This window comes from Leptosomus discolor, chromosome 9 (assembly GCF_034619465.1).
Source record: "Leptosomus discolor isolate bLepDis1 chromosome 9, bLepDis1.hap2, whole genome shotgun sequence".
Lineage (NCBI taxonomy): Eukaryota > Metazoa > Chordata > Aves > Leptosomiformes > Leptosomidae > Leptosomus > Leptosomus discolor.
Window position 1 is genome coordinate 5,017,500 of NC_141399.1, and position 70,510 is coordinate 5,088,009.

Genomic DNA, 70,510 nt, shown 5'->3' on the forward strand with positions numbered 1-70,510 from the left:
GTGGAGGATAGCTGTTTCTTTCCTTTATAAAGAAGGCAGTTTACACAGGGAGGGCAACAGTGTTCTTGGAGCCATGGAAAATGAGCGGTGGGGCCTGTGGGTCTGTGGACAGTGACTCTGATCTTGCTTCATGGGGCACCAACACTCAGAGTTCGCCACAGAAATAACAGGAGATCTTAGCATGGATTAGGAAATTAATGCCAACTATGGCTATTTCGATGTGAATAACATTAATAGAATCATAGAATGGTTTGGGTTGGAAGGGACCTTATAGATCACATAGTTCCAACCCCCCTGACATGGGTAGGGACACCTTCCACCAGACGAGGTTGCTCCAAGCCCCATCCAGCCTGGCCTTGAACATTTCCAGGGAGGGGGCAGCCATAGCTTCTTTGGGCAGCCTGTTCCAGTGTCTCACGACCCTCACAGTGAAGAATTTCTTCCTTATACCTAATCTAAATCTACCCTTTTTCATTTTGAAACTGTTATCTCTCTTCCTATCACTAAGCTCCCTGACAGAGAGTCCCTCCCCATCTTTCCCATAGGACTCCTTTAAGCAGTGGATGGCCACTATAAGGTCTCCCTGGAATTCAGTACAGAAAACCACAGAGCAAGGGCTGGGAGCGTGGCCTCCAAACCCACTTCGGTTTGATAGACTCATACCCGAGTTTGCAGAAACATGGTTGCAACTAGGAAACATCGTTCCCCCAAATTCCCCAGAAAGCCAGTGTACTCAGCTGGGCAGCTCCTGGTCGGCGAGGCCATGACCCACAGACAGCACATATCCTGTGGAGGGGGCACCACGCCACGTACAGTCCCATCCACATGGCGACAGAGGATTCTACAGCGTTATAGCTCTGACTCGGCAAAAGCTAAAGCCCATGCTCTGAATTAGGTGACACTTAAACACGTACTTAAGTGCCTTGCTGCATCAGGGTCTAAATTGCTTGGAATAAGGAAAGATGACTTGCAACAGACAGGCCACAATATGGCAGATCAAGCTTGCCTTTAAAAGTTAGAGGTATCTAGTTAAAACATCAGCACTGAAGTAAGCCTGTAGTAGGATGAAGCGTCTCAAATGACCGGTGGAAGCACTGCTTTTTGGAGTTTTCGCCAATGCCACGATGTGGTCCCACCAGTAAGATGCTACTGCTTCAGAAAAGAACGACAGCGTTGCTGGTATCTTACAAAACATCTTGAGAGAAATGAGGAAAAGGTCCCCAAACCCACATGCATGCATATATGCCAGCTCAGCTCCTGCAGGTGATGTAGTTTTGTTGAAGTTGCTATTAAGCTCTACAGTATGTCAGGCAGGGAGCAACGGGGGCTGAGCACCACTGCAAGCTGCAGGGAAATCCTTTGCCCCGCATGGGCTTCATGCAGAACCATGTGTGAGCTGGTGGAGCCAGCTGAACTTTGAAATCTGGGCTTGTTTGAAGCTGAAACTTGAAAGCTAACCTCCAGGGAGGAAGCGATGCAAGCTTTTTTTTTTTTTAGAAAACCCTGCGAACTAAGAGCGCTGTCTGCTCACGGCTTCAGATAAAGTCTAGTAGATGGGCAAGTCTGCTCCTGCACCCAAATACAGGGGTATGATTGGAGCTGCATCATCCCTTTATGGCTCCAACCTCAAACAAAAGAAAAGGCTGGGTGAGAGGATCCTGGGACTGCAGGTACAATGAGGCCAGGTCTCCAGCTCAGTGACCTCCAGGTACCAAACAGCCTCACCCCAGCTCCCCTTCCAGCATCGCTAACGTTTGTAGAAACATTAATGTTTTCTGGTGCAGAATTTGGGCTGGAATACTCCAGAATATCCCATCCTGCACTGTTTGGGCTTCTTCCAGCTCTCCTGCAGCCAGTGCAGACAGCTTTAGGGAGGTGGTGCTGTCAGCATGCAGACGCAGCGTGAGTATGCTGTAGCTCTACGACATCTCCCGCTGTGACAGCTCATGGCTGGAACGGGCCACAGAGGGCACTGACACTCCATCTTCTGAGCGTCCAAGACCAGCCGTGGGTGGAGGCTCTCCAAAACAAGCTTTGCACAGCCAGGGGAGCATGGGGGGCTTTAGTCTGTGCTTGCTGGGCTCATTCACGCAAAGCCCATCACCAGGGCTCTGTGTACTGACTGGAAAGAGTACCCAGCTTGTGCCATGGTGGCCACCCTACCAGCACAGACCACCACGGACCCCAGCCCCATCACTGGCCCGAGCGGCTCCTGTCCTGCGGCCCTGCACTGAGGATCGGTGGTGGGCAACAGAGACAGGGCGGGATGCGAGTTTCAAAGCAGGTGCTATTTTGGGTTGTGAACAGCACAAGTCAACAGGGCCCCGCAGCCTGGAAACCTCTACACTATGATCCAAATTCCTAATTAACTTGCCTGGTGAAATTCAGATACATTCTAAGAAATACACTCATTTTCAAAACCCAGTACTGAAGCCAAGGTCACAATTCTGACGCACCCAGACAGTACGGTGTGTTGTCTTTTTGTGACAGTCCTTTAAAGAATGATTAAACAAACGTAATAGGCAGGCATGGGTACCAAGGTCCCATCTGTCTGAGGAAGAGTCAGAAGTTAATTTAAGTGACTTCTACAACATGTTGCCTGATTCCAGTGGCAGCAAAGCTAATTAAGATGGAGTTGGTCCAAGAGCGCTGTAGTGGTACAGAGAAAACACTGCCACAAAGGCACAATCAAATTGCAGTTACACTAACGAGCCAGTCGGCACTGGGTATTCAGCGCCTGCGAGGAAGTACTAAGCAACATAATTAACTAGATATCTTGGTGCCATTGATAACTTCATGAATATTTCATACACTTTTCCCACCAATCTGTACTGACAACTTGTGACACAGAACTAGCTGGAGTAAAATGCGCTTAATATGCAGTTGCTGTAGCTGTAAATTCATCATCAGATGTTATTTTCTTAAGAATGCTCCTCCAGGAGCCTGACCAGCTACTCAGCGACTCAGCTGAGCTCCACAGGCCAAAGAGCAAAGAGAGTCCTTCTCTAATGAGTGTTTTAACGGTCCTGATATCAGAGCAAGTCAGCAGCGTGGGTCTGTAGCCCTCGTTAGGGAATGCTAAATTAGCAGGTCCCTGAGGACAGCAGCTCCAGCTTGGAGGGGTTGTGCCTGGAGAGCTGATGCACCAATGGCTTCTTTTTCTCTGGTGGGAATGAGTAACTTTGTGCAAATTTTGCTTGCTCTTGTAGGGGGATGATGTGAGGGAGGTTGTGTGTGTGTGCGTGCAGGGTTTGGTGTTGTTTTCTTTTGTTTTCTTAATATCTAGTTCACTAAAACTCCCCTTTTAAAACCACCCTCTCCCATGGGGAGGGCAAGGTGTGGCAGGCAGGGTAGCAGGAGGATCCGCTGCAATGATCTCTCGCTCAGCAATAAAGCTACCTCAGAGGTTGCTGTAGCCTTTTCCAGGAAAATCAGCCGTGGAAGATGGAAGTATTTGAGATACTTGGTCCAGCAGCAGCTGTGGGGACCTCCTTCTTGCACTAGCCTGAGTTGAACAAATGAAATCCATCTGGGTGTTTTACCGCAACTCCCAGCAAAGGCTATTTTACTTGGATAAAGTGTGTAAGAAGACACTGAAACAGTGAGGAGTGAGGAGATGGGGCGCTGTTTTTGTTGCTGGAGGTACAGCAGGAGCCTATGCACCCCGCTGTGGCACAGCTAAAGCAGGGTCAGTTCAGGGCAAGCAAGCTGAAAACTTGCCGCTGCTCTGTAGAGGAGAGCGCCAGGCGAGCCAAAACCTCGCTCCATTTTCAATCTGCTCCCCCAGCGGCGGGCTGGCTGGGAGCTGCTGCGGTTACGGTACCTGCTGGTGACGCAGATGGCCCGGCTGGCCAAGGGATGGTGGCCGTAGGTGGCGGGGAGCCCGGTGACACAGCGGCTCCCACCTGCAAGCGTGAGTCAGAGCCCACGGCCCCCAGCTGCGCCTGTCTCGGGATGCTCCGGCTGTGCCGCCTGCGGTCGTGCGAACCAACACACCCGCAGCGGCACAGCCCTGCTGCCCCGGGAGTGAGTAATAGGAGAGCTTTTCCCTTTCCTTTCCGTTGTTTTCCTGAACCTGAGACTGCGCTTTGCCTTGGAGAGGCTGTGCCACATCCCCGGGCTCCCCACCGGCCGCGGCTCCCAGGGGGCTGCTGCTGCTGCGGGCATCATGGGGCATCTCCTCGGAGCGCGCAGGACCGTGCTTGCCCAGAGAAACACTAAAGCCGCAGGATCTGAGATCCACACGAGCACAGGCACTGACAGGACCGGGGATTTCAGCACCAGTCTCCCAGCGATGGTTTTTACTTGGTTCTCCTCAAGCCCAGCTCCAAGAACCGGCCGTGCCTGTGCCAGGCAGGCTCCAGGGCTGGGAGTTGCACGGAAAAAACCCCACAACCTTTTAGTAGAGAAGGAATTGTAGCTTTAAATTGAAAGCAAGCTACATGTTTACATAAACCTCTTCTTTTTAAGCCAAGCTTGTGATTCAAGGGGAGGGTCTGAGTTAGCAGGAGTGAAAGCAGATACTTTCCTGTCTCGTCTGAGCTCCTGGGTTCATCCGTCCGGTAAACACACCATGGGAGGTTGACACGTCCCACGCTCACACCTCTTGCTGCCTGCAATGGAATAAGTGGTAGTGATGTCAGCCCCTTCAGAGAGAGCTCTGGAAGGGCGCTGTCGCCTCTTTTTCCCTCCTCGGATTTATACCTGGTGCAAAGGGGCCGGGAGCAGAAGGGATGTGCGTGAAGCGAGGAGTTCTGTGAGCCCTCAGGGCTTTCTGGGCGTGAACCTGGTGGCTCCATCTAATGCCCCTCATTCATAGTCTTTGCTCTGCTCTCTTCAATGATTTAGGGGGTTCAGATGTCAGTTAGTTGTTGTTTCCAGCACACAAAACGGGTTACTAAGGAACACAGAGGAAGAAAAAACAATCACAACTGAAGTGTTCTGCATCGCTGTTTGCCTATATCAAAATTGTTGCTGCAGAGGAGCTGGTGCTCCTCGGGCTTGGCCGTGGAGCTGGCAAAGGGCTGGCAGGAACGGGCGGCAGGGAGGGTGAGGATGGGGCGTCAGAAAGTCCTTTGGCTGGCGGAGCCAGGGAGTGTTGAATGAGTGACGTGGAGAGGTGGCAGGAGCGCTCTCCTGGGAGGAGCAAGTTAGAAAATCAGCTGTCAGGGAGGGTCTGCCAGGGCCTGATCCTGCCTCGGGGCAAGGCACCGGGTGCCTTGTCTCCCCAGGTCCCTTCCAGCCCTGCAGTTCTGCGTTTCTGCGCTGTAAATGCTGTTGACACTCCCATATGGCAGCGGGCAGCAGCCATTACCCTGCGCTAAATCAGCGCAGCCCTTTGGGCAGCCGCCGCTCGCCGGCAGCAGCGCTCGCCGGCCCCGCAGAGCGGCTCCCCGCAGCAGCGTCCAGCTCTCCCCGCACGACCAGCTTCCCTCGGACAGGCTGTCTCCATCAGCAGAGCTAGGAAACCGTAAATTCCCACAGACCGTATGTTCCCAGGCATCTACGATGTGCTCGGGGGATGAGCACGGTGTTTTGGGGGAAGGCACGTGTTGGTTTTGTGTGAAGGGGAGGGATGCTGCCTGCACGGGGGGCTCTCAGCCCCCACGTTTGCGGCGTAGCCAAGGACAAGTGGCTTCACACGAGCCTTTTGCTTCCACTGGCAGGTTTGGAGGCTTGGGTGAACCACAAATTTGCATTTTACAGCAAAACTGCCCAGGGGGTTGTGCCCTCACGCGGCGAGGGCCCACGGGGCTCCCCGAGGGCTGCCTCGGCTTGGAGAGGCTGAGCCAGCTTCTGGATGGGCACAGGGCCGAGGGGATGGTGTCCAGCCAAGTGTGACCCACAGAGACGTCGAGGTGGGAGCTGGGGACGTGGCTGGCAGGGATGCTTGCGTTTTTAAGACAAATTTGAACCATCTCGACCGGCGTGTACTTTGCCTCTCTGTACAAGGCAATCAATTTAAAATTTGATGCATGTTTAAGCAGCGCTTAATCAGAAGGGCCAAATGTTAATACCACATAATTTATTCCATCTTAGTTAACTTTCAAGCAACACACCGAGAAAGATTAATTTTGCATCTCTCTCTATCGCCTGAGCAACAGGAGCTGCAGCAGCAGCAGCATTGCCACAGATACTGCAAGTATCTTCTTACATTTTATTCAATTGAGTTCATTTTTATCTCTTTAATCATAAAACTATAAAAACAAGATGGTATCGCCACTGGTAATTACGTAACAAGCCACTGGGCAAGAAAGAGCGCATTTAAAGTTGTGGTATAAGCAAAGGATATTTCGGGGGTATTAACGACCTTGAGTATTGAAGCTGAGAGAGTGAAACAAATGTATGGGGTTACAATGCATTTAAAATACAGGAGGGAAATAATAAATCAGCTGAATAGTTGTAAGGAAATTGAAAATTGTGGAGAGAGAGTAACAAAACTACGTGGAGATTGAAGGACTCATGCCTGTTGCTAAGAATGGTAATGAGAATATGCAATTTGAATAGGTCTAAACTGCCCTTGAAATATCATTATAACTTATTTGAAAAGACATTTACCATTTGTACGATTTTCCCAAATGTAATACATTTCCTTGCATCTTTGTTCATTCGAAGCATCTGAAATATGTCTGAAATAAACCCATGTCGGAGTTGAAAACAACGTAATGTTCCAGGAAATCAAATCAAGCGCATTTTTTAATCGGTAGGGTTTCCACAGAAAAGTATCACAGTGTAGAGACACGGTAGCAGCATCCAGGTTAATTTTCTTTTCTTTTCTTCCTCCTATAAATAAATGACCAAAAGGAACGAAAAGCATCAGTCGCTTTACAAAGCGAACCATCGCAGCAGTGCTGTGCTGAACGTCAAAATGCCGAGTATTAACTTCGTTAGTGCTGCTTATTTCTCTCTTTATCGCAGTTGGCTGTCACCTAACACTGGACACACGTATTGCTGTATCTGCTGCCATTGCCCACGGTGAGTGTCAACACAGGAACGCTGGGGATGCAAAGAGGAGAAGTGATTTAGAACTCAGTCCAAGGGTTATCAAACCAACTGGGAATCATCACATGGGGTCCCACAGCCTTCACAGAGGCAGAGCCTTTTCACTGTAACCACAGCTGGGCAAGTGCAACAGGCGTTACTTAATAAGCTTGAGCAGAGAAAGAGAAGAAGAAATTTTCTTTGAAAGTATGTGCCAATCTCCCAAAGACTATTTCCAGCAAAAAGGCCACTTAACAGCTACTGCCACTGCAGACAGAAGAGGAAAATGAAGTCTTCCTCACCTCTCAATGCTACAGTGCAATGACTGCTGGTAAATGGCTCTGAAATAGGGGCTCTGGCTTGCTCCATGGCTTGCTCCTTTTATAGGTAATGGTTACATCTTGATAAACTTTAAACCAATGTTGTAAGCACGTTCCAGGCAGGGATTGCTGTGTCTTAGAGATCGTTGCAAGTCACCCACAAGAAAGTGGTAGAGTTTATATTAAAAGGTGACTGTGAGCAATTTTTAGTAATGAAAACTTACTTAGAAGGCTTTAGTGTGTTTAATGCAGCTTCCCCAACAGGGTCCTGTATGGACTGGGACTGTATGGGAAGATGTTGCCTCTTCCAAAGAGGGCACAGGTTTCTCCTTTTTACCAACTATTCTTCTCTGTTTCTGTAAAGTCCACACTTTTAACTGGCTGTGAAGAGGCAGAGGACCAGAAAAGAAAGTGGAAATAAAGGCAAGCAGGGAGAGACACGTTTGCTACCATCCAAACGAGTGGGTTTTTTTTTCCTTCCTTAAAGATTCAGAGCAAAAAAGTCAGGAAAATCAAACTTACGGTTCCCCCAACGGCCATAACTCTGTTCCTGGCAGAGAAAGAGCAAGACATAAATATAACCTCAAACCCAGCAGTACATGCGACATACGTGCAGGGAGGTAAGTTATAGGTGCTACGGGAACCATGATTATGAATGTCCTGACTTGTGAGTTTAGATTCTCAAGTCCAATATTCTGGGGGTAGTTTCTTTCTTTCCTTTTGGCACCCTGTAGTTATAAAATGCATTACAGCTCTTGCTGTCCTTTATGCTGGCACAGCAATTTGGATCCTGCAAACGGCTGAAGATTCTGTTCTTCGTAAGGTGATCGCAGTTATTATTCACAGATTTTTTCAAGGCTGGATCCATCTTTGTATCACAAACCTTTATGCTGACCTGTGTCATTCACCTCTAAAGTGAAAGGTGAGACAGGGCAGCACGTGGTGTTGTATTCTGCATGGAAGCCTTTGGTGGCCCCAACACACGCTCCCTGGACGCGCGTGCGTGCTGCGCCTCAACCGACCGATGCGTGGGCGCGTGGGCGGAGGTGACGGGCCCCATCAGCAGGATGCCTGCGTGTCAGTGAAGTAAAAGGCACAATGGGAGATCACAGTGCCTGTTTGCTTTAAATTTGAGGGTATGTACCTTCAGCGAGGCAGAGCTGGGTTTAGTTATGTCCCGCTATTTTGCTCTGTCATCTTCATGACAATAAATTTGCACATCGCTTTTAAACTCCTACTTTATTTCCCCAGATGAGGCTTTCAGACATTTGGAAGATTTTCACTAAGTGTCATTAAAAGAGAAATTCTACTGTGCTTTGCATTTCAATTGGGCTTGGTGTCCTAAGGAGTATGTATCAAAGACTCTCCATAAATTCCTCACATAGCTACCCTGTTCTCTTACTAGTGATACTGATCTACCATTAAAACAATTTTCACAAAAATTGCAATAAAAAACTAATGACTGCCTGGCTGCCCTGTACAAGAAATTTGCTAAACTGTTAGGAAAACTGGTCAGCGCTGGGTACAAAACCTGCTGTCTCCCTTCCAGCCGTGGGCATCTCGTGCTGAGAAGGGCAATGAGAGGAGGATGAAATCCAGGGAAGAGGCTGGAATACAGGTAGGATTTTGCAGACCTGTTTTGGCAGCCCCATGGTGCATAAGCAGTAATCCTGACCACGCCGTAGGTGTATATGTACAAAGGCAGAATACAACCGTGATGCCTCAGCCATTTCCTTCTGCTGTTTTTCAGATTACCAGGACAGTCTGTCCTATGGATAACTACATATATTTTGGTTGTGGAGGTAAAACCCGAGCTCATACTGCATCTAAGGAAACATCTGCCTTATTCTACCAGGTCAAAGATTGTCTTTTTGAGTCTCCTTATGTTTCCAGGACTGCTTCAACCACCTTCCTGCTCCATACCCACTTCTAGCCAGAGCCAAGCAGAGGTTACAGATCTTCTGGGTTAACGCACGTTTTGAAAAAAATTACGTTTCAGTTGAAGCTGAAAGCTCTTTAGTTACATTAAAATTCATTCCTGAGAAGGACAGTGTCTCAGATCCACATGCGTAAGTGCTTTGCTGACTAGAGGTAGGCTCAGATACGTTCTTAAAGGCACTATTGATTCGCAAGCCAAGTTTGTATCGTTGAGCTTGTGCTACATCACCGTGTTAAACACACGTCCGAATGGCAGGCCCTCTTCTATGTATCCTGCAAATCTCCAGTGCTGAACTCTGTGAATATTAAACCGTGCCAGACTTGCTGAAGGCCTACGTGAAAAGGAACCATGCGGTGTAAACAAGCTCCATCCGACTTTTTTCGCGACGCTTCGCGCAAATTTAACATGCGAGGCAGGTGTCACGGTAGCTGTTGGAAATATGTAATGCTGACAGTATTTGGTAATAAAATAATAATCGCTGCGTGTATCTCTGATGGAAAGAGATTCACATCCTTTTGAATCCCTAATTGTGTGCCACACTACATTAGAGACAGATAGTTCATTGTCTCCACCTTTCAGAGACGGGAAATTCAGAGCAATACGCAAGACGTTCCAGAAATAAGCCGGTTTAATGAAGCAGCAAATTAGACCCTTCTATCTCTTTATTTAACATGTAGTCCCTTGAATTTATCAGAGTTCATTACAGAGGTGCAAAATAGAAAAGAGGCTGCAAAATTCGTTTGTGATTAGAGCTAATGATTTTGAAAATGGCTTTTCATATTTTTCTAGATAACGGCTATTATTTATTATTGAATTTATGTCACATTTGCTCTAATGAAATTACATTCTCTCCCTTCCCTTGTTTCTATTGTTTATGGTTTGGGTTTTATAAAAGGAAGAATCATAAAGATGCTATATGTTTCTTGCCAGCTACAGCGCCTTTGACACAGCTTCTGATTGCTTACTCCTGTGACTCATGTCAGAAGAATGGTTTTAAAATTTCCTTCCCAATTTAATCCTTCTATAACACTTGACAGATAATGAATCCAAGTAAATGCACTGACGCCTTTCCCCCCCCCGATAATTTCGATTTCAAACATGGTCTGAGTAATGGACTCAGGGCTGTAAAGTTAAGGGAGGAAAAAAAACCCTTAAACAGCAAAATAAAAACATTAAGAGCGCCTGCCCCTTTCCAAGGTCTGTTCTCCGTCCTGCTCCTTGCAGGCGAGGAGGTGCAAATTGGGGGAAGTTTATGTCCACCCTTGCTGCATTTCCCAGCACATCCCTGACAGCACTAATCCTGCTCGGGGCTGAAACGAGGGAATTGGGGGACGGCGACATCAATTTTGCTGCTCTTTGCCAAATGTTGTCGCGTGTCGGGTACAGGAGCCAGCGTCGAGCACCTGGCTGCAGCTGGAGGGGGAATGGGGACCTCTTGTGAGTCCCCTTCCAGTGCACAAAAAGCTGGAACAGTTTTCCTGATTTTGTCGGTTTTGTCTTTGGCACTGCCACAGCCTCCTGAAGGAGGGTTTGTGTCTTGGTATCAGTTTGATAAAGCGCTTTTAAAATGCTTAATAATAATCAGAGTTGCTTAAGATAAGGTATTGTCAGCCCGTTAGTTCACTTACCCATGTAATATTTTTTCTCTGCTCTCTTTAATATTTGCATATGTTATTAATAGTTAATGGTCCTTATTCTAGAATACCACACGTGGAATCACCATTTCTGACGTAGGATGTTAAGAGAGCCGCTTGTGTTATTTCTGAAAAGGATCTCCTGACATGTTATTTATAATGACTAATGTTACTTTGCTCTGCTCTTTCTTTCCAGCCTCCCTCTTGCTGCAGTGTTTCTTCTCTTTCTTCTCTATGTGATGAAACCCGAGTATGAATGGGAAAAGTTCATTTGTAATGTGGCCAGTCCTCTGGTGTCAAGCCGAGAAAGTTTGTGGTTATTGTTTCCTCTTATGGGGAGTTTGTGGATGACCACTTCACCTTTGAGAGAAACAGTTGCTTTGGCAGACCACGTGCAGTGTCTGGGCGACCCAGCCCAGAATTTCCCCAAGTTTATCCTGTTAACCAGCAGTGCCCTGGGTCAGACGGCCAGTCCATCCCCAGGAGATGAGGGATTACAGCATTTATTCCGCAGGCTCTTTCTGGCTGGGTTTCTGATGAACTCAGCGACCGGTGCCTGTGCATTTTTGCTTCTAATGCTGTTTGCACAAAGGACACACGGGGCTCCTGTACTTGATATGTGACCAAGTGACCTTGCTTGTAAGTTTGTTAAATACATGACTAGGAATCAGCTGTAGCAATCTCCCCACAGAGCTCAAGCAACACAAGGGAAAACTCATTATTCAATAGCTTATTTCATGCTTTGAAAACAAAAGCAACAAGCTTAGCACTTCCTCCTCTTACAGCCACGCGGTTTCCATCAGTCTTTTCAACTGATAATGAGGTTTAGGGTTGGAGAGAGATGGCTGTCCCAGAAAGACCAAGGTGGGACCTTTCTGACCAACAAGAAGTATTGAAGTTTGTGGAAAAGCCTCATTTCTATATGGAAGAACAAAGCTAACACCAGCTTTGTTAAGGTCTTTGGCATCGTCCCCCAACTCCTGCTATGTCAGGAATATGTTTGTGGAAAGTCTGCGAGATCTTAGTCTGAGCGAACTTGCCAGAGATTCGCTTCACGCCAAAAGAAACGTCGTCCCATGGATGCTTGCAGCAGCCTCGGTTAACTAATAGATTGGGTTGGGCTGGAGATGCTGGGAAGACACAGCTATTCTCCTTCCCTGCGTCACTGGGTGGAATTGCTGCTGCCAACGGGCCAGCAGAGAGGAAAGGCTTTTTTCAGAGTGATCGGTATCATCTCGCAAAGTGAAAAGAGCAAAAAAGCCTCTCTGGCTGTGCACCTCCTGCAGTAGATTAAAACTGAAGGCAGGAGTGCAGTAAAAGTATGTTTTCTGCTAATAAACTGAGCAAAAGTGACAGGGAAGTCAGGGCAACACGCGGAGCGTGCACCTTACTTTCTGCCATTTTCCTGATGATCTTGTCTTACCCAAGGCATTTTGCAGACAAGTGCAGTTATCTCTTATCCCTGGTAAGGACGCAATGTGAAATACAAATACTTGAAAGGTTAGGCTGCTGTAAAGCTGTAATTACTTGCGGACTTTGCAGCTATGCAGGAGTATAATACTAATAAATCTTTGAGTTTATTATACAGCAATCTTAAAAATGCCCTGAAATAATTTTTTTTTAATACTTGGAGAACTTCAAAATATAAATTAGTTTCTCCCAGCTATGACTAGATATACCATGTCAGGAAGGGCTGGTACGTGCAAAGACGGCCATGTGCTGCATCCAGCGTGCAGCATCCTGCAGCCCAGACCCGGACCTGCTCCTGCCTGTACGCAACCCGGTGCCAAAGGCAGGGTCTATTCCTGCTGCAGTCCAGCCTGCAGAAGGACCAGCGACCTCAAGACGTGATCTCTGCAGCTCACCAGGCCAGAGCATCCTATCTGCTGCCTCGGCGATCCCATCCTGGCCATTACCAACGGAGAAGCACCAGCCGTGGGGACTGGGACCAAAAATACCAGCGTGTTACAGCAGCAGTAGCGGCGGTTCAGCGCTCTCCTTTTAATTTAGCTGCTTTGGTCACTGTACAAACACCACAAGGGCTGAGGCAGGAGCACACAGATACCTCAGGGCTTGCTCACCCGGCGCTGTACCGCTGGGTGACGCCTCCCCCGGTGCGCAGCAGGGCCCAGGACCGCTGCTCTCCCTCCCCCTGCCCCAGCGAGCCGAGCTTGCCATCGGGATTGCCAGCGCCCTCGGCCGTCGCATCGGCAGCAGAGCGAGCCCCTGGTGCAGGCTGGAGCTGGCCGGGCCGTGCTGAGCACTAGCGCCTTCGTGTCACCCAAGGACTGGCCTGCGCAGCCTCACGGGAGCCACCATCAAAGCTCCGCCGTGCGCCTGAAAATGATTAATTTCCATACTCACACAGCCCTGATGAATACACCCAGGGCTCTAATCTTAATGAATCACATAAAATGTTATGCCCTTTGGAAAGGCAAATACAACCCAAGTAATTATGAGCCGCTTTCTTTTTTCTTGCCTTGACGTCCAGCTCTGCCTATTCAATTTGCTGCCTCTACATGTAAGTTTTTTTTAACACACCTTTGCCTTCGGAGCCGCAGCGGACCGCCAAGTGAGCTCTGACGCTAAGGTCACCCCCCACGCCTGGAGCACCAGTGCGTGTCTGGAAGCGCAGAAGCAGATGCTGGAGGTACAAAGTGGAGACGGCAATTACTCATTCATTTCCCAAACGAGCGTATGAGAGGAGGCATTGACCCAAACCCAGCGTGAGAGTAACCCAAAAGGGGAGAAATGCCATCGGGCAGGGCTGGGGCACAAGATCTCCTTCCCTTGGGGCTCTGGGCAGCAGCCTGAGCAGGGGAGCCAGACCAGCTTTGAGGTCCCACGGTGCGGAGCAGAGAGACGTGGACTGGCCCGGCGTGCAAAGGGCTCGAGCAGCAGCCGAGGCGCTGGGGCGGCCCCGCTCTCCCCTCCGGGACCTCCATGGCATGGCCCAGCCTTTGAAGCTGCAACGGTTGGGGCTGACGCTGGGGGAAAGAACTGAGGATTTGGTTTGTTCTTTTTCAAAGGCTTTATTCCTCTGACAGCTGAGCTGGAGTCAAACCCGACTGTCCGCTGAATCCAGCCCTTTTATTTTTTCCTCTTTAAGTTCCGAGTTTGCACTTTACATACAGTAAGGGCAGGCTTAAGCTTGACTGTCAGAATAAAAGCCTTTTCTTTTTCTATCGCTTCCTCTCCGCAGTTCAAAACACCTCCAACCCAAGTGATGTCAGCTTCAAAGGCTTCCCAGCACTGCAGCCGTGGCTTTCGCCTGCTGCAGCCTACTCCAGTGTCTCTTACGGCCTGCAGATCTGAGGACAACCTGTGGGGTTTCAGTTGTTTAAATAAGAGCTGTTAGGGTGCAGCAAAGAGCAGGGCTGTAGATAGCAGCAGGCATCCAGCGTGCTGGGAGCTGCAGCGGGGAAGCCGAGGAGAAGGGAGCTGGTGTTTCTCATCCGGAGGGATTGCTCCGTCCTGCTACTGAGAGGGTTGTGATCAATTTGTCCTTGTACACAGAAACCTCAAGAGCTTCTCTGGCTTATGTTGGATTAGAGGAAGAAGCATAAACAACTATAGCTACCCCAAGGCCAAAGGAGAGCCCCAGCTCCCAGGGGACGGGGAGTTAATTCCTGGATGCTGCTGGTTGAACTCAAGTTAGGGTTTGGCTGTGGCAAAGCTTGCTCTTCCCGTCCTCGTTCTCGGCAACTTTTCTGGTAGAGGAAGTTGTTTAAGATGCCGATAAAGATGAAAATGTATGGAGTGATTTCTTTAAGTTCCTGATTTATTGAACTTTACTTTGTTTTCCCCTAAGTTTGTGTTTAATGTTAAGTAAACAGGACTATTTAGTCCGAGAAAATTAGATGCATGATTGAATACATTGCTCCATTTAGCCTTATTTTCAACAGAATATCCTGTTTATGCAGTTAAGGAAAAATAAAATCCATGTCCATGAATATTGCTCCTGCTTTTTAAAAAATCCATGCAAATTGCTGGCCATGTCACACCAAGCTGTAATCAGGAAGGGCAGAACAAGGAGCAGCCATGGGGAAGTTTCAGCTAATAACATTCATTCACACAGGAGAAGAAAACAGCAGGAAAAGGTCAGTGTAGGCTAACAGTTACGCATTTTCTTCAATGGAATATACACTCCTCTATCTTTTCTCCTAGGCAATTATCATAATTATGTGAACAAGCCATTTAGCAGATTTCTGGCTGAACGAGCTATCAGCATTGGCTACGAGAGGTAAGTCGCTTGACATTAGCGCCAGTAAAACATAAAGCACTTTCTGCTTAAAATGTCATCTCAGACAAGACAATGAAATGAGCTGGAACTGTCCCAGCTCTGACTATTAACCTTGGCAGGATGAAGTGCGTAAGGACACCGTGGTGGCAGATGTGAAAGGGAACTGAAACAGGTAGAACAGAAAAGGTTTTGCTGTGGGATTTAAGTAGCTGAGTGGTCCGTCGAGAACCGATTCGTTCCTGCTCTTTACTGTGTTCGGCGATGCAAAACTAAGGGATTGTTGGTTACATCACTCGCTGGAATTTAGGGTAAACTGAAGGAAATATTTCATCATCTGCAGTGTAATTGCTCTGCCTTGCCGCAGGAAGTTGAGTAACCAGGTTTAGAAAGAGCTGGATTTAGAAAGAGCCAGAGCAGTACCTGCCTGTTCCGCTCTCAGTGCATCCGACAGGTCTGAAGACAGTCGGTTGTTCATGCAACCATGGGTTGAGGGACCTCGGAGCAGATGTCTCAACGCTTCTCAGAAACAGGACTCTTGAACCTCTGGCACTGCAGGACAATCCTGGCTGGGCAATGACAGTCATACAGCCCATTTCTGGTTGATTTGTGGAGCTGCTGCATGGAGTGATGAAGGGAAGAGTAGCTTTAGGAAACAGTGCTGTTCTCTGGAGAGCAAGTAATGGACTGAGCTTAGGAAACCACATTTAACTGGTTTCTCACTGCCGCATGCTCCTGTCGTGGCACTGAAATGTATTGGTCACCGAGGAATTCCTAAATTAGATGTGCCATGATTGGAATTAATAGCAATGTAAAAGAAACAGCACTCTGCAAAATATGAATTATGTAGCTCTCTGTAAGCAACAGCCTGCTGGTTATAGAGCCCCAAAGGCCATGGAAGTTTGCTGCAGGTCATCTTTGGACTCAGCAGTTTTTGCATGAGGCTCTAGTTAAAGAACATGAGCATTTTGAACAGTTGAGGTTATTTTTGTATTTTCAAGCCCTATTTTTGAAAAAATGGCATTGTACGGGGAAGGGATTTGCTATATAGTACTTGAAAATCCAGCCTTTAGAGTGAGAGACTGGAGACTCTTCCCGGGCAAACAGCCAGCCTCTCTCTGGGGGCAAGAGCCCACTTATCCTGATGATCCTACCACATATATGAAAACTTGATTTTGCGCGTCTAGTCGCTTGCCTTGTTTCCAGCGGAGTTTCATCAGCTGTTATTACCCCAGCACAGGGTTAAAATAGATCTCTTGAGCTCGAGTGTATTGTCAAGGCAACAAGAAACAACGCTATGGTCTTATTCAGCCGTTCACCACAACCGTGCTGCCCTCAGGCAAAGCTGTTTCTGTGGGACCCTGGTCACAGGACAGGGGCTCCTTGGGTGACAGGAGAGGTTAGCTTTTGGGAAAATGAAAAATGTCACTGCCCTGTGTCCCTGGGCTGGCTTTGCTGTTTCGGCATAGTCAGCAGAAGGGGAAAATGCCCTGTGTGAACCTGGGCAGCAAAATAGGTGCTGCAGGTCCACGTGCTCAGCATAGGGACGTTGGCTAACGAGGCAGGTCTGTGGTGGGGAGAGATGAGCCCAGCGGGGTGTGCATGGCCCGAACCCCCAGTGCCATGCCCCAAGGCGACCCAGGAGACAGAATTAAGAGAATATGCATCGCCCAATAAAGCAGTTTTGAGATGGCAGAGCTGCTGCCAAGGGTGCTGCCGGGCCGCGTGTCCGAGCCCAGACAACCTCCACGGCACCTTTCGCCTCTCACACCCCAACCACGCTCCTTTTTACTGCTTCCTTTCCCCCAGCCTCACGCCATCCTCATCCTCCTCTCCCTCCGTTCCCTCCCCATCTGCGGTCTAGTGACTTCTACCCAGATAACAAGCTGGTTGGAGGATGAAACGCATCTTCCCAGCACTCGGCTAGCCGCTGAGGCAGGCAGCCAACGCCAGCCCGCATTGCTGGGGGTTTGTTTTTGTTTGATCTCTACCATAAAAGCAACCAATTTGAATTCCTGCAATAATTAGCTGCCCTTTGCACTAGTGGCTCTTGAAAAGCGAGCTGGCAGAAGAACAGAGCGGGGAGTAGGAGGGTGAGGTGGGTAATTTGTCCTTTGTAGCGGCTCATATTCAGGAGGTGATGCAGTAGGTCACGCTCTTCCCTCGAAAGCCAGGGCTTGGCGGGCGCGTTGAGCTGCAGACGCAGCCAGGGCTTCCCTGCCTGCCTCCTGCCCGCAGCTGCCTCCTCCTGCCCCGACCCCGAGGTTTGCGTGAACCTCGTGGTCAGACTAACCCAGCCAAGCCAGCGGTTAAAGTGTTCGCAGGGCTGCAGCCCAAGGCAGTGCCCTCACTTGCGTGTGCAGGACTCACCCTAGTGACTGATGTTTGTCAGGGTCCCCCGTGTTCGGCTAAAAGATAAAACCAAGGTGCTGACTTCTTGGTGATGCTAAAGACTCCATGGCTTTTCCTGACAACAGCCCAAATAGATCTAAGCTCCACATTAACACTTTTTTTTCTTTATCCTAAGAAAAAAAAACCCAAACCCCACCACCATCAAGCCATGGGGTGGGGTTCTTTTTCTTTTCTAGTCCGGAGTTGTTATTTAATGTGGGCATGTGAACTTAAATGGTTGCCAGTTGTCACCCCAGATCTGGTTGTACCCCAGCCACAGCTAAAGTCATTCAGGAGAATGTGATTTACTAAGTGCTTTGGGATTCTCAGAAATCAGTGACTTATCACTAGAGAGACATTATCATTTTCTAAGTCCATCTTTAAGAGAGTAGTAACAGAAGTTTCCATGCTGGAGGTGGCTCAGATGAGGGGAAACATTTTGCAGTCATCCCCATGGGGTTTTTAATGCGTGCTTTTTGCTAACACGCCATTTCACTGGAATTTTCACCTTTCTGAGCAATCTTGCATATGGATGAAAGCGAGAAAAAGGAATTTTAGTGGTACTCCATCCAGGTCCTGGAGGCAGCTCAGCTGTGCTCTGCTGGGAATACCCACCTTTTTATGGCAGTGAAAGACGAAGCAGCATCTTCAGTGGAGGGGAGGGAGAAAAAGTCAAACATGAGAAAAGTAAGAGAAAAAAACTCAGGGGGGACCTGAAGACAGAACAGAAAGGGGATGAGATCCTTCTGTGTATGTGTGCTCCATGTTTCTGCCTTGGATGACCATGTGTCAGGAAAGGCTGCTAATCCCACATGAGCAGTGACGACTGTCTTATCCAGTGGGATGTGCAGAAATGTGGTCCCACCTGCACTATTGCCTCTGCTTCCCTCCCTGCAGAGCACACCCCCGCACCCTGCCACACACCGGAGACCTGCCGTAAACACCCCAAATTAACAGGAGAAAAGCTACAGCCATCACGCGCCTGGCGAAGGCAGCGGGACAGAATGAAGGCGCAGGGCAAGGGATTTGAGGGGTGAAATTCCCAGTTGATTTGGGGAATTTGCAACACCCGGGATGTAAAAACCAAACAACTGCCTGTTGTTTCTGGGTGTTGCCTCCGAGGGCGATTCTTTCCTGACCTAGTATGCTAATAAGGGCAGGAGCACAACCCGCCCTGTATCCTCTCGCTGGCCACCACCGCGTTCCCGCAAAGGACGGGAAAAGTGAAGCAACAAAATCAAAACAGAAACTAAACTGTGTGTTAAGGAGAAAAAAATGTGTGCCTGCTTGCTGCAGGCAATCTGAGGAAGCCATGCAGCACGAGTACAGCACGGTAAATAAAAACTGAACCAATGACCTCTTCTTGGTCCCTTTGGAGATAGGGGGAAGCCAGGTATTAGCAGCGTTCATAGTGCTACCGCTGGTTTTCGGGGCACAGAGGAGACTGGTGCGGTGCTTGGGGAGGTGTGGGAGGCAGGGACACGCACGCAGGCGGCACGATCCGGGGCGTGCAGGCACCAGGGTGGGCTGCAGGCATGGACCTGCCAAGGGGATAGGCAGAACTGGCAGGGAGCGGAGGGACCCGTGAGGACCCTGGCAGGGAGGAAAGGTGGGCTGTCCTGTTTATTAAATACGGGCTTACAAAACCTGCCTAGCATTGGTCTAGCTGGCTCCTGTCGAAGCACACGATAAACCGCCTGTCTGCGTCGTAGCAGAGCTACAACGATGCCCTCCTGAACAACCTGCCTGCAGTTCTGGCATTTGGTAGATTTCTGTGGCTGTGGAAGCCTTTCCACGCCCTTCCCCCGTGGCCCAGTAAGGCCCATCTCAATGAAAAACTACCTCGCTCACAGGCTCAAGTGTGTAGGGAGAGAGCGTGGCTTCACCAGCCATCCCCTACCCACAGCTTGCAGCTACTAACCCACTTTGGCACGCAAAGGAAAGATGTTGCCCACCAAAAGCAATCAGTAGGAAGAAAATTGGTCGAAAGAATGTTTCCCCGAAGTCCAGCTAACTTCTCAAACCAATACGGCATCTTCTTGGCAAAAATTCTACATTTTTTTAAAGACATATCTGAACATTACAACAAGGCATTGAGTCCCTGCCCATCACATAAATCCAGAGTTCCTGCTGAATCATTGAGAATTATGCAGCCCTGGACTTTGCAAATGCAGTCACATGGATGTGTAGAAGACTAAATAAAGTCTGTGTACAAGTCAAAGGAGTAATTTTTCATGAGCAGCTAGAAATTGCTCGTTTTGATTGTATGTTTGCAGATCTTTTCTCGTTCTACCGCTGCCAGTATTTCATGAGTGGACTCTGTAATATTCCACTTCAGTCCCTCTGAGCTGATGGGAGAACGCGCACTTCGCAATCAAAATGATTCATGCGGTTACAAGATCCAGTGTGGAGTAAGGGAGTAAGAATCCCTAATCTAGAACATTAGCACTTATCTGTTAAATGCTCTTTTTTAACATACTGCAGAACCATCATCTTATTCCTTACATAAGGTTCTTCACGGACTACTATGACAACGGCAGCGCTGAAAAGCAGCGTAATGAGACACAAGGAGCACTAGGAACATACCGCCAGAACAGCAGCTCGTCACAACTATTCTTATCTGACCTCAGAAATAAAAACACTCTGGGATGCTTTTTTGTCGCTGAAGGGTTTTGCAAATCTGTTTCGTTTTTATTAGTGTCTTCGCGAGGCTGTTTCTGTTTATACGCTGATAGTTGACTCCGTCTGCAAGAACGTATCGTTAAGAACAGAGCTGTGCAGCTCATCGTACGGGGTGAGAATATTCCTGAAATCATGCCAGAAGCTTCACAAAGTTTGTTGACCTGTTGGAAAGGGCCTGGAGATGAGCTACCAGAATAATTGGATGTGATAAAAATGTTGCTTCGTAGTGAGAGAGTGAGAGGGCTCCATGTTAATAAATAGGTGTCACGGAATTTGTTCCCAGCTTATAATTACAGGCAGAAGGTGAAAATTCCTGATATTAGGGGGCATAATATCATCTGCTGGTCCAGATCAGTGAAATTCAAACAGGAAAGGAGGTTTTAAGAGTTGGAGCATTTTGCTGAGGGAAATGGTGAGTCCTTCATTGTTTTAAGTCAACGCTGGATTTCTCTTGAGGTACGTGCTAGTTTAAAACACAACATAACTCTCTGTATTTAGGATTCACTAATGAAATGTATGGCTCGATTTAGCAGGAATTCAGACTACAGTGCCTATTCTAATCCAAAAACCTGCACCTCTCTCCAGACTTTTCTTTAGTCAGTGAATTTATTTCGTGTCAGAAGAGGCCAGACGTGAGCCTGAGTGCGGTGCTCACGGCAAAAGACCATTGCAGCTCACTCTGAAGGGTGGATGGCGAGGTGTCCCCTTCACAGTAAGCAGTTCCTTGTTTCTTGCACAGCTGGCTGCTGCGTGGCTGCAGGTGGGCGTGCTGCTGCTGCGGCTCTCCACGCTGCCTCCTCGCCTGCATCCCGTGCTGGGGCAGATATGTGCTGACCTCTCAGACGTGCCTACAAGTTCACGCAAGCAGCAGCCTCATGGACACCTCCAAAGGCAACTACAAGCGTGAGACGTGCGTACAGCAGGCAGAATTGCCTTTCATTGTCCGCACGTTACGCAAACTGCTGTCTGTATGACCTAGAATCATACTGGTGGGTGCCCAGACTTGCTAAGCAGTTTACCCTTCAGATCCCAGCTGGGTTTTGCCGTCTCAGTGAGAGTTGCAGGTACAAAGCCTCCATTTCTCAGCCAGCCCACTGCTGGTAACTTGTGAAGGCATTGGCCAACTTCAGCCACATCAGAGAGAGAGGCAGGAAAACTTAGAAGTCATTTACAAAAATCTTTGCAACTTAAAAAAATGTAAAGGGTAGTTGGGTAAATGCTAGGGACCCAAATTAATGCCAATACAAGAAGAAAGGGCCTCTTCCGCCTTCTGTACAATCCCCGAGACAGGGGATGAAAGATCGAGAAGGGTCTTGGGCTGGTCGCCTGCGAAGGGGATGATTTGGGCTGGTCTCTGCTTCACTGAACATTCATTATTGACATAAAGCAGAAAAGTTTAGGTGAGAGAAGGATGGCATTCCAACCCAGATTACATCTTGGAAACTAGGATATTCTTGCATGAACTGTGTGTTCGGGTTATTCCAGGCACTAAAGACGACTGATTTGAGGTCTTGCACACCTTGGGTGAATTTCCACACCTAGGCTATAAATCTGCATAAGCATCTGATATAGATAAGTATATTCTTCCTGTACAAGAGCCAGCAAACTTGCACCACTTTGCTTAATTCAGACCATTGTTGGATACATACTGTGAAAGATTAAACAAATTAGATACTGTCGTTATTAAGAGAGGTTTTAGGACAAAGAAGATAATTCTCCTGTCTCACATTAAATGCTTTTCCTCATTGCTTTTATGAGAAAATTATCTTTTTAGATAGCTGACATATACACATTCTTAGTCTTCAAAAATCTGTAAACTCTGTAGTGCATTACCACTTGAATAGGCCAAATAATTATTTGAATGCCTACTCATAGACAGTCAGCTTTCAGTAAAATCGAGGCTTTGAGAAGAACCAGAGAGAGCTACGAACCGTACTGAAAGCTAAAAATAGGTATTTTACTCCGGGTTCTTAAAGAAACTGAGGACTTTTGGGTGATCGTTAACACACTGTGTCGTATCTAAAGTATTGAGATTAATTTGGAGTGGTATTTCCTAATTCTGATATTAGAGTTTTTATGGCAGAAGAAGGTGTTTAGTGGAATTGTGAAGGCGATCTGAAAATGAGACTTCCTGGGTTCCCTCTAGGGAGAAGCCTAATCCTACCTAAGCGTAGCCAAAGCTCTTTCTCCAGTGAAGCCTTGCCTACAGAGTGACTACACTGGCTCCTGCTGCTGGGTGCTTTCGTATGGAAGGAAAAAATTCTTCTGAGGTAGACTCATTTACACTGGGATGGTATTGCAGATGTCAGTTGTACAAGTACCTGTGTGGAGGAACGGGGAAGGTATCTGTATTAATGGTGAAAATGTAAGAAAGAGGCTGGAAAACTGCTTCTGCATGAGGCTGGGTTATACACCGAGCTGTCCCTTGTGTGCACTCCCGGGTGTTTTTGGTATTGTACCAGGAAAGACAGAAAGAAAAACTAAAAGAAACGTTACATGTTCCAGAATGAATTGGTTCGGTAAAAAAACAACCATGCAAAAAAACCTTTTAAACTAAGAAAACTAATACGAAGCTATCCTTCAAAGTGGATCAAAAGAAATAAATGAACTTCTGAAACTCTCATGCATTTGTGAGATGGGCAACATAAAGATTTATATTTAAGACACTTTGTGGATTTTTACTGCTTTCGTAGTTGAACAATCATCTAGGAAGTAATGACACTGGAATTCAGAGATTCACCTCCTCAACTTCCACTTTTTATTTAAGAACAGCAACCATTTAATTTGTTCTGATTAATGCTTCATTATGCTTTTGTCATCACCTGAAGGCCATATAGATCTCTCCTAATAGCAAGTTCCAGTGCAAGCTGGCAGTAAGAACCTTGGCGTTCGGGTGGATGTCAGTAAGTCTATAGCATACCCATCTTAATGTACAACATTGACCCTCCAGGCTGATGACTGGCAACCTTTCATAAACGATACCTTTTATGTAAAATGGCTTTTACAAGAAATGACTGAGTCTACATAAAAATGCACAAAATTCTTCCCTTCCCCCTACTTATTTCCCCTCAATTCTGTAGTGTTTTTGTAGGATCAGGAGGTTTAGAGCTGAAAATGAGCATTTGTTTTTTAAAGTTCTGGGCACCCGAGGATTGTGAAAATAGTCCTTCATCTTTTATATTCTTTTTTAGTTTCTAGGATACAAAGGAAAATTAAAACAAGCTAATCCCTTCACCTGGTTTAAACTGGCGATGGTTCAGGCCAGCCACACGGCTTTACAACAGCTAAGGATCTGTCCCAGTTATTTTTAATACTTTCATGTCAAAATTGGCTTATCCCAATTTGCTTTTAAAGCATCCTCGGAGTAAGGCTCTGTTTACTCAGCCCGTATTTTTTTCTTGAGTGCGCTTTTCCGAAATAGCCGTAAGCGCCCCAAAAGGCCACGTTTGTAATGAAAACACCTCCAGACAGACGGACCCCCCCGAGGGGATGCCGCTAACGAATCGATTCGACAGCTCCTGACCGGGACTGAACCAAGCGGGAGCGCGCCGAGACATTCGGTGCGTTACACGCTCCCCTGCAGCTGCGCTGAAACCCGCCTCGGCCGAAGAATGAGACTGTTTGAGGACTCGGGGAAATGTGGGCTCTGCAAAGGCTCAGCCTTCCTGTTTGGAAAAAAGAGAATTTGAGAAATCTGAGAAAACAGGGGCCTATGTGTGAGAACGGGACACAGCGGGGAGGGGTGGGCAGCACAGAGGGGCGGGAGAGATGGAAGTGGGGCAGGAGAAGGGACTAAAAGGGAGTTAGGAGGGAGAGGAAAGGTAAAAAGTAACAAGTAATATAATAATAAGAGCTGGAAAATCACGGAAAAGAAAATAGAGAAGAAAAACTGCGAGAGAGAGGCAGGGAAAGAAACTCTGCACATGTTTTAACTGTCACTGGGCTCTGATGTCCTGCCTCCACAGGGGACGGAGGCGCCCCAAGGTAGCACCACTAGTCGTTGGCTTGTGTTATATTTAAGCGATGTACATCTAGAAAGAGCAGCACAACGAGACAATTGGACCGTGGCCTGGCATGAGGTCTGGAAGGAGCTAGTGGTGTTCTGCCTTCGAAATGGGGGTCCCTGCCTCCCGCTGCCCCTTCTTCCCCCCAGATCTTCGGGCAGGAGCCAGCCCTGACAAAGGGGAGAGCTATTTTCTTCCTTATGCCCCTGGGTGCTGCAGGAGCTGGGATGGCTCAGGAAGGGGCAGGGGGTGGGAGAGAAGCTCGGGCAGGAGAGGGAGCAGGAGAACATGAATTCAAAGGGGTTTTGGGCTGCAGCGTGCCCTGATGCTGAGAGAGGTCCACAAAGGGGTAAGGTGAAGAAGTACACATGGGCACGACTTTCTTACTGAGCATTGGCACTGCTTGGGCTAAGTGCAATAAGCAGCAACTGGGGTGATTCAGTTCTTATAGGGCCTGTGGGGTAAATTTGCTTTGATGCTCCTCCGCCCCAGACAAGATGAGGTGCAGCCCGCATGTCCCCCCACCACGGCCATGCCCACAGCACTGCCGGCGCTCAGCAGAGGGTGGGTTGGGGGCTGCAGGTGGTCCCTGTTCATAGAAGGGAGCGGGAAGAACATGGGGGCTGGGGCCAGGGCTGGCAGGAGAACTGTTGGGTCTGCTGCAGGCCAGGGCGCTTGAGGAGCACGAGCAGAGGGGACATGGGCACTGGAGCCGAGGCAAGCCTCCAGGCTGGCTCCAGTGGCTGTGGGCTGCCTCTGACCCACTGCGGGATCTGCTCTAACCTGCTGTGGGATCCCCTCCCGCCTTCTGTAAGATCCCTCTGGACCTGCTATGTGCTATCTCTGACCTGCTGTGGGATGTCCCCAATATGCTGTGGGATGCCCACCCAGACCTGCTGAGGCATGTCCTCAAGACCTACTGTGGGATGTCCCCCCAAGACCTGCCATGGGATGTCCTTGCCGGACCTGCTGAGGAATGTGCCCCCCAAACCTGCTGTAGGATGGCACCCAGACCTGTCCTGGGATGTCCCCCCCCAGACCTGCCCTGGGATGTCCCCTCAAGACCTGCCCTGGGATGTGCCCCCCAGACCTGCCATGGGATGTCCCCCCAGACCTGCCATGGGATGTCCTTGCCAGACCTGCTGAGGAATGTGCCCCCCAAACCTGCTGTAGGATGGCACCCAGACCTGTCCTGGGATGTCCCCCCCAGACCTGCCCTGGGATGTCCTTGCCAGACCTGCTGAGGAATGTGCCCCCAAACCTGCTGTAGGATGGCACCCAGACCTGTCCTGGGATGTCCCCCCCAGACCTGCCCTGGGATGTCCCCCCAAGACCTGCCCTGGGATGTGCCCCCCAGACCTGCCCTGGGATGTCCCCCCAAGACCTGCCATGGGATGTCCCCCCAGACCTGCCATGGGATGTCCTTGCCAGACCTGCTGAGGAATGTGCCCCCCAAACCTGCTGTAGGATGGCACCCAGACCTGCCCTGGGATGTCCCCTCAAGACCTGCCCTGGGATGTCCCCTCAAGACCTGCCCTGGGATGTGCCCCCCAGACCTGCCTTGGGATGTCCCCCCCAGACCTGCCCTGGGATTTGCCCCCCCGACCTGCCCTGGGATGTCCCCCCCCGACCTGCCCTGGGATGTCCCCCCCGACCTGCCCTGGGATGTGCCCCCCAGACCTGCCCTGGGATGTGCCCCCAGACCTGCCATGGGATGTCCCCCCAGACCTGCCCTGGGATGTGCCCCCCAGACCTGCCCTACGATGCCCCCTCCACTCGCGGGCCACCCCCCGCCCAGCCCTGGCACGTCCCCCGCACTGCTGCGGGCTGTGTGTCCCTGTGTCCCCCCGCCCCGGACCTACTGCGGGCCGCCCCCCACCGCCGCGGGCCGCCCCTCTCCCCCCCAGCCCACTCGCCGGCCTCTCCCCCCGACTCCCCCCCCCCCCCCCTCCGCAGCCGCGGAGTCTCGCCCCGCGGCCGCGCACCTGGGCGCGGTGTGGGGAGGGGGGGGGGGTGGGGTGGGGGTGCGCTCGGCGGTCCGCGGCCGCGGCGCTGCCAGGGCGGGGGTGACTCACGCTGCCGCCAACGGCAGCCCCCGGCTTTATAACGGCTGGGGCGGCCGCCGCGCCCGGCTCCGCTGCGCCGCGCTGCGCCCGCGGGGAGCGCAGGGGCCGCGGCCGCGGGACGGCACCATGCGGAGCTTGCGCGGCGCTCCGCCGCCGGTGCTGCTGCTGCTGCTGCTGGCGGTGCTGCTGACCGCCGGGCACGGCGCCGTCATCACCGGGGTGAGCGCCGCCGCACGGCACCGGGGAGGGGGGGGGAGGCGGGCAGAGCCGGACGGCACCGACGGGACCTGCCGCGACGGCAGCGGCAGCCGCGGGCGCGCTGGAGCCGGGCGGCGGGGGGGGGGGGGGGGGGGGGAGCGGGGAGGGGGCTTGGGGGGGCTGCCCCGGGGGGAGCGATGGCAGGAGGTAGGGGAGCTCGGTCTGCCGTGAGGGATGCCCGGGGGTGAGGGGGGTCTGTTTGGGGTGTCGCGACTCCAGGGGGTGAGGGGGGTCCGTCCGGGATAAGTGATGCCAGAGGAGAGGGGTCTCGTGTAGGGTGAGGGATGCCCGGAGGTGGGTGGGGGGGTGGGGGGGTGTCTTTTGGGGAGAAGTGATAAGCAGGACGGGGAAGGGAGGGCTGTGCCAGGGGGTGAGAGGTGCCAGGGCTTGGGGGATAAGTGGTACCGGGATGTGGGGGTCTCTCTTTGCGGTGAGGGATGCCTGGAGCTGGGGGTCTCCTTGGACTAAGTGACACCGGAGCTTGGGGGGTCTCTCTTGGGATGCCAGGATATGGGGGGTGTGGTGTGTGTGTGTCTCTGCGGTTGGTGACAGCAGTACTTGCGAGGCTCTGGGGTGAGGAATACCACGATGTGGGGTCTGTCCCTTTGGGGTGAGGGATGCCTGCACTCGCCGGGGGGTGTGTGTGGGGGTGTGGATGCCTCCAGGCTGCTCCGTGAGTGTGCAGAGGCTCCAGCTGCTCCTCCAAGGCTGGAGGGTGTCTGTTCCCTCCCCATGCAGCCCCCAGCCTGCCCCCAAACCTGCCCCAGAAGGGCCCAGCCTGGAGCACCGCACCTCCCGCTTGTGAACCCCGAGCTCCTCCAGCTCCTCCAGTCCTACCGCACACAGGGCAGGCACCGCTATCGCAATCATCCCAAAACGCTGCCTTTTTTTTTTTTTTTTTTTTTTTGAGTATGACTGTGCTGCTTTTTTTTTCAACTCAATAGCCACCCCTTGCAAATGAGTCCTCTGTTGTTGTTGTTGTTGTTTTTAGGCTTGAGATTTACTTTGGTTGTGAAAATATTTTTTTTCCAAAGACGTTATTTAACGCAAAGAGTTGCATCACTCTGAAGTAAAACGATTTTTTTAGTGTTTGCTTTGGATTAATAACCCAGCGCTTGCATTCCTTACACATCTTTTGTAACCATCAGAAGTCGTGCACGCAGCAGCCGATTACTCCGTGGCCGTCCAGGCTGCCTGTCCGGACGGCACCGAAGTCCATGAAACAGCTTATAGGCATTTCTCTGGATGTCAGATCAGTTCCCAGAGCAGGGAGTGTGAAGGAATTTTTTAATATTTGAGAATTTCAAGTTCCTTTTAAGTAGAAGTATTTCCAGCAACGGAGGACCAGTTTATGTAAGTCTGTTATCAGAGTTGTGGCTACACCTTTAGAGCATAATTAATCCATTAAATAAAGGAATTGTGAAGCACTGAATAATAGATCAAGGACAAAGCAGATTCAAAAATCAAAAATAGATTAGAACTAGAAAATGTTACTTTATTAACTTCCGCAGTGCGTTTCTGCTTAAACCACTTTGATGCATTTTTGGCTTCAGGTGAACAGGCAAATCTCGGAGAAGAGCTGACGTAGGTGCTCCCGTCCCCATCCTCTGAGCCTGAAAGGTGCTTTCCCTTTGCCACTTAAGTACTTGATTCAAACCTTCCTCACTTCAGCGCTGGTTCACGTGCTGACTTCAGTTGCCTTTGGAGCTGGCGTGTCACCTGGGACTTTTTCCACGAGCTGAATTTTCCACAAAATTGTGTTTAAATGGGGTGCTGAAGAGGGATGTCCTTCCTGTTGTGTCCTGTGAAGATCAGGAGTAGTAGTATGAATGACACATTGCAGATAAGGTGTGGGTAGGAGCGTTTGGGTTGAATATTTTCAAAACTTGTCATACCTTTTTGGAAAGGGGGCCTTAAACGTTCTGCCAGGTCTATGTATGTGTGTGTTAAATTGTTCAGCACAGCGTTGTAGGTAGCCTTGCTTGTCAGGATATACTCAGACCTTTGTGGCTGAGGGGTACTTCACTCCAGGACCAGTCCCACGGAGATGGATGGGATTTGAGGTATACAACTGAGGAAAAAAGGGAGTCAGGAGCTGACTGGTGGGGAATAGCAGAGCCCGTGACTCCAACTGTGGATGCTGGCGTCCCAGGGGCAGCCAGACTCACTGGACCTACAGATTTTTTTGTGACTAGGGCAAAATTACACCATTAGAGCACCTTTTTTCTTTTTTTAAGAGAGATATTAGAGAGTAAACATTATCTACCTGGCAGGCTGCAGTGGTAGTTTTATGGCCATATTAGTCTTGTAAGTAAATACTCGGGGTGTTTGGGCTCACCTGTAGCATAGAGCTGTCTGCTCCGTTAAATGCGTGTGTAGGAGGAGTGCTAGCCATTTGGGTTACACACACTAATTAATGGCTTGACCCTAATGCAACAGCTTTTTCCTAAATTACTGGCTGATCTCTTCGTATTCTGATCTGACTTCTGCTGGTTGAACTAGTGTAATATTTACCCAGTAGAGTACAGGCCAATGGCATTTATCACATAAATCCCAAGGTAAGATCTGTAAGCTTCTTTCCCCTCAAGCGAATGTTTGTTCTGACACGCAGTCTTCCCCAGAGCCGTTATCATCTTTTATGTACATTTTTACAAGTTGCCTCTTTATGTGCTGCTGACCAGTGCCTTTGGTTTATCACTTCTGCTGTCAGACATTAAAACAATAGTGAGATAATGAAGCTTACCTTTGGGGTGTAATCAGAACCTTTAAGTAATGGCATTTCTCATCGGAGAAAGGAGACTATCCTGTGCATGAAATCCGTGTCATAAAAAGTCCGATAAGGTTTTGGCAAAAGATGAGCAGTAACCTTTTTTCCAAACCCAAACATGTCAATTGCTCTTCATGGTTTTTAAAACATGCCCAATAGTTTGCATTTTGGTTTGTGCTTATCTAAGCTGTATTGGGTAAGTGGCTGAAATAATCCCCACCGCCCCTTCCCTTGCAGGGGGGAATCCTACCACGGTAGCATTTTCTTGGATGTGGACACTTGGGCAAAGCTTTTTCTCTTACACACTTAAGACCTCTTTTTAGTTACATGTAATTCTAGTTAACAACCGCAGAATCCATATTTAAACTTCTATTTTAGCTACTTCCACTTGGACTTCTTTAATAAAACTATCATGCAGTCTTGTATTTGCAAAGGCAACATATCATAAAAAAAACTAGAAGGAATAGTTACTTAAAAGTCTTTAAATTAATGGATAATTCCCTATCTTAGCTTCTCCATAAGACAGCATTCCTGACTGTTTGGTGCCCTTGGTCCTTGCACCTGCCTGAGCTCACTTGGGCTCCGATCTGTGAAAGCAGAGTGGCACGTGCCACGGTCCGTCAGTGCTCACAAGTTGGCTCAGTAAATCGCTGACAGTCCTGGATTTGGCCCTGAGCAGCTCTGTACATGGTCGTGGCTTTAAACATCCTGGGTTTAACTCTGAAACGTGCCAGCAGCCTGTACGTGCAGAACCACGGGAGATAAAAAATGTTGCGAATCAGCCTTAAATCTTGTTATTCAGCCTTAATGAGCCATGATAACTCATGGGGTGTCAGAGGCAACCCTTGAGCTGCTCTGATCTGTCCTGTTTCTGGAATATGGTTATTATTCATTTTATTTGCCTAATGCTGTCTTGAACTCCAGGCCTGCGACCGAGACCAGCAGTGCGGAGGAGGGATGTGCTGTGCCGTAAGCCTCTGGATCCGCAGCCTGCGAATGTGCACGCCGATGGGAAATTTGGGAGAGGAGTGCCATCCTTTGAGTCACCGAGTGAGTACGTCACCGGGGGGGCTGTGGGACCGGAGCTGGCAGGGTAGAAAGAAACAGGAATATACTGCGCTGTACGTCACACTGCATAAAAACTATACGTGATGAAAAGGCGAGGAAACATCCCGTGCATTACAATACACCGGCATTTGCATCTGTATGGAAATAGTGCTGAAGGTACCTACGTAAGGAAATACATTACTGTCAGAATTATGCTGAAGACAATCCAAGGATGAAAGTACTACACGTTTTCCAGATTGTTTTCTTATTAGTTTGTTGTTGCTGTTTCGCTTCATTACATGATCCGAAACAGCTTTCGCAGTTCCCAAGCCCAACCCTGCCGATGCCTACGTGTGCCAGCAGGAGTGTAGCAAATGCCACTGACCTCAGTGGAACTGGACAAGATCCCACCACAAGCACAAAAACGTCACCAGCCGGTGTTGGGAGACCTGGTGCATCACTGCTGCACGGTCCCTGCGTCGAACAGCAATGCCCTGTTGTGCTCCAGAGGCCGAGAGCCACTGGTGCCTTCAAAAAAGCCATCGAGAAGGTGTTGACACACGCTCGCGCTTGAGGAAACTCACCGCAGGCTCGCTTTGCTTCTATTCTACCTATTAATTTCAAATATATATATGTATACACGTACACACACGTATATAACACTAGTTACATATTAGTACATTATTATATGATACACTATATTATGAATATAATGATATTAACACATACATTTATTTAAGGCTATGTAATTATGTATATTATATGTACTTGGAAAAAGGCTGTTTGTTTAGTACAAAAGACTGAATGGGATGTAACCAAGGAGCTTGAGAACCTGGTGGTCTTCAGAGCTATCCTCAGGGAAGAGTATGGCCCAAGAGTCATCCCATGTGAAAGATATCAAGGCAATAAATTTAGATTATAAATGTGCAGCTAGTTAGCTGCCTCTCTCACTGTCTCATCCAATGTCTGACTTTTCAGCTCGATATCTACGGTTTGTTTTCTCAGTTTTAGGAAGTTCAAGGCTCTGTTCTATTGCAGTTAATTTTTTAAGTCTTCTGCTGTGATATTGGGGACCAAATTCTCATTTTTACTATGTAATGTAGCAGGTTTTTCTTGTAAGGGCTCTTTACATTATCAGGAGTCTCAAGATAAGAGAAATTGCCTTCTAGGGGGTTTTTATGGGCTTATTGCTATTGGGCAATAATTTAGACTGTCTGATGTATTTTAAGCTAATTGCCTGCATAATTGCAATCAGAGAAGATGCCTGTCCACCCCAGACTTACAGTCATAGTCACTGATGCTTATATATTTATGAGGTTAATTTTAGGGTTAGATTTCTCACACCACTACTCTTCATGACAAACACAAAGCAAATTGATTTACTGTAGTATGTGAAATCAGGTATGGAAAGTTTGCTCAACAGTTCCTCTCCCCTAAATATTTGGGTAGGGGGCAGCTGGGAGACCAATTGCTCGGAGCACCAAAACCTTCCATTTGCCTGCAGGTCAGGTACAAAGCAGGCACCACCACGGGCCATGCCACCGCCTCGGAGACCTCCAGAGGAGCCTGGCGATGCCCTGGAGGAGATGGCTGGCAGCTGGGTTTCCACCTTCTAGTCTCCTTCTCAGCAACTAGATGGCGTCGGCTTGGTGCCGTTAACCACCTCAGTTGGCATTGCAGAGGCAGGGTTGGCGGGCAGGGCCAGGCAGGTGAGGTTTGGCGGGTCAGCAGGCAGAGCTGGCAGCGCGGCGGTGGCTTTGCTGCCCCTGTGGACCTTGCCTAGAACCCCCCACGGCTCTCCCAGGAGCTGCCTTGTTTCCTTTTCACCTACAAACCCCCATTGCCTCGTGCTCAACGCAGCGCTGGGCACACGGCGTGGCAAAGCGTTCACCGGCTCAGCCGGCATCGCCAGCACCAGCTCCGGGCACACGGGCTCTGCCTGTGCAGGCAGAAGCTGCACGCCCCGGCAAAGCGCCTGTCCTGCGGAGCTGTCACCCGCTGCCTGTCCCCAGCCGGGTGTGTTATTAAGCCACGTCTTCGGCGTGGGAGTCCCGCTGAAGGGAACGTTTCCTTGCAGTGAATGTAACGTTTTGAATAAATCACTTGAGCTGTCAGAGGGACCTCTGAGTCAGCCTCACCAGCCTGAGGAACTCAGATTTTAGGTTTTTCTGCAGTGCGATGCGTGGGCACCCAAGAGGTGTGATTCCCACAGGGAGTCCCCGGCACCTATGGTTGGTGGCCTCTCCGCTCACGCCGGGGCAGAGGGGCTGTGGTGGATGGCACGGGGAAGCCCATGGCGTCCCTTGCTCTGGGGCTGCTCTTCAGATGGTGCTGGGCAGGGGGCTGGCGCTGGCCCGGGGCACCGCAGGTGATGTGAGCCCCCACCCCGGCTCATCCCCCTCACCCGGGGAGGTGTCACTGGAGTCAGGCAGGTCCTTGGCATGGTGCGTGGGGGGACCATGTGGGACTTTCTCCGTTCAACTTTCTTAAAGAGAAAATTTCCATACTGACACAAAACAACTTGAGAATCTTAAAATCACAGGCTCAAAACACCCAGAAAGCTGGAAATGAGGGAATTAGGGCTGCCTGCCAGCTGGCAGCGGTGGCTTTGTACCTCTGTGCTTCCCTCGCTGCATCCCACTGGATGCTCGGCGCGTGCTGCTGGCCGGCAGCATCACAGCTCCCGGCCATGCTGTCCCACCAGGCTGTCCTGCTCGGCTTGGCTCGTGGGCTCGTGGCAGAGACAGCTCCTGTAAAAGACAGAGCTTGTGATCAAGTTGTTAAAGAGTAAGAGTGCGTGTGCAGGTCGTGGCGCAATTAAATTTGCTCGATGCGGCCTGTAGGTGTGCTCCCTGCAACACGGCATGGCTGGAGGAGGGTGGGATGAAAGGAGAAACCTCTGCCCTGTGGCGAAAAGGATCCTGCTCAAAGGGAGGTCAGGCGAGATGACCTCCAGACATCCCTTTCAGCTTGAATTACCACGGGATCCTGCAGTTCCCGGGTCCTGCTGCGCAGCTGACGGGCTGCTCTGTGCCGTGTGACAATGAAGGAACCAGGGCAGGCAGGAACCCCTGCACAGTGAACACCGCAGAACGTGATGCTGAAGGCCACTGTAGTTTCACAACAGACTCCTTTATGAAACGAGACTAAACGGAGAACATGTGTCACAGATGAAGATTTACACAGCAACACGGACCGTTGCATTTTGCTCTTAACCGTCGCTTGGCCGGGAAATGCAATGGGGTTGGCTTTGCCATCTGCTCTCCAGCCCCACGCTGCAGCTCGTGGGGATCTCCTGTGGTGGAGGGAGGCGGGCGGTGTTCCCCATATCCCCACTATTCATCCGAATCTATTCCCCCCCCCAAAAAAAAGCACCACCGTCGCTGTGCTGCCGGTCCCTGACGTCTGTGCTCTTTGTCCCCAGGTTCCCTTCTCCGGGCGGCGGATGCACCACGCCTGCCCGTGTCTCCCCAGCCTGGCCTGCGTACGGACTTCTCCCAGCAAATTCAAATGTTTACCGGACTTCAGAAAAGAAGATGTCTTTTTTTAGCAGGAGCTGTTCTGCGCTAGAAAGAGCCACTCGATGTATTCTTTTTTTCTTGTTATTGTGACAAACAAGGTACTTGCCAGGGGAAATCCTTTACCGTACTTTCCTGCCTCACCAACGTTAAAACTGAAGATGAGATACTTTGCTGAGGTGGCCGGAGTTTTCGGGAGGGACTCGTGGTGGTGGATGCTTTCATTTTGGGGTGAGCAAAATGACACCTGCTAAAGCAATACTGCTTACAGAGGGCAGCAGCTTAACGATTCCTGAACTGTCTCGTGGTCTTCGTGGTTCTAGTTTAACCCCAGAATGAAAACATCCACGGTTGTTGTCAGTTTTGGAAAATTTTGGCCGTGTTTTTACACCTTGGAATGCCTGAATTGAACTGAGAGTTAAATAATTGCGTAGCGTGAAGCATATGAGGATTGCCAAAAAACTGTATTTACATTACATTTCGTCTCTTTATTAATATAACTGTGTTTGTAAGTTAGGCGCATCTCTAGGGTAAAAGTTTAACCAATAGATGTAGTTTTTACACTTTTTAAAAGTGGCAGGTGGAACCAAAGCATTTCAATATTCAAAGCATTAAAAGATTTTGTTATTTTAGTATTCTAAGATGAGAAGAAGCTGTTGTTACTTAAGTTGGTGTAAAACTACCTGATCATCTCAAACTATGTATTAGGATGTAGTTTATATTAAAAAAGGAACCCTGAAGTTTATTGTAATGGGCTGCCTGACTTCTTGTATATGTATCAAATTTGCTGTGTAAAAATTCTGTATCAGAATAATGGCAGTATATGATTTGATTTATTTTAATATTACAACATTATTTTGTCATTGTGGTTTGCCATTTTTATTCAGTGTAATCTGTTATCACATACTTGATTCACCCAAGCTAGCAGAGCTCCTTACGGGTAGCTTTGCAAAAGATTATATGCCTCTGGCTGCTTTTAGGGAAACTCAGCAGTTTACAAGGCATGAACTCCTCAACCAAGCTGCAGTCTTAGACGATGGAGGAATCTTGGCGTAGCTAACACGGGAGGTTTTTCTTGGCACGTGCCTCAAAGGATCAACTTTAGCCCAGCAAACATAAAATTTGTGGTATTTCTATGAAATACTGTGCAAATTCATATTTCCTTGTCAGTCCATGGAGCTGGAATTCCAATAGTTTGTGTGAGTTTCACACGTTTCTTGCTCTCAGACAGGCAAACATATGCTGGAACTGGAAAAGTGAAGTCAGTCATCTTTCCACAATCAGTGCTTTGCTGCTGCTGCTGCTGCTGCTGGGGGTGGGCTGAGAGAAGTTAACATGCTTGTATCAAGGCAAACACCTGTATTACTTGGAGAAGATGAGAAATGCCCCAGTGAGTTTACCAGGCACCTTCCACTGGGCTCCACAGCCTCGCTGGCTAGACAGAAAGGAGCAACTGGTCTTGTCATTTTGCCAGATCCTTGTGGATCGTACGCACGTTAGAAAAATAAATGTCTTGAGAGACAAGATTGCATCTTTCTGGCTCGGGACAGCCCAACCCCAGGGCTCCCACTCCAAAGCCTAGATATTTTGCTTCACCCTTTGCAGTGGTAAGACAGCAGCTGCGCAAGTGGCAACGGGCTCAGGTCTTGTAGGAAAAAAAGAAAGCCTGAGGTGCCACCAAATGGTAATTTTTTATATGGTTTGCATTCATGTGATCAGGTACAAAGTGCCTGTATCAGATCTGAAGTCTGAGAGGGGCTCACCCCTAACCCAAAGGGCTGGATCATGCTGGTGAACGACCAGCTCATTCCCATGCTAATGCAGTGACATGCGAGCACTGCAGAAATTCCCGAAACCGGGATTTAAAAACAAACACCCCAAACCTGAACCTACCACTGTCACTCAATAGCGGGGCTCCCCAAACACCCTGTGCACCCACACCGCCTGAGTCTGCAGAGGAGGAACGCGCGGGGAGCCTGGGGGTTGCTGTTCTGTCCATGTCTGTCAGTACAAAATTCTCTTAATACCATGGACTTCAATTTACACTCGAAGGGAAAACCAAGCGGGAAAACAGAAGAAGCCCAGACGATACGTCCCATCTCTTGCACCAATCCCTTTTACCGAAACATATTGTCATGGCACACAAAATGACGAGCTGTATGAGGAAACACCAGCCCTGCTTCTCATCTCGCCCTGGCATAAATCACCAGTGACTCGACTGAAGGTAATAATCCTGGTTTATATCATTGTAAATAAGCGGACAATTACATCTGATGTCTGCCTTAGACCTGCCAAACTGAACTCCTAGGAGAGTTTATCAGACAAGAGCAGAGCAACTTTGTAGTCGTAATTTGTGCCAATTAACTTGTGGCATTAGGCATTTGTCTGGGTAATGAGAACAGCCCCAATTACATGAGTTCAAAGTGCACACCATCTACAGGAGGTCCAACTACTTGTGTCCTGCAGATGCTCCTGCACAGGGCATTAGGAAGGTGCTTCTTTGAGAGTGACATTATCCTGTACTTGTCCTCGAGGGGCTTCTCCACACCCTTCCCTGCTGCCGCCGGAGCGCTGGCGTAGAAGAGCTTAAAGGCAAACCTTCACTGTCCTACATCCCCGCTATAGTCACTTGGCAATAACTATTATGATTCCCCTTTTAGTAATTTAATTCTCATTAATTGACGCTCATGATGAAGGTTACTTGATTTGAGAGATCATTCTGGAAGGAGGATTAAGCTTTCGCATCCCAATTCTTTCCTAATCAATTATCTTTTCTCCCGTCCTAGGGGAGATTTCCTAACCCAAGCACACCTGAAAAGTGCCTTTAATTTCTTTCTGCAGTGGAAGGGAGAAAAAAAAAAGCCCCTTACCTTTGCTTTACAGTGATAATAGGTAAACCAGTGACCACAAGAAGTATTTCAAAAAGTAAATGGCCATGCATTCCCCTCTGCTTTTCCCTTGAGCTGGCGTTTGACTTGGGCACAGCAGACTTGACTGACAGAAAAGGTGGCCAGACTCCAGCCAGCTCTGCCATGAAAGGTTTTCTGTAGCTCCCTGCGCTGCTCAGTTTGCCTCAGCATCACCCTGGCAATAATCCCAAGAACATCTTCCTCACCTGCCTGGGAGGAAGGGAAGGCCCTTGCAAGAGAAATCAGATGAGAAAAGAGAACAAAACGCCTGCAGTCCTGGAAACACCTTTGTGAGAGGGAAAAGCCTCATTCCCCAGTGTGCCTAGCTTGTTAAGAGCCTGGTTTAAACACTTCCCTTTATTCACTCCACTTAGGAGTTCTGTGCCAACGTTTGGTTTAATTTTATTAATATTGGAGTAATATTAATTATTAACAGAAATGTGTGCATTAATTTTTAATATTATATTAATATTTATATTGCAGATATGCTATAGAATAATGATGATATCACACCAAACTGTAGGAGTTTCCATGTTTATTACCAGATATTGGATTAGCAGAAAGCCAATGCAGGAAAGGACACCACCACATATAATGAGTTGCTGCCTTAATTTGATTACATGCTTATTAGGAAAGGTAAAGCAAGGTGTTTCGAGTTTGCAGGTGCACAGCTGGTTGTAAGCCTGGGGGGCTGGAGGGAAAGCTCTGCTGCTGAGCAGGATAAAACCCATCATCTGAAGCTCAGCTTCATCTGCATTCTCCTGCCCACAATTTCCTCCTGGGAAATTTTGTCACTTTAAAAAAAAATAAAATCTTATGAAGTCTTTGAGTGAGGGGGTGACACAAATAAATTCTTCTGATGGTGGGGCAAGTGGGGCTCAGATCTACATGGGTGTTTACCTAGGAGACCAGTCACCCTAACCATGAGACTGGTCACCCTAACCAGGACCCTGGTTTTATAGGAGGAGCAGCTGAAGTGAGGCCAGTTCAGCAAGGCTGAAGGTTATTTTGCTGATGGGGACAACAGCCTGGAGCAACACATACCTGTATGGGGTATTCCAAGGTAAGAGACAGCATTAGAGTTACTTTTATTCCCTTGTAGTGGGGCTAGAAACTTTAGACTTGTTGTTACCCTAAATATCTACTGTGTTAGAAGACCTTATAGTGTAATTTGTCAAGAGGTGCTTTGCTAATTTGTGTCGTGAGTATAATGCGCTGTAATGATCCATGATACCAGCAAGTATGGCCATAGACTGAGGTCCTTGCTGCTGCCCCCTGCCCCAGTAGCTCTCTAATTTGTTATTACTGCACAGATGGATGTTCAAAAGAAACAGAAGGTGCTAAGAATCCCTTGATTTAAACAAGATGTCTCAGGAATTTGATCTTGACAATGTGTAACATCTTTTCCAGAAGGAATTAGAAAATTGCAGGAAGAGAAAGGACTGTGCAAATACAAGAGGATTTTGATAATAGCAAAATCAATGTGCCTTTCTCTATTATGTAGATATGAAATGGCAAACCAGCAGGAGTACAGCCGTTGGACTAATCAATAATTCTGAGCACAGGAATAGAGATGAGTTTAATGCGCATCAAACATACAGCAAGTCACCTATCATTTTTCAAGGAGAGTCCTGAGTGCGTACAGAATCAGCCCAACGCAGTAGGATACATCTCAATGATCTGGCAGGGCAGATCCCCCCCATACGGTGCAGCTGCTTCGGAGGATGGTGGTCGCTTTTGGGCCACTCTGCCCGGTCATCAGGGCTGGGAAAGGCTGGATGTGAAGGGCTGAAGCCGGGTAAGCCTGGTGCATTGAAGGGAGGGTGGATGGCAGCATGTTTCATGGCAAGGAGTACAGCGCAGGGGAACAGCAAAGTGTGCAGGAAAGGAGGAATGAGCGACATAACCATGTAGCACTCTTGTAAACACCCCCACAGCAGGGGTTTCCCGAAGGTCTTGGTGTAAGACAGCTTAGTATGGGGGGAATAACGAATACATGCACAATGTAAAAATGGCAGAAAGTCTCCTCTGCAAACCCTAGTTTCCCGGGGAAACTGGGTACATGATAATTGCGTGCCAGGAGCGCCCAGAGCATCCCAGATTGATGCTTCTTTGTACCACGGCACCAGATACCAGCATGTTACGGGCACATCCCTGTTCCCAGAAGGTCATCAACCTCACAGACCAGGTACAGCACGTGTCTGTGCTGTACGCACACCGCTGCAGCCTGAGCTCTCCTGGGATGCACAACAGTCCCTGCCCCGTGTCCCAGCAGGCAGCATGGGAAGGACACGAGTGCAGGGACCCCCGCGGGGCTCTGCCTTCCACCGCCTGGGCAGCACATCTCTTCCCGGGCTGGGAATCCTCACCCCAGGCCTCCCGAACGCCACTGCCGTGCCTCCGCCACAGCATCGCCACACGTGGAAGGGATTAAATCTGGGTTTAAATGTCATGCGGCTTTGTGAACCCCCAGGCTGTAACGCGGTTCAGAAGCGGACTGAAAACACGCCCTGGTTGCCGCCGAGCGCGTCGGGCTGAGCCTTCTTTATGTCCTTGCACATGCGAGCGCGCTCGTGCCGTTTCATGCAGACACTTGTGGGCTCTCTCGGTGCCAACGGGCAGCCGCCGCTCTTGCCGCAGGGTTCACAAACCAGCAAAGCTGCTATTCGTGTCTGGGGGGGTGCAAAGCTGGGCCCACCCTTTATTTACTCCTCTAGGCTACGCTGAAGCCCAGGCAGCAGGGCACATCTCTAACTGCTTTCGTGGGACCTGCCAGAAAGGCCAGCTCAGGGAGAGGCACCGGCGAGGCAGCTGCGAGCGCGCTCGCTCTTTCAAAAAAATTTCACTGCATCCTGTCAAATTAGTAGATTTACTTCTTTTTTTCCCCTCAATTTCTTCTCTCACATGGATGAAACCTGTCAGGAAGGTCCCCGGCCCCTTCAAATTCAATGGCAAAACTTTCTGACTGCAGTGGTGTCATAACTTCAACTCCTTCCTCGCCCTGGTTTCATTCAGCTCCCCCAACAAACCTTTCACACATTGCAACAGAGCCTTCAACTATGTGGATTTGGTTTACATCAGCACTTAGGCTCAGACAGATATTGCACAAACAGAGACTAAGGAAAAAGTCTGTCTGGCTGAGGTTTTAGGATCTATTGGGGGTGAAAATTAGCACCGAGACCTCCGTCCTCAATGGCAGCACTGCGGGCAGGTCCTGCAAAGCCCAGCTTCTGCAGCATCCTTCGTTGCCCTGCCAGGAAGCACTCTGGTGATGCTCAGCCTAAACGTGGCCCTCCTTGCTTTCACACCACGGCTCCAAGCTATACCTCTGCCTGCGATTCTCCTGGCTCCTTGGCTCGGGTGCCCACGTTCTCCCCCTTTAGTCACACTGCAGCTTGGCGGAACATATTGCACGTTCATCCGCCTTCCTCCACACCCAGATGTCTTCTGCGGCTCTGCTGGAGCTCGCTCCCTGGGGCAGCTCGGCCTCGCAGGCACCCAGAGCTGGTCCCTCTGCCCTGCGGCCATCGCAGCCCCACGGCACCCAGGGGACCGTCCCCTCTCCTCCCTCGCCCTCGGCGCAGCACACTGGGGGACCTGCTGTGGAGTGTGAGTGTGCAAGGCCTAAAGAGGGAGGAAAAGGAAAAAGCCCAGTTGATTTACTCGACTATCAAGCTACTCAATGGTTTCCTTTCTATCACCCTCCTGCAAGCACTCAGTGACAGATGGGGACAGATTGAGTGGTTCGATGGAGTGAGGTAATATTCCACTAAATCATTCCTCTTTCTCTCACTGTCAGAAAGCACCCAGACTTCAGCCCTTCCTCCTGAATCTTCCAGTGTTTCCTTCTGTGGCTTTTTTTTTTTTTAATGACAAAGCCATTTTAGCTCTACCTCTGTTGAAATTTCTGAGAGAAGCAAGCCCTGGTATTTATAAGGTATGATAAAATGGGTGTTGTAAAACAGTTAGCAAAAGGATGGAGTGAATCACTGCGAGACAGAGAGGGTTCTGGTGCTGTTTACTGGTGTTTCTCATTTCTTTTTTCTCGCTGCGTGCTTGGGCCGAGCCCCAGACCCCGGCGCAGGGACCCCAGCTGGCAGGCAGCAGGCTCCCGGGCAGGTGTACCGTGGGCAGGCACGCAGGCTCACACTGCACGTCTCACAGATGGAGGATCCATTTTTTCCCTGGATGATTTGTTCCAATGGTTAATCATCTTCACACACACACACAGGATTTTTTTTATTTTTCTTTTAAACGACACACCAGTAAGTAAGATTCAGAAAGTTTAAGATGGGCTTTCTCTTCACTGGGTGACCTCTTGATTTCTGTCTACTCTATTAGCTCTGTGATGACTGCCTAAAATTAACTGAGACTTCACAGCTTCCCTGTGCCCTTGCAAGACTAGCTTTGAACTCGAAAGCCTCCTACACAAAGTGCTTTGTGATATCAACCTGGTCACGGTAGAGGTGAAAAATGTGGCACTGAAGAAAGTGGCTTTCTGATAAATACATCCACAGTACAACCATGCATGACTCACAAGATCAAAGACAGAGTGCAAGTGCTGAGGTCATTAAACATGAATAGAAATACAGAAATGCAACAGCTTGCATTAAAGGCTCAGCTTGACTTTAAAGTTAAGTGATGAAAGCTTATGTAGTCAGCGATTGTTCAACCATGATAATGCTCTGCTCTTGCCATCGGTAGTTCTGTGCTTTACAAAGGTGAGTAAGAATAATTAATCATTTTTCAGATAAAGTACCAAGGTGTAGGGCAGTTAACGACTTGCACCAAGTGAAAACAGGCTCAGGGATGCTCAGCATCATCAGCTCTAGTGAAAGTCGGATCACTGCAGACATCAGGCCCATTGGAAAATCAGCTCTTGGTCACCAGTTCTACAACCCATGGATGAGTAAGGATTTACCCCTCACGAGGTCCTTCGTGAATGACAAGGCATCAGAAGCCACCAGCATAAAAGGAGGTTTGGGGTAAGACTTCCATTGGCACAGCCCCAGCCCAGCGTGACTCTGTGCCAGCTTTTAAGAGACCCCCTTCACTGATGGTCTTTCTCGGATGGCTCCATTTCTTCGAGTACTTTATAATATTCTGAAGCTTAAGAACACCATAGCATGGGAGATTCTTCTGGTTCGTACCACAATAGAGTTAATTGTAGCCTGTGCAATGTTTTGAGCAACTGTAAAGGAAGCTGTGCTAAAATTGAGGATTTTAGGGGACCTCTATTAGAAAACAGCCCCCCTGGTGTGTTTCTAATAATTTTTTGATTTGCAGCATAACTATCTAATAAGGTTTCTGGGGTATTCTGATGCTGTGCAGAATCATCTAATCTGCAGCCTAAATTAATGAAGTGCCTTGAGATACTTCGCATTCTGCCAATACGGGGCTGTTACTCTGTCCGGAGCCACTTCTCTTGGGGTGCTTTGCTGGCAATTCCGAGCAAGTGCAGGTGCTCCAAAGGAGCAAGGTGACTGTGCTTAACTTGTGTGGGGCACGTGGCAGAGGTCCAGCCAAACTCCACACATCCTTTGCTGGAAAGGGAAGGGAAAATGCCAGCTTTGCTCTCCTCTGAGCTCAGCACAACATGTCCCAGGGCAGTCCCACAGCATACGGCAGAGCAGCCTTCTGGAGGTGTAGCTGTATCGCATCCAGGTAGAGCCCCAGGAAAGAATTGTTGCTATCAGACTAAGCCAAATTCCTGCCCTTTTCCTCAAGGCTACTGGCTTCACACCATTCTGGGAGGCAGCTTTGTCTCCCCTGGTGCAGACCTGGTCCTGGAAAAGCAAATGATGACAACTTGCGGGCTACGCGCCGCCCCGCTCATCCTCCACCTCTAGCATGACCACTGAACGAGACCTTTACCCAACAAGATAATTTGGCTGGGGCCGAATATTTCAGCCCCTTTCCTAGCAAACTCTTTCCAAATGTAACAGCAGAGCTGGAAGCACCCCACAGTACTCCAAGTGTTGAGTGCTGTAAACCAGAGATCGCCGTAGCCACTACTTGTTGGGATTTCAGACCAGTGTCGTTTTTTGAGCTGGCCTGACATTTAAGTTTATGCTAAAAAGCTCCACTCACTTCAAGATTTTGACTGGGAACGTTTGCAAGGAATATGTTAAATACCTGGTGAGTGAGCGAAGGTGCCAGCAGCAATCAAGATTTTTCCAGAGCAGCTCTCAGTGCAGCCGCAATTCTTCACCACAGATAATGCAAAAGCAAGTGTGCTGTGACCTCTGAGCCAGACTGCAGAGAATCTCTGGGAGAGGTGATGTTTGTGTTTCCTATGATACTCAGCCCAGAATATTGAAAACTATCATACATCTGCTTGGAGGGGTGTAGAGAAGACTCAACCTACATTCTGGCCAAGCACAGGTAGGTGGAAGAGCTGGGAGAGCCCTGCTGCCGTGCAGCTCACCAAACCCTCCAAGTGCTTTGCGTTTCGGTCAGTGGGGATGGGGAGAGGGATTCAGGCCAGCTGAGATTTTGCAAGTGAGCCCAGGACTTGCACAAAGCGTTGCAATAGCTTCTCACGAGAACGTGGGAAGTACTTATTAACACCCAGCTCTCACTGAGTCTCAGCCACCAGGTCTTCTGAGCGAGACCAGCAGCACTCTGGTTTTCTGATGGGGGGTTGGGGGTATGGAGGCTTACAGCCATACCTCACAGGTCCCAACAGCATCAGCAATGGGTCTCTGTGCTCAGCCCATTCTCCCTAATATTATTTCTCTAACTTTGTTATCCAGAGCAGGTTTTCATCCTCTCTGACACCCCTTCTCTGATCTTGGTCAAAGCATTTAACCTCTGCGACCCACCTCTCCCCATACGCAGGCTAAACGATGTTGTGAGAACCATGTTAATGTTGGAAATGCTATTTTTTTGCAACTTTCTTCTCTTTTCTCAGATTTCAGGAGGAAAATTTATCCTCTGCTGCCTCTCCAGCCCATTCTGGTTTTTTATATTTCTTGGTGCACTCTTAGCCAGCAGGATAGACTTGCAAAGTGGTGTTTGTTGGTGTGCTGGCACCAAGTACCGTTTCATTTTCTGCCACGTGCCTGTCCTTGAGACTCAGTTTCACATTTTCTGGAACGAAGCCCTATTGTACAACACCCATCTAAACCCTGAATTAAAGCTACTGGAGTTCCTTCTCTTTTGTGCTAGCATGGCTAGGATCATAATCTGCCTGATATTACAAGTACCTAAAATATAAAATTAACTTCAAGTAGCGCCTATTCTGCCCTCGGAGAATTTCAGAAGTCCTGAGACAGCCCTGGAAGCTACATGCAAGAAAAAGGCATGCTATACAGCTATTGTTTTTAAACATTTTGTATCCTTTTGCTGTACCAAGGCCAAGTGTAGTTGCCACTGATGGGTGACAGCAAAGCATCCGTTATCTTCTGTGGGCAAGAACAGGACTCACCCATCTTGCAAGGGCATCGCTGACACAGGGGATGCCTACGCACGGAGATTGACATTCAATACAGCAGCACAGCTCGATAAACTCAGTCTAAATAAAACCATCGGGTCACCCAAAGGTGATTTTTCATCCCCTGCATATATGATTGACTATACAACTCGTGCTTAATTTTTCTAGAAATGAAAAATCTGGTCCCTGCAGCTTTTAAGGAGGCTTTAAAATAACTCTTTTCCCATCTCTGTGGTTTAAATAGAAACATAACCATACTACTTATAGCCTGGAAGAGAGATGCCAAAATATCAGGCATTTTTAATAGAGTAAGAGAAAGAAAACATTGGCTTGGGTATCAGCAGGATTAGGAAAAAGTAGGCAAGATTTGAGTTAGAGATCCCAGTGCTAGGCCCTTACATAGGAAGCTGCTTAAGTTTTAAGGGAATAAGGTTCTGCAAAAGTTGGAACCCTGCTGAAAAGACCTAACAGTAGAACAGGCATGTAAGGTATACTTGGAACGCAATTCCCAGCCACACCACACAAGTCTACCCTGTTACTCGCCAAGATTCACTACGCTATGGCCTCATATTCCAGGATGAAAACGCAATTAGCATGGATAACCAACTTCTGCTGCGATCTGAAGTCCTTGACAGCTTTCTTGCTGTACCCAGATGTATTTTCAAATACTTTTGGAAACGATCATTAAGTCTCACTTTGTTTTCAAGGTATTCCACCCATGGTCATGTTTCTTAGCCCACCTCTGGCAGTATCAGTACAGCCCCACCTTCCTCCTCTCTACCGCTACACCGAAAGCTCCAATTGTAAACTTCTCCTTAGGCACTTCAAGAAACGTTGCCTCTCTGGTGTTCAAACCTGAGCTGGGGGTGGAAAGCAAGACATAAAACCAAACCAGAAGCCTCACCTCGTTTCATTCTCTGCCTAAATCTGAAGCTGCTGCCTTAGTCCTCTTCTAATCCAACTGTCACACACGTCTCTTCCGTGCTCTCCTCACAGTCAGGACAACTATTTCTCAGCTGATGTCTAACAGCTTTGGACTACTCTCTACAGAAATACTCTTAGCACAGATGCAGATTTCTTCACAGAAATTGTGCTTATCTCTGTCATTTTGTGTGTGACCTGCTGCAGCACTGGATGATCGATGTTTGTTAAGCGTTACATCATACATCAAAAAGCAAGCTTTTGATAGCTAAAAAGTTGTGTCAGGATCCCGGTTAAAATACTTTCAGAGAAGATTTTGAGGAACAATAAAGCAGGTTAAAATGCCATGCTTAAAAAAAGTAAATTACCCATTAAGAATATAGTTTACAAATGAGTACAGTATTAACCAAGCCACCATGTCAAAAAACTGCTTTGCCAACTAAAATTAGCCATCCACAATTACACACTCTTCTCTATCATTAACAGAGCAGCAATTAGCTAAGAGAAACTGGGTTTCAGTAGACACAAAGAATTGTGCTATTAAACCTGTTGCCCATCATGAACTTAAGTCTTCTTAAAAATAGCTTTAGTCACTTTTATTGGTATAAACACCTAAATTGAGATCTAACAGCAAATAAGGATTGTGCTTGTCCATAATAACCTCAGCTGTGAAATCTACTCAGACACAAGACATACAACCTTCCACATACACAAGTTATTTGTCAGCAAAGCAGAATGCTGCCATTCTGAAACAATTACATACAGTAAAGGTTTTCAATATTTTATTAAAGAAAACAGTCAAAATGTACAAGTATTACCCAGGTTTGTAGATAACTTCCTATAAAGGCAGTAAAATATGAATTTCAATCTAGGTTTTAAAAACTGCTATAGTTGATTATTTTTAAAGTTGGTATTTTAAAATCACGTTTCACAAATAGTTCTGAAATATTACCAAATGAATAGTGCAACAAGAAAATTGAAATTAGTTCTACACTGTTTGCAAATGTCAAGCAAAAGTTATAAGTAACTGCTTCAAATACTCAAACCATTTGAGAATGAATGAACCCAATAGCTCCCACCAAAAACTGACTTCTGACCACATTAGGAACGTCCTCTTCTTGTTCTTCACTTAAAATCAAATAATAATAAAACAACACCTCTTGAGGTCATCAAAAATAACTTTAGTATAAAATTGTCTTGGCCCTTATCAAATATTACATGAGTAAAATTGTTAAGCCTTTATCAAAACAGACAGGAATACGGAAACAAAAAAAAAATGTCATGGCCTTAATCCGTATCTGTTGGAATCATGTCTAGAAACGTTAGAAGCAAGACCAGAAACTCGGAGCCCTGTTTTTGTTTTTAAAAACCACACAATCACAAAGAAAAACAGCTTCTTACTGCCTAAGGTTTGGGGGTGTTCTGCTCAAGTACCTGTTCCCATAGACAGCAACCTTTTATGTTCTGAAGAGAGCATACGCAAAATATAGAAAAATAAATAAAATAGCTTCTTACAGCCTAAGGTTTGGGTGCTGGGTGGTGGTTTAGTTATGTCCCCCACAGGTCACACTCTCTTGAGATCATATGCAGAAACATGGAAAATTATATCCATCTTTCTTTTTTTTTTTTTCTTTTTTTTTTTTTTTTTTTAGAAAGAGGAAAACCCCCCTACATCCCAAAGCTCTTGAGATCGCAAAGGATGGTGCCCTGGGTGCTCTGGATGCTTTGGCAGCATGGGAAGTGGGCTCGGAGACAGACCCTGAGCTCCTTGTTGAAGATGAAGCAGAGGATGGGGTTGACCCCTGCCTGGGCAAACGTCATCCAGACGGAGGTGGTCAGGTAGACCTGGGGGATGGAGCTGGCCTTAATGAAGACCCGCAGGTAGCAGGCCACAATGTAGGGGGACCAGAGGAGCAGGAAGAGCAAGGTGATCATGTAGAACATCTTGCAGAGCCTTTTCTCCATCTTAAACTCCTCCAGCACCAGCAGCCTCTTGATCTGGCTGTGGGTGGCCTGCCTTATGCCCACGAGGGTGGGCGGCGTGGGCCCCCTGCCAAAGCCAGCCGTCCAGTTCGCAGCTGCTTGGCCGGTGGCTCCCGGCCCATGGAAGGTCCAGTTCTGGCTGATGGCCGGTACCAGCTGGGCTGGCTTCATCTTGCGGTGACCGTGGATGAAGAAGAGCAGCTTGATGTAGACCAGGTGGGTGGCGGCGATGACAGCCGCCAGCATGAGCATGAAGCCCAGCGTGTCGTTGGCCTTGACGTAGCGGTGCTCGAAGATGCACTGCTCCTCCTCCCGGATGAACTTGTAGGTGCCCACGTCGAAGACGGGGGGGAAGGCCATGGCCATGGAGAGGGTCCACACCATGCACACCACAGCCAGGCAGGTCCAGCCCGTCATGCGCTTGGCGTAGAAGCGGTGGTGGGCGATGGCCATGTAGCGCGTGACCCCCACGCAGAAGAGCAGGAAGGCGGCGTGGAAGCAGAAGAGCACAGCCAGGAAGGCCAACACCTTGCAGCTGAGGGGCCCGTGGGGCCAGGCGGCCCCGCTGCGCACCGACAGCATGACGAAGGGGAAGCAGGCCAGCGAACGGAGCCCGTCGGCCAGGCAGAGGTCCAGCAGCAGGTAGTACGGGGCGCGGTGCAGGTGCCGGTCCTTGAGGATGAGCCAGGCGAAGAGCACGTTGCCCGCCAAGCTCACGCAGAGGATCAAGCCCAGGGTGGCCAGCTTCAGCCCGGAGGCGCTCAGCAGGCCGCCGGCGCTGGGCAGGTGCGGGCTGCTGCTGCTCCCCAGCTCGCTGCTGTTCGCCATCGGGTCCTTCCTCCTCCTCCTCCTCCTCCTCCTCCTCCTCGGCGCCGCGCAGGCAGGGCCGGGGTCTCAGCGCCGCGGCAGCGCGCCGGGGCCGAGGGCCGCGCCGCCCGGCGCCCCCATGCCCGCCGCCGCCGTCGTCCTCCCCCCGCCGCCAACGCCGCCGCTGCCGCCGCCGCCCCGGCCGCTCCGGCGACGCGGGGCGCTGCCGCCGCGCTCCCCCCGGGCCATGCGGCTCCCCCGCCCCGCGGCCGCGCTAGGGCCGCGCCCGGCGCCGCCGCCGCCCCATGGGGATAGGGGATGCGCTGGGTGGGGGGGGGGGGGGGGGAGTGTGGGGGTGCTGTGCCACCCCCTTACCGCCGGCGAGCTGCTCCTCCGCGCCGGGCGAAGGGGCCGGCCGAGCCTGCGCACAGCGGCGGCGGCTCTGCCCAGCTCCCGCCGAGGACAATGGGGTAAATCCCCCTCCCTCCTTCTTCCCTTCCTTCCCTCTTCCTCCTCCTTCCCTCCGCCCTGCCTCCGCCCCCCGCGCAGCCCGGCCCCTGCGGAGCGCGGGGCTGAGTCACCCGCGCAGCGGCGCGGAGCGGCGCGGAGGTCCCGCTGCCGCAGCGGGCTTGGGAGCGGAGCCGGGTCCCCCCGCAGCCGGGGGTCCCGCCGGCCCCCGCCCTTGTCCTCCGCGGGGAGGGGAGATAGCGGCGGGGGTGGGGGTCGAGGAGGGGCTCGGAGGCATCGGGGTGGGCGCGGGCATCCCTGCGGCGCCGCTGCGGGTGGGGTGGGATGGGGGGTCCGGCCGCTGCTGCCGTCCCGCTGCGGGTGGGGTAGGAGGGGGGGTCCGGCCGACGCTGCCGTCCCGCTGCAGGTGGGGTAGGATGGGGGGTCCGGCCGCTGCTGCCGTCCCGCTGCAGGTGGGGTAGGATGGGGGGTCCGGCCGCTGCTGCCGTCCCGTTGCGGGTGGGGTGGGGTGGGGTGGGATGGGGGGTCCGGCCGCTGCTGCCGTCTCGCTGCGGGATGGCCTCGGAGAGCCCCCGTGTCCCCTTCTGGAGGCAGGGGGGTGGGGGGGTCGGGTGTGGCTGTGCAGCTGCTTATAGCTCACGGAGCCGATGTACCTGTGTGCATGACACCCTTCCAGCCCCTACCCTTCTGTATCGATGCCTACCGCACACATGTATCGATCCAGTATATCCATACATTAGTGATATACTTGTGTCACACTCACCAGTGTGCTTTCGCTAGATTTAGCCGTACTAAATAGCCATTTAACTCTCTCCACGCAGGGGAGGCAAGTCCACTGGCTTCCTGTTGCAGCGAAGCGTCCGGGCACACGGTCCCTTGCTGGACAGGGAGGTTTGCAGCAAGCTCGCGTGGCTTGAACGTTTCGGCGCGAACATCACGAAAAGCTGCCTCTGCAAGTGGGGAGCCTGACGTTTGGGACCTGACTGGGGTTCCTAAGACGGCAGAATGGGAGGGGAGGTGGCAAAATGTCCCCAAACCCCCGTGGATGCTTTCAGCGTTTCTGCGTTGTGTAGGGGCTTGCCAGCTCCCAGGCTCGGTTACAGGGGGCCTGTGGAGGGTTGGGCAGGTTTTTGTGAGCTGGGTAAAACACCTTTGGCCCGACTGGCACAGAGCTGCGGCTGCTGCACCCGTACTGTCGGTGCGGGTCTGTAAGAGGTAGTTTAATTAATGTAGGCCAGTGAGACGCAGATCCTTGTGTTCTCTCTCTCCCACTTTGCCATCCTTGTGTATGTAGGGCAAGGCAGGGCCCCTCTGTGTGCCTTGTAAGGCACGCACCACCGCACGGCCCTGGGCTCGCTGGAGATGCTAATGCAATTATCGTACTGTTACCGAATTTCCTTCATGGCCTCTTGTGAAGGACACGTCTGAAATCCTTTTTGAGCATTCTATTAAAAGCCGTCAGTAAATTCAGCGTTATTCCAGAAATGATAGCAATTAAATTGTCTGCATCAGCCCCAAAAGCAGATGTCAGTGGAGCAGCTTTTGAGCGGATCTTTCTGGCTGGTTTCAGAAAGTCTCACGGTGTGTGGCGGGGACCGGGCAACAACCTGGATTGTGCCACCAGACATCCAGAGCAGCTCTGCTTAACTCCTGGCATTTAAACAGACTAAGCTTTGGCTCAAAGATGTGTTGGGGGCAATCTGTATCACACGCAGGACCTCATTTGCCTGTGGATCTGGTTTGTATCTGTTATTTATTGCTAGTTTAGGAGAGCGAAGAAATCCCGAGAGGGGGGAAAAAAAAAAAGTGGCAGATAATTGAGGCTGCTTTTTTCTTCCTACCAGTACATCTGAGCTGTTTTCAGTTGTTAGGTTTCTCATTTGCACCGACAGAGAATTGCCCACGGGTTGTTCAGTGCTTTGTGCAGTTTTCAAGGCATTTCTCACATTCGTGCAGCAACTTGAGCGCCGGGTGCGTGGTGTCCCTTTGGTGGCACTGGCATCTTTCTGGAGGAGCCGGGGACGCCGCGTACCTCACTTGCCCCCGGTGCAACGCGGGACTGCGTTAACAGACTCTCCCACGGCAGGTTGCCAGCAGCCAAAGCGCTTTGCCAAGCACCGCTACGAGGGTTGGTTGTCCTTGGGTGCGCGTGGCTTTTTGGAGGAGCAGAGGGGGACCTTATGGCCTGGGTTAGCTCTGTGGTCTCTGCCATCGAGTGCGCAGAAAGGAATAACACACCTGCTTCCCTCCTCCGCGCCTGCGGGTAGGGTTTCTCCTCTCCCTGAACGCTCGCCAGCACAGCTGAGCTGGCTCAGGAGCTGCAGTAATTCACTGCTATCTTGCCAGGCCAGCAGCAAATTGCTAGCTCATCTTTCTCCCACCTGTAGCGAGGGGAGAGCCGGCAGGGAATGATGTTTCATCCATCTTCCCAGGCCTGCTCCCCTGATGGGGCTGCGATATAGTGCTGTAAGCAGTGTGAGCCAGGAATTTGGGGCCAGCTTCCTTGCTGGGCTGGCCGAGAGGTGTGATGCTAAAGGAATGGAGAAAATAGAGCGCAGATGGGGGTTTAACAGTCTTCATACGAGCAGGCTCCTCGCCTCCCAAAGGGGCTGACACGGGGTTAGACCCACCAGGATAACTCTGCCTGTTGGTTTACACCCCAGCCCTTGTCCCTGCGGGCTCCCTGCCAGGGGAAGAGCCGTCCCTGCCCCAGCCGGGTGCCCCAAAGCAGGCACTGCACCTCGGTGTGCTCCACCTCTTCCTTGCATCAGGTTCAACCAAGTTCCTTGGCCAGGCTCAGTCTCAGTTTGAACATTAGGACAGTGCCACATTTACAGTATTTGCCCCAAAATAAGAACTAGGGTATCTTGTAACCCCTCTGCTGTTGCAGAGCTACTCCAGGAGCTCTTCCAGCCCACAGGGACTGCGGTGCTTGGAGGGGTGTCCACCGGCAAGAGTCAAAATGAGCAGCAGGGGCTGCCCCGACATCCCCACAGCAAAGACTTCGCCCTCGGTGCTGCTGGGCTCTGTTGGTGCTGCTGGGCATCCAGCCCCCAGCCGAGCGGGAGCACCTTTGCACGCGGGTGTGCCCCTGGACGCGGCACGGCACTGACACACCGGGCTCCCACCTCCAGTGCCCAGGCAGGGGCTGGAAGGACTGGGTGTGTACGGATTGGGGTAAATTCAGACAAAAGCCAGATCCATCGCAGCAGTCGTAGGGAACAGGTAATTTCCAGAGATTGTAACGAGTGTGTTATTTCCCTTTCTCACTTCAATCATTTTCACAAAACGAGTTTAATGAAGCGCTATTTTCTGCTTACAAAATGGTGCTGCACAAGCTAGATGGATTCCTCTGACCTTTCAATGTGCTTTACTTGAATTGGCTGCCTCTTCGTGTCCTCCGCTCGCTGCCTCGAATGGGAAAGGCAGCTGAAATACAGACTCTTACAGCAAATACCGTGGCATGTTGCCTTCTTTCCACCCGTCACTGGTATTCTTCCTGAAGTCTTAGCTATTTATTATTGGTGGTGTTATTTGTGTTCTTGTGTCTGGGAGCTCTGCATAACGATTGTGGAAAGAGAAGTGACCTGTATGCTTGGTACTACTGTGGTAGAAATCAGTGTTCTCTCTGGTGTGACATAAAGGAAGAAGTAGGAAATGTCTGGACGTGCCTGAAGGATAAACCCAGAGCCCCTCCGTGGCCGAGATGCCACCGGCAAGCAGGACAGGTGAGAGCAGTCAGCCAAAACAATTTTGCCGTCACAGATAATTCAGGCAAGGAAAAGTTTTCAGGCTTAGTAATCAAGGAGATGGAAAGGTCAGTCTGGAGCAGAAAGGGATAACGGAGGCTCAAGTCAGATGCTGGCACAAGAAAGATTTGGATCCTCCTTCCCGGCTTCCTGTAACTCCCAGACAGTTCTCCGGATGACATTCATTATTTGTGTTATCTTTTGCACCTAACAGAGTGAGTCAGGGACCAGGGTGCTACATAAGCAAAACAAAAAGCTGTCCCTTTGCCAAGGGAACTTAAAATCCAGCTGTGAGATGGGGGAGAGAGCCGGTATGAACCCTGGAGAAGGGGAAGGAAGAGTGACGAGCGAGGCTGCAGCCTAGGGAATGGCATCGGCGTAACCATGGCTATCACTCATCCCTGCAAAGGGAGGAGGGAGTGCCAAGGAGATAATGAGGTAGATTTGTGGGTGTTTACAAGGATCATGATAATACTTTGTGACAACGACAGAACAGAAGATGACACATTAAGGTAATGTTTGGGCACTGGCTAACATGAAAACAGTGTGAGAAGTTTTAAGTCTGCAAAACTGACAGTACTACCCAAAATAACTGCTTTGCACAGGAGTCACGCTTGCCCTCTGTAACCGGGGCGCGGCTGTGGTACACGCCAGTGAAATGAAGACAGATTTAAACCAGTGCTGGAACGCCCCCCCCCCCTACCCCTCGCTTGCAGAGGGTCCAGATGTCAGGTCGGGGATGGGGCGCTGGGGACTGCCATCAGGCTGGGAAGCGCCTGGGCAAGCAGAGGGCAGATCTGTGCTCAGCAAAACACTAATAAAGCATTTTGGATGCGGTTTTGTTCACAGAAGTATCACCACAGTCGTGCAAAATGTACAGATGACGCCAAAGTGGATGAGAGTATTAATGCCACTGTTGAATTCCCGAGTTCCTGGATGGCAGCAGAGGATCTGCGGGCGAACCGTCACATAGCTGCAGCTATCTGGCAGAGAGGTATCTGACAGCTAGCTATCACATTTTTCAAGGGCTTATTCCTAGCTGTTTAATACTTCATATGCTCTCTTGGGGAGGGAGGAGTGAAGAACGGAGGAGTATATTTGGCACAGCAGGGAAGTGGACTCGGGTCTTTTCCATCCCTTAGTGCTGTGCTGTTGCAGAGGGAGAGAAAGCCTCCTTCCACAGCGGTACTAATCCTCCTCCACAGCGAGCTGAACGTTTTGAACTTGAACAACTCCTCTCATTTTTCCCCCATGTGATTGTGAGTCAGGCTGAGCTTCTCTATTCTTCTCCATAATTGAGTAGGAGATTATTTTGACTGGAAATAACCAGACACAGGTATCATGGCTGTGAATGCCTCCGTGCATGCCACTTGCTAAAAGTTCTGTGGCCTTCTGCAAAGGGAGCTGGTCTTTAAAGACCTCGCTCAATGGAGAAGGAAGAAAAGCAGAGGGGAAGAATAGCTGCTTCTTGCTCACTTCTGTCACTGGCTCTGCTAAACTTAACCCGCCGAATTGTTGGTGACACGCTGTTCTTCAGAAGCAGCTCTTTTGTGGAAGAGCTCCCCTGTGACGCGGGGAATAGCCGCCGTGAGACAGGAAATATCCCTGACAAGATGCCTTTCTACAGGAGCCTGTAGCTGCGATCCAGTCCCACGGACATGCTGAGAAAGCTATGAAAAGCCATTCCTCTCAAATCTCCAGGGGAACCTCCCTGGCCGCAGATTTTCCTGTTCCTTCTCATCCTCTCTCTATAGTTCTCTCTCATGGGACATAGCCCAGCTGCTTGGGTTGCGTTCCCCGCTCTCTGCCCTGGAGGCAGTGAGTGACCGGAGGAGCGGAGGGCAAGGGAGAAGCGGATGCAATGTGAGGACGCGTCAGGGCACATGGCTTCTGCTGCTGCCGTGGCAGGTGATGCTGCGAGACACCCTGCCCTGCCGGTTCTGGCTCTCGGTGGGTACCGGGGAGGTGGGTGCAGCCCCTCCTCAGGGCTGCGTTTTAGCTACACGCTCTCCTACTAGCAAAGCTGGATACTAAGGAGCATTTCACGAGATCAGGCTTTCTCCAGTTTATACATAAGTAGGATTGCTTCAGGCTATTGAACCAGCCTGCTGCAGGCTAACCAACCCCAGAAGTTTTATCTGGGCTGTAGCAACCTCAAGCCACTGCTGTTCTGCTTGTGCATCTAATGTCTCAGCTGCTTACTGAGGAGCTAATGAGCTTTTGGAGATACATGGGTACTATAAACTCCTTAGGCTGGAGATAAGCAGCTTATTGCCTTTAGGAGCACTGCCAGCCCTTGGCTCTGCTGCTGTGGTGCTCCTCAGGCCCCAAGTTCTTCGTTACCGGGAAGGGTTATAACATCTTGCAATAAACAAGTGGATTCCTAATTACACAGACACACACGCGTGCTGCAGCCATCTCCATGGGCTGAGGTAAAACCTGGCAGCAGGACAAACACGCTTTACGCGCTGCGTTCTCACGTCTCCCTGCGTGGCTGACTTCGACCCTCACAACTGCCTTCCTTGCACAGGGGCTGCTCCATCTCGGCAGTACAGGATGAATCCACCGCCCTCATCATGGTGAAATGGCCCTTGGCACCCAAGAGCAAATTTACCGTGGGCAGCGTGGGCAGTTTCAGAACAAAAGGTGGCTGGTTTGATTGTGAAACAACTTCCTCCCATTGCTGTCCTTTCCCTGCTTTCAGATAGACCTACTGTGAACGCCTGTCTAGAAAATTCACTGGGTAAAAACCCAAACAACTGAAAGTTCATTTTCAAAGTTACGATAAAAGCAGGTTTTTACTTCCTTAGTGTGAATTCAGCCCTTGCTGTTCTCCACTCGCTGTCTGCGGCGTCTGCCATCAAAAGCAATCCTGCTGCAACTGGTCAACAGGCTGCAGTTGCTACTCTTACCAAATGCTAGAGAGAGACATCAAATAAAATCTGCTCGGCTCGTCAGAGCATCTTCGTCTTTATTGTGCATTTTACTTTTCCCCCCCTTTTACGTATCACCCGTGTATAAATTAACCCAACAGCACTCTTTCAAGGTATAACTAGGAACATAATTTGGTATGCAGCTCTCGAGTTTATGTTTAGTTGCTCTCCTTGGAGTAGTTTGAGATTAATCAGAGAGAGTTATTTGAGGTGCTGGAAGTACCTTCTGATACCGTCTTTTAACCGGAGTAGATGAAACCTGAAGGCTGATTTCTTTGCCACTCTAGTGCCCTTATATATTACCTTTCCTGTTGGTTTATACCTGTGCACAGCTTAGACTGAAGCCAGAACTATTCTCCTATTTTGGCACTCTCTGCACATGGATATCCCCTCCTTGCCTTCGGCCCCGTCCCCACCTCCACAGCTGGTTGAAATAAAAGGATGAGCGATGTAAAAACCTTCAGTGTGACTGAACTGTGAGATTTAACGACATCAGAGAGTCCATGAACACTGCTTGATTGCTAAATTCTTAGTTAAATGGGTGTTGTCTGTTTAGATAAAGCCCTTGGCAGGGTGTTGGAATGGGATGATAATCCAGCAGCGTATTCCCATGACAGAGAGCAGCGGTTCCGAGGTCAGCTCAAGGCTCTCCACCACCGCTGCTGAAGCAGTACAGACAGTTCAGCGTCTGGAATTCAAATCGAGCCGTCACCGGATTCACGTTCAAGGGCTGAAAGTCACTAACTAATCCTTCTGTATTTAAATTACTTCTTCAACAAAGGCGTAGTCTCATCATTTACGTTTGAACTATAGGAATAGCACATAAAAAGGTTGTGCAGTTTAGAAGTGTTCGTGGGTCTCAACCAACTTTGTAGGCAAAGTAAAGTGTGAGAAACGTTTTTTACCGTACTAGCCTATCAACTGAGCTTTTAAGGCAGGCTGATGAAAAGGAATCAATTATTTTAATAGCACTTTCTCTCTGGTAAAAGGTCTTGCTAACCTAGTGAAGCAGAGCTTGAAACAACAGATAAAAACTGTCAGAAAAGCTGTGATGTGGTTTGGAGCCGAGTGAAAATGGTGACCAGAATCTGAGCCTGCCCAAACCCTGAGTTAAATGCCAAAATGCCCCAGGATTCCTCGGATCATCATGCAAGCTGTTAAGGATGACAAACAGCTTATTGTTTGGGGTTGGTCTGTGTTTTTCTGTTAGTTGTTCCTTTTGTATGAAGGGTTTTTCTTTGGGAGGATTGGGTGGTTTCATTTTTTTATTTATTTGGTCTCTTGCTCTTATATTTTATCTACTAAAGTTCACTTGAGCGATGCAGGGCTGATGAGGGAAAACCTCCAGGAGGTATGTTAAACCTGATGTCTTCATACCTGAGAGGAGCAGGGCTTTTGGGAAGATCCAACGGGATTTCACGGTTTTTTGTGATCTTGAAAAAAATTGTTGTGGTTAAATAAAAACAAGGCTTAGAAAAGAAAAAAAAAGACACTGGTTATATGCATAGTACAAAAGCCGTGTAGAAAGCCTCTGTATATCATTTGAATGCCAATTGAATTACCGTTACAATAAGGACATGATGACTGGGAGAATCATGCAGAGCTGTATGAAGTTCATCCATGCGATGCGTGAGCCCAGCCTGGGAAACAGACCTCATCTGCCAAGTTCTGTAGGGCCATTTCCAGCTTTTCTTTTCGAAGGAGGGACCCAGCTCTGCTACCAATAAATAAAGCGAGAATTTTGACATTGATTTCAAAGGGAGCTAAACCGAGCTCCATGGAAAGGGAGCGCTAGCATGCAATGCTGCTTCTCTTTTTTTCTTATTAATGTGACTAATTAAATGTTTGTATTTTTTAAGCACTAACTGGTTTTTGATGGTCGTTTAGAGACTTTGAGAAAGTCAATAATTTTGATGAAATAAGACTGTAGACTCCAGAACAAAGTCCACATGGAATCCGTGATGTTGCTAGGATACAGCTATTAGTATTTTCAGTGGCTGGGGTATTTTTTGGCGTTTTTCTTTTTAAATAGAGTCAGCCTAACCTCTCTTACAAACAGTAGAAGACTACGTGACTGCCTGATCCTATTTACATGACGCTCCCTCAATTTACGGTAACGAAGCCAAACTTGACCCATTAGTTTCGGCCTCTTTTATTTGTGAAGAAGAAACACAAAGAGTAATTTTGACCTGAGCTATAGGGAGCACATTTTATCTGAATCTTGATGTTTTCTTAAAATGATGTGCAGGATTTTCTCCCTGAGGGTGTTAGATTGCTGAAGTCAGTCTCCCTCTAGTGGTTTATTTCCAGAGGGGCCCTTGGCTTTACTGGCTTGGACGGGTACCAAATTCGATAGTGTGATGCAGAAAGTTGAGTGACCCCTATGAGCTGAACCGTAGAGCAGCATCGAGCTCGTAATTTTTAAGAGATGAGCATAAAAACCTATAAAAATATTACTTCCTGTGGTTTTTATATTTTAGAATTTATTTTTTACAATGTCAGTAGTAGATGAGGCTTTCCATCCCAGGCTTACTCTGCGGTACGGGCTAACGTGGTTTGCTCGGTGTGTAGGATGTGACTCTTGCACGTTGTTTCCTTCGGCTGTATGCTGGGATGCCTGTAAAAATAAAGATCAGTATTTAAGCTCATGTTCCACATCAAAGCCAACGCCAGATGTGGTGCCAATAACGTTCTTTTTGATTTAATATAACAGAGAATAGCATTGTGGATGGTGCTATTTTGGGATCCCCGTGTCTGGGGAAGCGATATCGAAGTGAAACACTGCACTTATTTTACTGGGAAAGAAGGAAAAGAGAGCTGGCTGGGGTTTTTTTCCAACATATAAGTTAGATTTGGGGTCTGACAGATTTCTTGCATTTATGGCCCTGACCTCAGCTTTGCTGGGCATCTCTTTCTTTAGCACCTAAGATAGCTCCAGTGCCTGAAAGCGTGGGGAACAGGAAAGGGGAGGGATGAAAGCAGAAGCCTCGTATCCAAAGCCAAGTAAGAAATTCAAGGCTTCTAATACCCGATCCATGGATTGGGTGCTGAGTTAAGCCAGTTCAGCTCCCCGAAGATGACTAGGTAAAGAATAAAGATCTGCTCTAAAGCATATTGGAGTCAATACATGCCCTTACTTAACTGCAAAGGGCTCTGGATGAGGCTCAGCTTTCCTTCGCAAGCGATGGTAACCAAAAAGCTCTGTGATTCTGCAATGCATCAAGGATCCTGGGAAGACCCATGTCTAATCTGAGGTAGGTGGGGGACTGGTACCGCCTGCTTCATGTTCCCATCTGGCAGAAGGCCATCCTGTGATTTGCTTTTTCGTATACCAGAGGAGGTATTTGGCCTCGGATATTCCTTTATAAACTGTGATAGAGAGAAAGCTTGGAGAAATTTGGGATTACCTGCCCCAGAAGTTAGGAAGCTGCCGTTCCATTTGCACAGGCCCCTGGACCCAGAGGTTGTGAGATGCCACCACCTTCCCATGAAGCACTTTACAGTGTGTTCAGTTATGTAACAACTTTAAGGGTAAGGTTTTACTTTTGTTTGACTTTTACTTCATGCTCAGCTTCTATTGAGCAATCAGGAATCTTGATCCCTTGGGAGACTGCTTAAAACACTTTCCTTTGGACGCTGCTCCATCAAAGCTGCACATGATGGTGATTTCGGAGCCAATTTTGTCTTTCATTTTTGTTTTTGCTTTTCAGGCTGAAGTTTCTACACAGTGTCCTGGCCAAAGGTGATTTGATTTTGGTTTATAACTTGAACAAGAACTATTCCATTATTTTTTTTATATATAAAAAATATGCATTCAGTCCTACCATGTGGAACAAAATTCTTGCACTTTTTAACAGCTCGACAGCTAAAAAAGCAGACCTACAAATTCGGTATGCGCATGGTCTTCTCTGAGATTGTTCCAGCATCACTCACAGACGGTAAGTTAATAGGAGTCCTATGTTTACAAGGAGGTCATGGACACTTGTGGAATGCCCATGAATGCATGAACTGGCTTTACTTTTATGTAATTGTATAGATTATTTTTTTTCAGACTTTCGCAGTGTGTATGTAGGAACTTTTTTAGTAAGGAAGGAACTAGTTGAACTGCACTTCTTTCTGGACCAGTGAATGGTTATGTCAATTGTACGAGCTAAGGAAAGCTTTCTCTGCTTGTTTGACTTTGTTAGGTTCATGCACTTGAAGGAAGACTTCAAGGAACGGGAGCTTGCAGGAACCAGCTGTGTGAGGAGCCTCTCCCGTGGAGCAGCACTTGGTACTGTGCGGGAAACCTTCTGTCCCAGGCAGGGCTGGACTCAAGCCTGCGAGAAAAACAGGGGCAGAGAGCCAGTTTGTTTTTAACAAAACAAAGTTATGCAATATCGTTTTGTTCTGACATGTTCCCAATATGCAGCAAATGAAGAACTCACTAAATACAGTATATCTCTGGCCATATCATTTGAATATAACTTGTTGCCATGACAACCTCCGCTTAACAGCTTGGCTGATATGAAATCATTCCTAGATGAGGGAGCTTTTGCCAAAAGCGTTGGGATTCAACACTTTAATATCATGTTTTAGGTTTTAAAAAACATCTATTTAAGCCTCTGGAAGCAAATAATACCAAATAAAATCCCCTCATCCTCACCTTTGCTTCGGCTCTCAGCTGATCAGTTGATCTTCCTGGGAACCTCTCAGAAGCAGCTCTTGTGTTACTTAATATGCTTCTGAAGTCCCAGGCAGCGTTTCAAGAACAAGTGATCGTGACACCAGCGTTTGGTAGAGAAATTACATTTCATGGCTGTTGGCTCAGCCTGCGAGGCAGCGGGGCAGCAGCTGGGCACAGCAGCCGAGGCTTGCGCTCGAGCCATCCCTCAAGTCCGTGAAGGTTTACGCTCCAACTAGCTCTGCCTCGGAGTAAAAAAAGAGGAGCTTTGGCTGGAGAGAGGTCTAGCCCAACATTTCACACAGTTCATTTTATACCAGGAGCACTGAACAAACAAGCCTAGGTTATCTATCAGATGTTTTCTGAGGTGCAGTACCTGTCACCTCAGAAATAGCTGTGGAACACTTCCAGGGTGTAAATGCAATATGATTGCTCATATGGTGCTTGTTCCCTTCCTCCTTTCCAGGTGCTACATTGCATCAGAATATAGCTAAAATAAGCCTAATGCTTTCCTAATATTTCTCATGTACGCAGGCATTGCAGTTGCCACAGTGGTGGTACACAACTGCCAGCGGGAGAAAGGATGGTCCTGATGGTTTTAGGAGGTGGTCTGCCCCTTCGAACCCCCGTTGCTTTATATCACGGGGATTCCCTGCACAAGCTGGGGGCGGGGGCTACGGGAAAAGCTACTGGAACCGGCAAATAACATTTCAAGCACATGTGATACACCCATTGCTGTCAAGATTTTGGGATCAGCAAGGACTGTAAGAGCAGGGATTTCTCAAGTAAAACCATGGAAAGGATTATGAAGTACTCATTGTTTCCTCTGGCTGTAACATGCCTTCTTCAGCTCTAATTAGCCCCAGCATGGAGTGACTTGGGCCTTTGCTGTGGCAAAGAGGCTCAGGTGCCTGAAACTGGATGCAGGCAAGCGGTGCTAGGAGCACAACAGTATTTCCCACTCCACTTTTTTTTTGTTTGTTTTGGTTTTTGGAGCTTTTTCCTCCCCAGTAGTTACCTGGGAAAATTTCAGCTGTTACCCATCTGAAATCAGCGGACCTAATCTGCCAGCTGACTCCTGCTCTCGGCCACAGAGTCCTGCTTTATAAGGCCTTAGCAGAAAATTGGCTGTTTACCTTGAGAACTCTGCAAGCAAAAGGAGGATGTGGCTGGGAGAAGGTGTGAGGAATGGAGCCAGAAGTCCTGCCTGTGGTGGTGAGCTTTAAGCAACTCCCTTTTGCACCATCTTGTAGCACAGGACTGCACCGTAACGCAGTTTGTTTATGGCAAATCTGCTTGAGAAGGTACAAAAGCACAGGCGATGGCATCGCCAGGGTTTCTTTAAAAAGGAACCTTCCAGATATATGGCAAATATCAATCGATAATGTAAATTTTTATTTAAAGCCCTGTCTCTCTGAAAATGCTAATAATTTCCTGGAATTCTTCATCTCTGAACTGATGTCATTCACGGTGTGCTGGCAGCTATGCAGAATCAGGATGCTGTTCTTGTGATCGCTCTTTCCTTGCGAGATCCATCTCGGGAGACTTGTTTTTGCCTCTGTGTCACGACTTCTTAGAAATCTCTGTAGGCAAAGGATGTGCTAATTCAATGCATCCTGTGATTGCCCTTCCTCCACAACCAGATTAATTTACTGTTGGTTGAGATTCTCACAACGTACTTTGTGCCACTGTGAAGCCTGGTACTTACTGATGTAAACAAGAAATAAACAGAGGTTTTTACATGTCTTGTTTGGAATAATGATACAGGCTCTGCTGCCTGGTACTCACTCTGTGTCTCAGAGGTGTGGGGGTTTGTACTTCTATGTTGTTTCTTGCAGCTCAGATTGTTTATAACAGAATAATTTGTTTTCAACCTGATCTATAATGTTTTAAATGATGAGCAGCTCCCTAATAATGGAGGCTTTTTTACTGAAGTGTATGGCTTCCATCAGAGGCAGGTGCTGGATTCAAAGTTAGTTAGTTTTTGTAATATAGTCTAGTGGGTTTGGCCTTATTTCCAGAGTGATGCTGCTGCATATCCAAAAATTAATACCTTGTTGTCAACCTCAGCAGGGGACACCAAGAAGGTACCAGCTGTGGGGGCTGTCAGCAGCAGTCACAGAGGCAAGATGTGGCCCTTTAGGGTTGTAGGAAAGGAGAACTCTCCTCCTCTCCTCCCGTCTTCTCTAGCTCTTCTGGAAAAAAATCTGTGCCTAGATACAGCCATTTATTGTGGGGTTGGGTTTTTTTTTTTAGGATTAACATTTTTGGTGGGCTCACCATTAAAATAGAGACAAAATGCTCAGAGTGGGCATACCAATGAATTTTTAGATTCTAAGCTCTCTCAAATGGTCATTATCTTGCCTTCTATTTAAAGAGGAGCAAATTAAATTGCAAGAGATGGTGCAACTGGTTTCCTAGATCTTATTTAATTTGGCTTAGCAGTTAGCACTTTCCATCTGCACAACATAGTCATTAACTTTTTTGTTTCTTCATTGTCACTGTACAGATGGCTTTTTATGGGCAACCTCTGCCCTTTCTTACTGTTAGATTTTTATTTCTTTAAAGGAGTGTGTCTTTATTGATTTTTCTTTTAGGATGAAGTACAGATAAAATTATTCATCCTGCTAAATGTGGCTGCAAGGAAACCTATGTGATTCATGGTCTTTGATCCTGCTATCACTTATGTGGGTGTTTAACTTTACTACTGTGCGGAGTCCCACTGGGGAGAATCTTGATTTAAAAAATATTATATAAAAATATCGTGAGGTTTTAGCACATGTCCATGCTGGATTATGAGGAACATCTCCCTATAAAACCAAGTGAGTAAATTAAATAGGCTGTAAAGAAGATGAGAAGACAGATAAATTATCCCCCCCATTGGCAAGTCTGGAAAGGTTCGTTGTTGCCTCGTTGTCTCCATCCATGTCAGTTTGCATGGTACTCGTGCCATAACGCACAAAGCGTTTTGTGCCTTAAAACTTGGATTTTTGGAGAGATTTCGTTTTCTGGCCAGCATTGCCAAGCCAGACCGAGCCTGAAGGCTCTATTCTTCAGAGGCTCGTGAGCTGTGTAGGTGCTGGCAAGGGGCTGCCAGCGCGGTGCAGGACGGTGGCATCGGGTGCCCTGCCCGCCCAAACCCCTCATGGCCGCGGGTCCCCGTGAAGGTCTAACGAAGCAGATGGACTCTTTGCCTCCTCCCTGTCCCGCAGGAGGGACAGAGAGGGGGATTGGGGTGACCGCATGTGCTGGGCCTGGGTCAGGGCCCCTGTCTGGAGCCACCCGTGCCCTCAGGTGGGCCTTGGGCCTTGTCCATCGCTGTCGCCATCGCTGTGGCTCCCTCCTCCCCTCACCCCTCCCTCTGGCCTTCCCGCCGCACCCTCGGCCCAGGTGGCCCCTCGGGCCCAGCGGCCCGAGTCCCGTCTCCCGAATCCCGCTCGCTCCCGCCTCCAACCCTCCCCACCGTCCCTCCCCTTGCCCGGCTTCCACACCCCCCCCCGGCTCTCCGCGGCGTCCCTTGTCCCCTCCCCGCGTCCCGGCCCGCCCCTCGCCCCCCCCCCCCCCGCCGCCCCGGCCAGGGAGATGGCGCTCAGCCCCCCCGAGCGCCGCAGCGGCGAGCGGGAGGCGGCGGGCGGCCGGGGCCGGCGGCGGCGGGGCGGGCAGGCGGGCGAGCCGGAGGGGCTACCGCTCCACTCGCCCTGGACCTTCTGGCTGGACAAGTGAGTGGTGGCGGCGGGGAAAAGCCTTGCGGGACGGGGCGAGGGCGGGGGGGGGGCGGACATAACAGCCCAAATCCGTCTGTGGAAAGCATCGCTGCTCGTTATGGCGGAGCAGACGGGACACCGGGGAATGAACCTTGTGCTGCAGGTGGGGACAGTGGCCGTGTGCCGGCCCTGGGCAGGCACAGCCGGCGGCTGGCTCTCCCCGGCTTGGGGGGGGGGGTTGGCGGTCAGCCTGTGCTGGGGGCTGGTAGTGCCATCGGTTTGGGAAACGCTTTCGGTTTTGTAGTTCAGCGGGTTCAGGCAACGTCGCGGTGGTGTTTTAAACCTCTAAATTTAGACGTGCCGCTCGCCAGCCCCGGGAATAGAAGGGTAAAGGTTGCGCTTCGCTGCTTCGGGGCTGTCCGTGGTGCCCCCGGAGGGACCGAGTCCCACCGGCCCGGCCGCCACCCGTCGAAACCGTAGAACTCTCTTAATAGTCAGGTTTGGCTCCTGTTGGGTGATCCGTTCTTAACATCTGAAGTCAGTTTTGAAGGATTAGCTAAAATTTATTAATTAACTGCAGTGCTCGTATTGCATTTCAGGCGCTTGAAGTTTTGGTCGCTTACGGTCGTGGGAAGCTGCTGCCGAGGGAGCTCACCTGCGTGGTGCATACGGCTGGGCGTAGGGGAAAAGTACCGAAGTCAAAACTGAAATAGACACTTTAAAATCAGAATTTGATGTTGTTTTTCTAGCGTGTGTTTTCTGGCATCTTGGTTTTAGTCTTCTACGTCTCCCTTTTCTCACTTTTCTGTTGTATTTCTCCTCTTTCCCCCCCTGCTCCAGAAGGAAAATTCGCACCTTTATAAGCCTTTCTGCCACTGAACATACTGCCACATCCTATTGGTAAAATTATCTTCTTTTTTTTTTTTTTTTTTGGTAACTTTTCAGTTCGTGACAGAGAATAGCAAGAAGCTGTTGAAAACTTGCAAATATTCTCAGGTCCTGCAAATCAATTCTTATCAATAACCCCACAGGCTATTTCTGGTTAATCCATTTGAACTCATGATGTAGCTATGGTTGGGTTCAGAGTCTGAGTTGTGTTTTCTGTTTGTTTGTTTTTTTAAGAAGCACCATTTGGGCAGCTGTTTAAGCAAGCTACCATCCACATCTGTTTGTTTACACGAGCCGTGTGGAGATAAGCATGTCTATTATAATCAACGTCAGAAGTTGAAATCCATTTCAAGTTCCTGACTTGTCATGATTTTTTTTTTTTTTCCTAAGTCTTGGTTCCACTGTAATTTAGGCTCTTAATACTCAGTTATACTATAGATTTTTTTCTTTCTGGTCACACATAGGTGCATTTAATCAGGTAGTACTGCTGTTCCTTAATTTATAAACCTGGGAGTGTATGTGTAAGAGAAAAAAACAAAGTGGGACCATATATACACAAAACTGTGTGTTTTGTTTACCAGCAATGGTGATAGAAGAATGGCAGGGAACAAGAATGACAGCAAACAAGGCATGCTTCATCTGTTTAAAAAACGTTTAAGGCACTAAAAAGCACACAAGAGACGCAACCGTGAACTTAATTTACTTCAGTGTGTGGAGGTTCACGTCTCTCTGCAGAGTCCCGCAGAGGTGGCTGTGACATTTGTTGGTACACCCACGGAGATTGGATGGAGGAATCATTGCTTAGGCTTGTCTAGGGTGGACTTTCCATAGAATGTAACTGTGGGCACTTTTTTTAACTTAATTCGGTAACACATGGGGTGGAGCAGTGGTGTTTCCTCTTGAGATGGTATTGATTTTTTGACTGCTACTACACTTTAATGCGTACTTGGACTGAAAAGTGGGAAGAGGTGATGCTTAAGGATAAAGAGATGCTGAGATGGATGTGTAGTTATCTTTTTTCTGTTAAATTACTGTGAAGGGAGATCCATGAAATACATTTTAATGTCTCCAAAATGTATCTTTTCATTAAGTCACTCTCTTAAAATAAATATCCATCAGCTAAGCAGTACTTTCTATAGCAAATGCTAGCAAGTGATTCCCTTGGGATTCATGACCTTGTTTTTATCATAGTGTCACTCGATATATCTCCTGCTTTAGCAGTAAATACCTTTGTTTTATCTGCATCAGCACTTGTTTTTGTGAATGCCTTGGCACAGGCTTAACATCTGGAGGCTGGGATCCTGTTCTGGTTCACTGCCATTATCTCACACATGTCACGAGGCATCTGCATTTCCCGTAAGTGCTAAGCCTTTCTTGGTATGTGTGTCTGAAATAGCAACAATCTGATATCGCTGTCTGGTATCTTACCCTGTACGTGCTTTAGGAAAGCGAGCGTGATGAAAGCATTTGGGAGAATATTATTCACCAGTTTGACAGATCATATCCCATCTATCATCTTCAAATGCTCACGGGTCAGCAGTTTCACAGAAGAAGACAGAGAAGCTGACAGGTGTTTTTCTCTGAAAAGAGATTTCCTTTTCAACTGTTACAACACTTTAAGGTCATGTGCTAAAAGTTTTGAAACCCGGGCTTTAGGTCTGCTGTTCTGTTTGTCCATTCTGCAGGTTTACCAAGTTCATACCTACATGGCTCATTCGTAGCGCTTTTGCACGCAGTGATGTTATGGGGCATGGGGAGTTTCAGCAAGTCTTGCAGATGCCTTTGGAGCTCCCTTGGGCAGCTGATTCATGCTGGTGGCTCTTCACACTCATGTTTATCTCGGTGAGGCTCTGGGTTGGTGCAGGGTCCTGCTGGTAGAGGCCTCTGGCTTTGAAATAAAAGATGGCCTTTCTAGGTTTTTGCTGCACTGTGTAGTCTTTCAGTTTTTTCACAACAAAGTGTCAATATGCATCACCAAATATAGCAAATTAAAAAGAAGAATTACAAATCTGGTCGCTAAATTTGTGTTGTGTAGCACATTCAACACAGGGATTGCACAAAAGGAGAGGTCGAGTGAAATGACCAGCAAAGGCTGGGGTGTCCTGGGTAACAAGCCACGTTAGGCCCTTGAAACCATCCCATAATGGGATTTGGGGCTGTGGACCTGGGTGTGATCTTTGTGTACATACAAAGCTGTGAAGCTGATGATGCTTTTTTGATGTACCTGTGGACATGATGCAAATGCCCTGCTTTGTAAACCTTGCAAATCATGACTGTCACTTAGCCTGGGTATTGTATGCCATCCTGTTTAGTGCTACAGCCTTTCCCTACCAAAATAACACAGGGAACGCACTAGCAGCTGTCTGCTTTTCCAGCCCCACGACAAGAAGCCAGAGGCTTTGTCAGGGGTAACAGTTTTTGGTCCAATGTGCGTGCGCACACATGCAGTAATCAAGATGTTGCACGTCCTTGCAAAAAGACCTCTTTTGAAGATCTAACTGCATCTGAGCTGCCAGCATTGCTGACAGTCAACAGCGAGGAAAATACCCGTACCCTTCTATACAAACTAGTGCTGTCCGAAATGGAGCACACATCACACAAAAGCCTGGTACAGAAGGCTCATTTCTTGATAAACCTTGTCAAAGGTGCGCTCGCTTCCCTGGAATTCTGAGCGTGCAGCAGGGCAGGTCGTGTTGCAGGGTCACGGCCTGCCTGCCTTGTCTGGCCGGACTTCTACCAGTGCTTTTTAGGTAATTTTGTTTCTATTGCAAGAATAGTTTAATTTTTCTGTGTCTTTGTGAGGGGAAGAATATGCTTATAAACATTGTCCTATATAATGCAATGTTATTGGTCTACTCCAGGGAAGTTAAAATATTCTTACATAAACATATTATCCTTATTTTCTCTCTGCATGTTATATTGATGAGTTCTATATAAATAAAGTTTAATAGATAAATTCTGGTAATGGGACCATTTTCATAATAATTGTGAATCTTCATAACTGAACACATCAGATATTTGAAGCCAAACTTAATAATTTCCCTTCTTCCCCATAGCAAAATCTTATTTATCTAGGATCATCTATTTCATCTATTAAAGCTTATGAGTAGGTGGTTTGCAATGAAAAATGATGGTTAATATTATAAGAACATTCAACCCGGTAAATGCATTTTGACAGGCTTTGACGGCTTGAAATCAGTTTTTGTATTCAGAATGGATTACCGGATTTATTTAGTTGCCACGGTATGTTTTTGAGTTTATGCTTTGTAAGTAAATATTTTGCTTATTTATACCAAAAGCGGTTGCAGCTAAGTACTTACAGGGGTATTTTCGAAAGTGCTTGGCAGCTTGTAAAGCTCCCGCTAAAGCCGTGATGAGATTCCCACTGGGAAACAAAGGCCAGTGTGAGCACATAAGAAAAAACTTCTATCCTTAATTCTTTGCAGGGAAACAGAAGAGCTACAGTTCAGCATCAGACATTAACATAAGCACAACCACCTGGAGGTTTATTCATGGATAAAACAATGGAATTTATCTTTGTATCCTTTGTCCTTTATTCGTGCCGGAATAATGAAGGAGTAGTGAAGCAAGCTGGCATTAGGATTCAGTCTGCGTAGGCTGTTCCTGTTCCCATGCTCCATTTTTAACTGACGCCCATGGGCTTTACCATGAGGTGCTGCACCGTGGGTCTGGCCTGATTAGGCAGCTCGATTATGCCTGATAACGCACTAAAATTTCTCCTGTAAAGATTCCGAAGATGCAGAGAAGTGGCATCGCGGGGCACGGAGCAGGCAAACCGGGAGAACTGTTGAGTATTCCATGTGCAGACTCTTCATGGGGAGCCCAGGTGTGTGCTCGTAGGTGGTGTGGGGACAGACCGACTAGCTCCATCCCCAGAAGAGCTGTCAGTGCCCGGCTGTGTCCCCTCCTGTCAGTGTGCTCGCGGGGATTTGCAGGGCCTGTTGAGTTACTTGGACCTGTTGAGTTACTTGGAAATTAATTATTCACCGTGGCAATAATTGACAGTTCAGTATGAGCTATTGGATTAATTTTATTGTTGATGGCAGTAAAATTGTCCAAAAGGGAGGAATCCTGTAACGGCTTCATTTCAAGGGTCGGTATTTGCAGGGTCCTTAGTCTGTAGCAGCACGTGTATTAAGGTTTTTATCAAAGTACGTAACCATCTTACTACTCCTAGCTTATAATTTAAGTGTTGCAGAGTATGAGTTTCAGAAGTTACAGAAGTAGGAATTTCTGCAGATTTCTTCACTTGGAGGTCGTCTGCCATTTCTGCTAACAATGTAAACTTCTGCGTACCCAGTTTAAGAAAAAAAAAAAATCACAATTTCACGGGTTTCAAGGCACAAAACCCCCTCAGTTGTCATCTGTGCTGATCTGCTGAGCTTATGGGTGACTGTTGTAGAAACACTGCAGTTCAGATTTTTTCGGCAGTCGGTAAATTTGCAGGAAATTCTGGGCTTTTTCCTTCTGTTTGGCCGTGATTAAAATGCTGTCTCTGCCTTATACTCATCCACTAAACCAAATTTGTGCAGGTGTAATTTCTGCAGCAAATGATCCTGAACTTTTAAATTGATGCAGTCATTGGTTTCTCATTTGCAGTCCTTTCCTGTATTGTTTTTTTTTTTTAATAAAAAAGTTTGGGGGTTCATGCTCATACCCATAAGTCACTGACACTTCCCAGAGCTGGGTGAAAGGCTGAAATAATTCCATAAATTTGTAATCATGGAGTATTTGCCAGGCAGGTTAGTAGAAATAAGTAGTCACTCACCTTAACTTTTAAAACAGCTCATTTGCTGGTTGGTTGGTGCTTTCTGCCACTGGTCACATCTCCCTGGAAAATTTTATTTGCAACTATCAAAATGAACCGTTTCATAACCTCGGAGTGGAATATTCTGTCGATCTGTCTTAGCCGCTCTTTTAAATAGCGTTGGATTTGCTAAATGGCTGCCACGATTATCTAGATAACCTTTGAAGGCTGCCGTTAGAGAAGAGGTTTTAATCTTTTATTCGAGTAGCCCTTGGTATGAAGCATCTCAGTGGCAGTATCCGTGTGAGTATGGAGGGCGAAGATGCTGTGTGCTGTACCGAAGTTAACCCCACAGGCATTGATGGCCGCTAAGTTAGCGAACTGGCACAAGTAGTGCCTGAGAGAAGTAATTTCTTGGACGGTGGTGTGAGACAAGAGGCAAAGTTGTCTCAGGTTTTGCCAGTTTCTGTTCTGTTATACGTGAAACGAAGCGTTGGTCAGGCACAAGGGAAAAACAAGGGGTGGTTTGTTGCAAATCCACTGCCTCCCTACTGACAAACACAGTTAAATCACCTGATAAGTTTTAAAGAAGTTTTAAAGTCTGTTTTAACTTAGTGCTTTTTTTTTTCTTTTTTGCATTCAAAAGCCTCTGACTGACTCTGTTTCTGTTAAATACTGAGAGAAATCAAAATATTTCTCTTTTTGTTCTTCAATGCAGAGCGTAAGGGAAAAACCCAACAAAACAAAAGGAAAACCCAAACCTTACTATGATAATTGCTTCTGCGTACACTGATGAAAGTTCTGGTGGTTGCTGTTTTCAAGTTATCTGTTTTTTCCCTTGGAGTTTTTGTAGTTCATGAGCCACAGGGCTAGAACCTGCACCATGGCCATTTCTTGGGGGATTTTTTTGTTTGTTTGTTTTTATAACCTCTAGTTAAAGTGATTTTTGCGATTTGGACACGTAACACTGTTTTCTCATCAGTTCCACCATTGCAATGTGTTCTTATGCCTAGTGATTAACAGGCAAACAGTAAAGTAGATGTTAGTTTGTCCATTCTGTACTGAGAAAGTTGGGAGGGATTTCTCTGCTGGTTTTGTTTATGTTTTTAAAGTAACTTATTTTGATAGGAGCGTTCAAAAAACCTTGGGGCTGTTATTAAAGTTTTGAAGATGTGATACTGTTTCCGTAGTTTTGCATATTAAAATTCTTCGTTTACATGAATATCTAGTTTTTGCCCCAGAGCCTAAATTATCTCTGTAACAACTGAGAGTAAATTTAGTGTTTTCCTGGATGTGCTTCATGCTGATCAGGGCAAACAGCCACATCGATGGGAGGGTTACTGAGATCTGGTTTGCTCTTACCCTTTCTTTAGCAGGCACCTGAGCAACAGCTGCGTTTTCTTCTGTTTCCTTCAATCTGCTCTGTAGCTTCTGT

General features: G+C 48.5%; 3 protein-coding genes across 4 annotated transcripts in view; 2 read left to right on the plus strand and 1 right to left on the minus strand.

Annotated features, from left to right (window-relative positions):
* The first annotated feature begins 26,383 nt into the window (after positions 1 to 26,383).
* Positions 26,384 to 33,879, plus strand: PROK2 (prokineticin 2). Its single transcript, XM_086470253.1, has 3 exons — positions 26,384 to 26,476; positions 30,207 to 30,332; positions 33,754 to 33,879. The coding sequence occupies exons 1-3, from the start codon at positions 26,384 to 26,386 to the stop codon at positions 33,877 to 33,879; spliced, it is 345 nt and encodes a 114-aa protein (XP_086326379.1).
* A 12,901-nt stretch (positions 33,880 to 46,780) lies between these two features.
* On the minus strand, positions 46,781 to 47,938 carry GPR27 (G protein-coupled receptor 27). The gene has a single exon (XM_009958518.2). It carries the CDS (start codon positions 47,921 to 47,923, stop codon positions 46,781 to 46,783), a length of 1,143 nt encoding a protein of 380 aa, XP_009956820.2. The 5' UTR covers positions 47,924 to 47,938.
* A 15,359-nt stretch (positions 47,939 to 63,297) lies between these two features.
* The window catches only part of EIF4E3 (eukaryotic translation initiation factor 4E family member 3), an 18,533-nt gene continuing 11,320 nt past the window's right edge, over positions 63,298 to 70,510 (plus strand). Inside the window, exons 1-2 of one of the 2 annotated variants that reach the window (XM_086470312.1) lie at positions 63,298 to 63,339; positions 63,394 to 63,434. In XM_086470312.1, coding sequence (XP_086326438.1) covers positions 63,298 to 63,339; positions 63,394 to 63,434 — 83 coding nt within the window. Of the gene's footprint in view, positions 63,435 to 70,510 lie in introns of both variants that reach the window. The other variant, XM_086470311.1, reaches the window with a different exon arrangement.

Bases quoted from the DNA above. Each gene is read 5' to 3' on its own strand.
- PROK2 (XM_086470253.1), top strand. From the start codon at position 26,384: ATGCGGAGCTTGCGCGGCGCTCCGCCGCCGGTGCTGCTGCTGCTGCTG. The intron at 26,477-30,206 runs GTGAGCGCCGCC...CTTGAACTCCAG, and splicing joins ACGGCGCCGTCATCACCGGG to GCCTGCGACCGAGACCAGCA. The intron at 30,333-33,753 runs GTGAGTACGTCA...CTTTGTCCCCAG, and splicing joins GCCATCCTTTGAGTCACCGA to GTTCCCTTCTCCGGGCGGCG.
- GPR27 (XM_009958518.2), bottom strand. From the start codon at position 47,923: ATGGCGAACAGCAGCGAGCTGGGGAGCAGCAGCAGCCCGCACCTGCCC.